This window comes from Mustela putorius, unplaced genomic scaffold (genome assembly GCF_011764305.1).
Source record: "Mustela putorius furo isolate JIRA1106 unplaced genomic scaffold, ASM1176430v1.1 tig00003875_pilon_pilon_pilon, whole genome shotgun sequence".
In the NCBI taxonomy this organism is placed as follows: domain Eukaryota; kingdom Metazoa; phylum Chordata; class Mammalia; order Carnivora; family Mustelidae; genus Mustela; species Mustela putorius.
The window spans coordinates 1,461,966-1,522,913 of NW_025422026.1; the positions used below are offsets into that span (position 1 = coordinate 1,461,966).

At 55.5% G+C, this 60,948-nt stretch overlaps 1 protein-coding gene and 1 long non-coding RNA gene across 2 annotated transcripts; one reads left to right on the top strand and one right to left on the bottom strand.

The window, feature by feature from the left end:
* Positions 1-14,183: 14,183 nt before the first annotated feature.
* LOC101677139 (5-formyltetrahydrofolate cyclo-ligase) lies at positions 14,184-49,678 on the bottom strand. The gene is made up of 3 exons (XM_045067148.1): positions 49,446-49,678; positions 44,266-44,527; positions 14,184-14,532 (listed from the first exon to the last, which is right to left on the bottom strand). Exons 1-3 carry the CDS (start codon positions 49,563-49,565, stop codon positions 14,297-14,299), a joined length of 618 nt encoding a protein of 205 aa, XP_044923083.1. The 5' UTR covers positions 49,566-49,678; the 3' UTR covers positions 14,184-14,296.
* A 276-nt stretch (positions 49,679-49,954) lies between these two features.
* Positions 49,955-55,480, top strand: LOC123388099. The gene is made up of 2 exons (XR_006602639.1): positions 49,955-54,365; positions 55,061-55,480. It is a non-coding gene; the product is annotated as an uncharacterized LOC123388099 (long non-coding RNA).
* The last annotated feature ends 5,468 nt before the right edge of the window (positions 55,481-60,948 follow it).

A 60,948-nucleotide genomic window follows, 5' to 3' on the forward strand; every position in this document is an offset into this window, starting at 1 on the left:
CCCATCCTGTGTAGAAGGGGTTAACGCGTTTTGGTGAGACGGAGTGCGAAAAGGTCATTCTGCAAATATTCGAAAGCAATTTCATGAAACAGTGAGCTCTCATCCATCTGCTGTACCAGCCTGGCGGGCGCCGTGGAGCCCAGAGCCCGTGCACCCGGTGACAGGATGGCTCCCCCCGGGGAGGTCGCGTTGTCTCGTCCGGGGCTGGAATGAAAAGATCTACGGTCCAGGGTACACGCAGGCTCGCGGTGCCGGGGAGACTCTGGGAGCCGGCGCTGCTGTGTACGGACGATCCGTGATAAATCGAGCCATATGATTTGCAGCCGACGGTTTCATTTGTTCTTTAATGTTCCTCTGATCTTTTGGAAATGAAGGAATTTCACATAAAACAAAAAGTCTGATGAACTTTCTTCTCGCCCATAATTGAATCGTAAAGTCGGGTACGTGCAGTAATTAAAAGGACGGTGACAAAGGAGTCGGCATCAGGCCTCTGCCAGGACGAGGGGCTTGGCTCAGGGGACGCAGCACCAGGAAGGCCCCAGGAGGGAAGGCTCTGTGGGCATTTGTTTGCTGGATCGAGGGAATCCTGTGCGAGAACCAGAGCCTTGAGTGGACATCACTGATAAAGTTCAGGCTTCGAGCAGGGAGAGGAAGTGCCTGATTTTTACTTGAGTGAGTTCAGGCTTGCGCGCCGTCTGCATGCGGGCCCATCCGGTCGCCCCTCTCCACTGCTCCTCTGCACCAACACAGCCTCGCAGCCGGCCCACGAGTCCCCCATGTCCTGTTTCTGGTCTCCCTGCTCGTACCTGCCAGGCCCCTTCCAGCCCTAGCATCTGGCCACCAGGACTCCGTGAGGGACCTGCAGTGGCCTGGGGGGCCCCTGAACGCAAGCAGCTCAGTCACGGCACGTTGGTGGCTTCTCCAGCAGCTGTCCATGCTCCGCCCTGCTCAGGACCACAACTGACCTCTGACCCTCACCTGGTAATGACCCGGTCCCACAGGTGGACGCTCTGTGTCCAGATCCCAGCCAGCTTACCGCAGCTGTCCATGCCAGGTCCCTCCAGCCCCTGCCCTCTGTGGTCCATGGGAAGCTTCTCTGCAGCTCAGCAGGGAAACCTGGAGGGGTTCCCGGATACGCGCTGACGATGGAGGAACCAGGACGGGTTCCTGGACATGGACTGACAACAGAGTAACCAGGGGCGGGTTCCCAGACACAGGCTGACGACATAGCTGCTGACGGCCTCTGGAAGGCTGGTCTCCTTTGAAAAGGGCTGCAGTGCGGTTGTGAGGACAAGAGACAACAACGGACTGAGGAGGGTCTGTCCCCAGCAAGCCCCGAGCGCACCTGACCACACCTGCCCGGGGCAGATCCACCTGCTCAGAAGTGGGGACCCTACTGCTCACCAAGCTCGGGTTGGGGACACGGGCCGCACCTGCACGCCAGCGACCAGACCGCCCGCGCTTCGTCTCGCTTCGAAAATCCCGTCTCTCGGCTCTTTGCGCACGATGAAGCAGAGATACGGCCGTGCCAACGGTATCATTCACATTCTTCTGTTGATGGTTTCTACAAAACGCAACCGCCAGGATCTTTTCCCACAAAATGTAATTATATTGTGACATACCGCTTGGTAAACAGATGTTTTCTTCTTAACTTCAGAACTTGAACATTCCTCGTCTTTCAATACTTGTCAACAATACTTTTAGCCTCCTGGCGTCCACTGGCACAAATGAGCAGCCCGCCACGGCCACAGGGCTGAATTCCATGAGCTCACACCACTCACCCCTGCGGAAGCAGCTCCAGGCTGAACGCCCTTGTACGTGATGCTTTGCAAACAGCTTATATGATTTCAGGGAAAGTGAGAACGCAGGGTCAAAAATCATGGCAAATTATAAGACTTTTGCTACATTTTGCCAAAATGCCTCCCAGAAAGACTGAAGAGCTCACACCCGCGGAGCAGTACATGAGAGTCCGTCTCCCCACACCGCTGCGCCCGTTAGCTTGTACTTCTCACATGGTCTCATCTGTGCTTTTGGTGGTTCATGCAATTGAACGTTTGTCTCTTCTTTGATGAATTACCTTTGTGTGTCTGTTTCCGCTGGGCAGAGCTCACAGTTTTCTTCCCGATCTGGGGAGCACTTGCTGGGCCCCTGGAGCCCGGACAAGGAGAGCCGGGAGTCCTGCTGGGTGGACCAAGGGAGGGCCTGTGACAGCTCCACCCTCCTGGCTGAGCAACAACATGGCTGGGAGGGAGGGGGAGAGGGTACCCGAGGGCTCCGCCCCTTCCAATACCAGAACAGGAAGAGGGGAGGAAGGGAGGGGGAGGGAAGGGGGAAGGGCAGGGAGAGCAAAGGTGAGGAGGTCTCAGGAAAGAGAAGTCTCCACAGGATGGTGGGGAGACCACGGGCTAGAAAGGGTGTCTGCGGAGAGGCTCAGAGCCACAACCCAGTCATAGGACGGGTCGTCTGCCGACTGTCAAGCAGGACAACGGAGCTTACACCAGTGATGGCAGGACGGGAGGTGGAGAGGGACCCCTACAATTCCTGGCCCACCGCGCACCCTGGACACGCCCTGACGCCCGGCATCTGGGCCCCTGCTCCTCTATCACACTCTGCCTTTTGCACCAAAGCCACTGAATCCCTGTAGCTCCGAGGCGTGCATCATCTCCTCTCCGACCGAAATGCTAGTGAAAGGCCAATCATTTTTCATTTCTGATTAAAATGTCACAGATGAAATTGGGAATAATTCAGCAAAGGAAGCGCCCACTCCTGTTGGTGCGGGAGGCAGACTAGCTTTGGGGTCGGGGGAAGAAGCCACACCCTCCCTCTCTGCCCAGCAGCACCATGGAGCTCCCTCCCCCCAACACGGAGGGGTCGCTGTGTGCATGGGCTCCTGGGGGTGACAGGAATACATGCGGGCAACCAGAGCACGACATTCCCGCTCAGGGCTCTCAAGAGCCCCCTGCTCAGCTTTTTCCAAGAATGCTCTGTTCGAGGTGCTTGGGACCACAGGCGCGTCTCCGAGGAATCTGACTCGGCATGCCTGGAGCAGGACCGGGAAAGCAGCATTTTAAAACAAGGGCCTCAGGTGTTTCTTACGATCAAGCAAAGAGCTGATTTTTGTCCAGCACTTCTCACATTAAAATTTTGTTAATTTAAAATTAAAGGGAGATTTATTTTATCTTTTTAAAGACTTTATTTATTTATTTGAGAGAGAGCACAAGCAGGGGGAGCAGCAGAGGGAGAGGGAAAAGCAGGATCCTCTCTGCCTGCTTGTGATCTCTCTGTCAAATAAATAAATTAAAATCTTTTTAAAAAATAAAAATAAAAATATCCTAGAGCAATAAAACATGGGAGGTATTCTGGCGGCTCAGAGATCTCAGAACGAAATCACAAAGGGGACCCGATACTCAGCACAGCCCTCCACCTTGAGCATCTACTGATTCCTGGTTAAAATCTAAAAGCTGAGAAGCTGTGCTTTGTAGGAGCTGGTCAGTGCTGACGCCGAGCGAAGGATGAAATAGAACCAGCAGCCAAGGGGCTGTGAGGCCAAGCATAGCCCTTAGAGTCTGACCCCTAGGAGGGCAAGAACGGGGCTCAGGGTGAGCAGGGGAGGCTGGCACGCACCCCAAGCTTTCAGATGGGATCGAAGCCCAGCAGAAACAGACCGGCTTGCACGAAGACCGAGGCCTGGCTTCCAGTCTGCTCAATCCCAGGCTCGGTTAGGACATCGGCCCCTCCCTCACTTCCGAAAGTACAAGCACCCCCTCTCAGGAAGCAGATGGAGTCACCCAGACCCTCGAGTCACTTCACGGTTTTCACACATCGTACCCGACGTCCGGGAGCAAATCACACAACGGGAGAAGCAGAAGGCTCAGAACCAACAGAAGAAACAGACGTAGAAAGAGACCCAGAGAGACTCAATTTGGGAATTACCAGACACACGCTTTCAAAATAGCCGTGACAAAGATGTCCGAGAAAACGAAGGACCAGATGGAGAATGTTAGCAAAGAAAATTTTTTTAAAAGTTCCAACACAAGGACACCTGGGGGCTCAGTCGGCTGAGTGCGTTCGGCACAGGTCATGACCTCAGGGTCCTGAAATCGAGCCCCGCATCAGGCTCCCTACTCCATGGGGAGTCTGCTTCTCCCTCTGCCTGCTGCTCCTGCTACTTGTAGGCTCTCTCTCTCTCTTTCCCTTTGACAAGTAAATAAATAAAATTTTGAAAAAATAAAATAAAAGATCAAACACGAAGTCTAGAAGTGCAGGATCCAATCACCAGGACCAAGAACTCTGTGGGTACGTTTGGTTGCAAATCAGGCACAGCTGGAGAAAGGATCAGTGACTTCGAAGACAGGCGGGAAGCGAATACCGGGTTGGAAGAGCAGAGAGAAAAAGAAACAGACGGGAAATCCTGGAGGGAGGGGGGTGCACAGGACAGGACGGGGCGTGGTGGGGGCCTGGAGAGGAAAGAGCAAACAGGACGCAGGAATCTGTACAGAGGTAATGTCAGAATTCCCTGAACTGACCGAAGACATCAAGCCATGCATGAGGGAAGGGCTACGAATCCCAAACAGGACACATACGAGGAAAACTGCATCTGGGTACATCAAGCAAAACTGCTAAGAACCAAAAACAAACATAAAAGCTCTATTTTTTTAAAAAAGGTTAAAACTTAAATTTTATTAATTTGTTATTTGCTTGTATTATTTATTAACGACCAGTGACCTCAGCGTCCCTGAGAATTGGGCCAAGACACGGGTGGGGGGTGGTACTTTTTACAAATGTGGGTTCTAGGACCCCTCCACTGGGAGAGACTGATTTGGTCAACTCGGGGCAAGGTCTGTGAATCAGCATTTCCACCCGCCACAGAGTGATCCCGCTGCAGAGGGTCACGGAGCAGCTCGCCCTCACCCCTCAAGCCACAGCTCCAGGGCACCCTGTGAGCAGGTGGCGGGCTCGGGCAGTCTGGGAAGCCACTCTTCAGAGCCGGGGGGTGCCGGGAGGATGGGCACTCCCGAGCCAGAGAGGAAACCCCAGCGAGCCCGCTCGGCCCTGCATGGAAGGAGCTGCCCTCACGCACCACAGGGGCCCGTGACCCCTCTCCAGCCTCTCTGGCCAGGGCCTGAGGAAGGGGGCTCTCTCCCCAGCATTTCCACCTTAGTCTGGTGACTGACCGCCCCTTTTGCCCAACTGTGGGCCTGGGCACAGTGCCAAGCTCAAGCAGCCAGGCCCCCACAGAGCCCAGGCTCCAGACCCCAGAAGAACTCGCCGGGAGGGTGGGGGGTGCAGGAAGGGGTCTGGGGATGGGGTGCGGGCAGAGAGGGACATGGGCTCGCTTCCAGTCCGCAGCCACCGGGTACTTGGAATATGGCGCTGGCCTCGGTTTCCCAGACTATGGAAGAGGCATATGGCACCTGAGAGCACTGTGACACCGAATGCCACACCTAACGCGACATGGAACTATGTGGGAAGCAGCTGTCGGGCGTCATGGGCTCTGGGAGGAGGACCACCGCCATCTCCCCTGCTCCCGCCGGCCACCTGAGTTTCACACAAGGGACGGAGTGCTTTGGGTTCAGCCTTTACCAGTTCCTGCCTTCTGGATGTGACTTCCCCACAGAAAAGAGTGCTCCCTGCCCCAGGGTCGGCTCTGGCTACCACCGGGGGTGGGGGGTCGGGGGGCTGTGGGTGTCTGGCCAGTAGTGCTCATGGCGGCAGGAGGGTGAGGGTGTCCAACGCGAGGACCTAGTGTGGGGCGCACCCTCCCCTCCATCCCTCCCACACATGACTTCCATGGCGGCCACTGCCCCCGGCCTCCCTCTGAGTCCCTGCCCGGCTCTCAGCTCTGCCTGAACTCAGAGGAAGAAGAGAGCCCAGGTTGGTGGTCCTGGGACATGGAAGGCGCTCCCTGAAAGCCTGCCGCATCCGCAGCTCCCAGGGGCAGGGCCCTCCCACCCAACCTGGGCAAGCTCCTGGTCGGTGATGCACCTGCTGGGCCTCTGGGAAGACGTCCAGGTTGTAGGTCCCCTGCCTCCCCCCAGGGCTCCGAGCCATGGCACCCTATGCTTAGCCGCAGCTGGCACACGCAAGCTCTTCCACCAAGAAAAGCCAGATACTGTGACCCAAAAGGCACCTGCAGGCCCCCAGGGCTGGGACAGGAGCCCAGAATGTGGTAGGAGCACTGTTTTATGGTGGGGGAGGGGGGGATCAGACCCAAAGCAAGGGGGTGAACCAGGCACACCCCCAAGCAAGGACTGTAACCTTGGGAGAGAGAGCACTGTTCAGCCAAGGACAGTTCCAGGGGAGGGTCTCAGCTCTGGGCTAGCAGCTACCGCAGCCCCGCGAGGGGACGGGCAGCGCGTGTCAGCACCCGGCCGCTTCCAATAGAGCTCATTTCTCAAGTTCAGTGTTGGCCTGAAGCAAATCCCCAGCTGTCCTGTTCAGACATGAAGTGGTCTCAGACAACGGCGTCTAATTTACTTTCTGCTCCTGGAGAACCTCTCCAACAGCACGTAGAACAAAGTTCACCCATCCGCCACACATCACTGCCATCCGGAAACCAGGGGAGCGCGACCCCTGTCCTCGGGGCCCTGGTGCGGCTGCTGCACTGCGGGGCTCGGCTTTAGCAGCCGGTCCATACCCGCCTGCTTTCCATATGCAGTGACCACGGGAGAGGGCGTCAGGCGGGACTTCTTCCAGCTGGAGTTCCTGCAGGTTCCACAGCAGGGACGCTGGGTGACAGACAGCCACACACTCTAAGAGAAGGGACAGGACTGTCTGTTTCAGCCTGGGTCCTGGAAACACAGGGCCTGGGACAAGGAGTGCACGTGGAACGTGCCAGGACACTGGAGGGAGGCCCGAGAACAGGGAAGAAGGGGGGCAGCTCACCCCAGGGGGAGGTGTCAAGCTGATCATGACCACGGGCAGAGGTCTGGCCCTGCCTGCCTGGCCACCCCCCAAGGAGCAATGCAGAATGTGCCTCGTAACGGTCTGCTCCGAGGTTGGGAGCGGAGAGATGTTATCTCCTGCCCCCCACCCCGTACTGGTCACCAGCTGCCCCCTGGTGTGTGAATGTCCCCATACATCCAGGTTTGCACATGCGCCCGAGGGACAGGGTTTTGCAAGGAGGAGGAGGGAAGGGGAAGAGAATGGGGAGGGGGAGGATGGGGAAGAAGAAGGGGAGGAGGGAAGGGAGGAGTAGCAGGGGAAGAAGAGGAGGGAGAGGAGGGGAGGAAGGGGAGGAGGGAAAGGAGCAGGAGGCGGAAGAAGGGGAGCGGGGGAGGGAGACGGGGCGGGGGCGGGGGCAGGAGGAGGAGAAGACAGCCGTGAAGAAGTCCCGAGTGCACTTGCCGGCCTGAGAGTCGTCCCTGAAGCCGACTGCAGCCCCCAGTCCTGGGCAGATGCAGGCACCTGGTAGACCAGAAGGCAGAGGGGACCAGAGCGCACCACACTCCGGCCCCGCAGCACACCTGACGGCAGTGCTGGCTCCAGCGACCGCAGGTAGCTTTGGTGTCAGCGGTCGGCTCCAGATCGGCTCCAGCAGGCGACTCCTGCTTTCAGACAACCGCACCGACAGACCCGGCTGGCCAGGAGGATGCTCCCATCTCAGCTGGGCCGCCTGTTGGCTGTGACAGCTGCCTAGTCCCACGTTCTCTTTATCTCTGGGCCCCAGATATTAGACCCCTGGACTCTCAGCCTGTCTAAGAACCTCCTGCGGAACTCGTCTTACACGCTAATCCCAGCGCCCGGCCCCCAGAGCGCTGACTGAGGAGGGCCCTGCTCTAGCAGGTGACGGAGCAGGCGGACCTTGCGCTCCCACGGAACTTTCCGCAGCGGCAGGAGTGTTTACCCTGCACGACTCGGGATGGCAGGCACACGGACTGTCGCTAGGATGTCTAAGGAAGTGAATTTCAAATTTCCTTTATTTTTTTTTTTAAATTTTAGAAGCCATCTGTGACTGGGGCTACCACGGGGACAGCACAGCTCAGACCCTGCGCTCAGCAGGCGCAGCCCAGCAGCAGCCACGGCATGGCCGGGAAAGATCAGAAACACAGAGTTTTGGGTGCACCTGACACCTGCCAAATCAGAGCCTGTACCCAGACCCCCGGGGTGATCTGTCTGTTGACAAACTTTCCGGAACATGCCGGTGCCGGACATGGCCACTGCCCAACCACCCGCCGCTCCCTCGCCCCTCCTGTGACACACCGACTCCAATTCCCGGCTGTGTGACCCAGCTCCTGCCCTTAGCGCTGGGGCCTGGCCTAACGAGCACTATGGGTCTGAGAGGAAAAGAGGCACGCGTGTGTGTCTCTGACGGGAGAGAGGAAGAAACATCCAGGCTGAGTCGGAAAGGCTTCTGTGTGCATGCCAAAGGCTCATACCTCCCTCACTGAGCCACAGAAAACCATCTGGCATCGTGAAGCAGGCAATGACACAGGTCATGTTTTATGACAATCACGTGGGATGACATGGCGGACGGGGAGGAGCTGAGCACACTGATCTCCACTGTCCGCCGGTTCTTGTGTTCGGCATCACTTCAGGGAGTAACCCTTGCAATCTTACCATACTGCTGGATCTGAATAACAGCAAAAATTCAGGACTTCCAGCAATGTATCTCTTCTACAGTGTATCTCTCCTACAGTGTATCTCTCCTACAATGTATCTCTTCTACAGTGTATCTCTTCTACAGTGTATCTCTTCTACTCTCTGTACTCCTGGAGTCTCCCAACCCAGATCTCTAGAGTAACACAGTACTCTTTGTTGCTAAGCTTGGGAGGAAATAAACCCTTTTGCATTTGAGTCCCAAAGAGATTATTTCTCCGTGATAAACCAAATAAATGCTCACCATTTACAGTCAAGCAAACTCTTTGGGGTCTGATTCACCATTGAAATGATGTTTGCTTCAAAAGCATACTTTATAAATGTACCATGTTTAAGATCAAAAGTATAAAGAAGATATTCACAAGATACATTATAGCCCAAACCATGAAACAGGATGGGTTTCCCTGCAGACACCTTGTCGGTTGGTTTTCACACGGTCTGTTGTCCAAATCAACCACAAATACTAACATTAACCACAAATAATAAATCTTATGATGGAAAACAGCTGCTATGGCAGTGGGAAGAGGATGAAATGAAAAGAGAAGTGGGGACTGAGATGGTGTTTCTAGTCTTTTGTCTCGTCCTAGAAATCCCCGCTGCCCCCAGAGGGCAGGTACTGGTCAGCGGAGGCATGTGCCGGGGAAGAGCCAAGAGAGGGGTCTGCTGCTGCCCAGGTGACAGGGTTCTGGGTCATGCTCCGATGTCATTCCTTCTATTCAAACACTGTGAGCAAGAGAAGAACCCCCGGCAGAGCACCCGGACAAAGATGAACACAGGGGCTGGGACACAGGGGCCAGAGACACCAGGGTCACAGAGGGGCTGACACCATCAGGAGACAAGACACGGGCCCTAGGTCAGGAGGGGCCAGGGGATAGCAGGGGCCATCAAGTCACAAGCCCCCTTCGTGGACTGAGCCGCGAGACCAGCCCTCAAACCCACCCGGCCATGTGCACGGGCCTCACAGCAGTGGTGTCTCCACATGAGGGACACACCCCAGGAGCTGGCTGGCGGTCCACTGGGGTTTGGGAAGAAGAAACTAGAATCTCTCTTTGTACTTACTTTTTTATCTTTTCGAGACAAGGACTTTTGCTACAAGTTCCAACATCGGAACTTGTCGCACCTGCTGTCAGAAGTCCCAAGTCAGGTTGGTCTGCAAGCTGTGCTGGGGGAACAGCAGAGGGACGTGGGACATGGGTGGGGGGAGGTGGCTCGCTGTCCGCCTAGCAAGGCATCTTCTGCTGCCCCAGGTACGAGGATCTACCCATGTGGCTCTCACTGAGCCGACCCTCTTAAAATGCGTGAGTGGCTCTAAGAGACTCCGGCAGAGAAACAGCCGAACAGAGACAGTTCTCCGGAGGCAAGCGGGAGTGAGCAGCCGCAGCTGGTGTCTCCACTCCTGACGAAAGCTACTCGTCCTCCCTACGACAAGGAAAAGCAGTAACATCTGCCAAGAAGGGAGCCCCCAAAGCTGAAATTTTCACCAGGACCCTCCAGCAGGAATCTGTGCTCATCACAGCTAACAACGAGCTCCTTCCTATACGACCATGGTCGCCGGAGGTTACAGACCCAGCAGATGAAGACGGCCCCCCAAGATGCTTTTAGTAAGAGCCACTATCTCAGAAAATACTAACTCTAACCCATCTTCAACAGTGCTCACTGAAAGGAATCAGAAATGTTTGTAAGCCTTTAAAGAAGAACACACGGACAGCAGCACGCCACCCACGAAAGACTCGTTCCTCCCGCCATGGAACTACAGGGGAAACTCATGAAACAGTCGAGGGGGACAAACCCTGAAAAGTAACGTCTTCTACTAGAGGACAGGGGGAAACACGGCAGACCATCCCAAGACGTAAGTTCTGGAACAAATTGTCCAGGGTGGGAGAGGCTGGATAAAATGACAGAAGCTTCCAGCATGCCCTAGCTTATGGTCTCACCGTGAGAAGAGTGAATGAAAAGCTGAGATGTTAAAGACGTCGAAGTCATGAGGAGGACAGGAGCCTCAGAACCAGCTGACGTGTTCCCCAAGACCGTGTTTTAGGACAAACGACATAAGCAGAGCCAGGACGGGACGCCTCTGGCTGGCATCTGCCTGTGCCGGGGAGCGGGGTGGACCCCCACGGAGGCTCAGCCGCGGCATCACCCCATCATTCAGGGACAAGAAGCACACCACATGACTGACGGCACCGTGATTCTGTGCCACGGAGGATTCTACGGCACAGCAGACAACACTGACGATATTTTAGGCTAGGAGAGACCCAGGAGAAATATTTTGGTTCACCTACATTTCTCCAACAATCTCAGGATAAAACACTTTTAAAAAGAGCTGTGAAGCTTCAAGATAAATTTGCATGTACTTTTTTTTTTTAATTTTATGTATTTGTTTGGCAGAGAGAAAGAGCCAGAGAGCAAAAGTAGAGGCAGGGGCAAAGGGAGAAGGAGAAGCAGCTCCCTGCTGAGCAGGAAGCCGGACGTGGGGCTTGATCCCGGGACCCCAGGATCATGATGTGAGCCGAAGGCCGACTCTTCGCTGACTGAGCCCCTGAGGCACCCCTGTGTGAACTTTACACAAAGGTGAGTGCTCCACATTTTCTGACTTTTCTGTGGTACAAATGGCCACCAGTGGCCCATTCCCTAAGCATACAGTGCCACAGAACATACAGCTGCTCTTGTGGGAAGAAGTCACGTTCCACTGAAGAGACAGAAGGGAACGTCTGTGACACACAGCCCGTGCTGGAAATGTTGATTTGGAAAATCCTCACCATTCCATGATCGTGCTGCCACAGACCACGTGTGGCACCTGTAAACACGTCCACATCTGCACAACCAAAGCACCAGGGAGCAAGGCTGCTCTGACTCGATTCAGAGTCTTTCAAGTTTCATTTAGTTTCAAAGCCGCGTGCTGACCAAGGGAAGATGCCGCATCTTCTGAGTAACACGCAGCAACGAGCTACATCAAGACCACAGGTGTTCACAAGCCCAACCTCAACTTAAAAAGAAAAAAAGACCTCCGCAAACTTGGTAGACAGCAGCGCCAGTTTCAGCAAGTGCCGCAGGGCTTCTGGATGGGTCCGTGCATCTCTGGAAGGTTTTGTTTTCAGCTATAAAGCCCTTCAAACCCAACACTGAGAGAAATGAAATCAGAACCAGGCGTTTCAGTCATTCCAGGGAGATTAAAATAAGGTTTTCAAAAACAGTAAATTTCAAAAAATTTTCCATCACGGCTTTCCCTTTTGGAAATTGAGTGCATCACAGAATACAGATAATCGGTGGCTTCTATGGTCTCATCTCTTTTATTTGTGCCTGCTTCCTGTTGTGGCTGATATTATCTGGAAAGCAGTCTGTTGTTCCTTTTTAAGCATATAAACCTGCATTTGGGGAGGGGGGCGCCCAGGCAGGAGAGGGCAGCCCTACAAGGGACAGCAGGTCGGGAGGGACGATGACCATGAGAGGTGAATGGGCCGAGCAGCACAGACCATGGGACATGCACGGACCGGTCCACAAGGGCCACGTAGCCGGCGTAACAGAAACCGTTCTAGAAGAATCCAACTGGGAGACGAGGCTGAAGGACAGAATCCCGGCAGCAGGTGGCGGCCAACGTGCAAAGCAGCCAGGGCACATCACGGACCAGGCCGCCGCAGGTTGTCCCCTCCTTCCTCGAGAATCTACTGATTATTATTTTGTGCCGGGGACTGGGGTGAGCCCCCGACCCCCGTGACCTTGCCTGTGAGGAGCTCAAGGGCTCATGCAGGATGTAAGTGCAAAAACACACGATGAAAATACTGTGTGACCAGCTGGATTTCAACGATCTCTGAATGAGAGAGGCGGAGAATGGGGCCCAGGACCCGGGCTTCTGCAGGGAGCCGTCCACACCTAGACGCACGCATCGCTCCCGGGTTAGTGGGACCGGGTGACTGGACATTCCTAGTCATGCGCGCTGGCGGCTCCCCTCTCCAGTTTACCTTCTCGGTAAGTCACACCTGGGTCTAGGCAGGGCAGCATTGCGGATGGACGCTGGAGCTCTGCCACAGCCCTAACGGCCATTCGCCTCCGCCTGGACCATCCCCTCACCCACGGCCGGATCACGCCGGCTCATTCCCTGGGCTCAAGTTCTTGTGCTCAGCCTCTGCTTATGCCCCAATGGGCATTACCCGTGACGCGGGGGTTTCCCCCTTCCCGATACGCTCTGCATGAGGACTACCACCCAGTCCTGGCCACCAGGGTCACCGCTTCTGGGCAGGAGACCCACAGCCCTCTGGCCTTCCAGAATCTCGTGAATCTCACAATTTTAAAACATTTTTTTAGTTCCACGCATAAATCACCAAATCGAATGCTATTATCCAAAGAACACGGACCCGTGGTTTAAATGCATTCCCTCGTTCCCACGCTCTCCAACACCAACTGCGCGCGCAGGCGTCCACCACAGATGGGAAACGGCCAGCACCATCCCTCCTCTTCGGAGCTCACGGTCTGGGGAAGAGGCAGACGTGGCAGCCAACAGTCGATGTGCAGGACAGTGTGACAAGGAGGACATGACCGGGGCTGTCTACACGGGTGGAGGGACACTAACTCTGCCCGGGACCACGGAGGAAGATGCCACACAAGACGAGACGCCCGAGCTGAGTCGTGAAGCGTAGATGGGAGCGTCCAGGTGAGCGAAAGGAGACAGGGCATCGCGGCCCACGGGGCAAGCGTGCGACCGGGTGCGAATGGCAAGTGACACCTGTGCCGCTCGGGGAGGGGCACAGACACACGCATCCGCGGAGGGGGCCTCCTGCAGGAGAAGGCAGCCGGCCGCTCCCCATTACCTGTAGGCCCTGAACGGCCAGACTCCCAGATTCATGCTTTGTAAGGTCACTTGGACTGGAGTTTGGGAAACAGAGGACAGTGCCAGACTGTGGGCAAAAGAGGCCAAAAGTGGGTCAGGATCCTGCAAAGGCTGCGAGCCTGGACCCCGGGAGTGAGGGGACAGGGACGGGAGAGGGGAGGGGACGGGCGACAGCGGCACTCCAGAGGTGAACGCCACAGGCCCCGGCACAGGCGGGGCGCCGGGGTGAGAGCAACGTCTAGAAGATGCCCGGTTTCCGGGCACGAGCAAACCTCCCGCACAGAATCCCGGCTCCCACGCTGGGAGGCCATCTGCCAGCCCGCAGCCCACGGCGCGGTTCATTTCCAAAGCAGACACCACAAGCAAACAAGGAATTTCTAACCCATAGGACATTAGACCTTAAATCTTAAGTGATTGACACACAGAGACACGGAGATGGAAGTAAAGCATTTAAATCCTAAAAGGTCTTGGTCTAGACTGTCAAGAGCTACACAGACACGGACTCACAGGGGGAGCAAATGAAGTCATGACGAAGTGCTAGAACATTCCGGGGGAACTGCGCACACACGGACAGGTCGGTGAACAGTCGCCGAGCCTGCCCAGCCTGTCCAAGACTGAGCAGGCCCAGGACAGGACGCGCTGAGACCGTGTCCCCATGGGGCAAGATCCCTGGCCCTCACCCTCGGTTGGGACCACAGCGCCACCCCAAATGCTGGAGAGACTTCCTGACACGTCGCCAACCAGCAAGACAGGCTCCAGATCACACCGTCATCTCCTGCGTTTTTATTCACGTCCTGCCTGGTTTGGGAAGGTGGTTTAGCATCAGCGACACTGGAAAGCAGGTGGTCTGGGACACAGCCCGGGCCGCGGGCGTCAGGGTTTAGGGGGATGGCTCTCGTACAGGACTTCGTCCACCTTCATGTCATTCTCGTCCACGGGGACCTGCAGGCAGATCTGCTCCCGGAAGGCCAAGGCCATGGTGTAGGGCCCCACGTCCTGCTCCCGCAGACAGCGCTTCAGGTACGCGTCATAGTAGCCCCTGCCTCTCCCCAGGCGGTTCCCGTGCTCGTCGAAGCCGAGACCCGGCACGAAGATGAGATCGAGGCCCCCTGCGGGAGAGAGGAGCACAGGTGAGAGGGTGAATGGTTTCTGGAAGAGACGGACCCCTCAAGGTCTGCGTTCCGCTGTGGGATGACATCTACCCTCTCCTCAACTGATGAAGAAACACTCGACCGCTCTAGAAAATCCGGTGAGCACAGGTCAGAGAATCCGGGACGGACACTCAGCGGCTCCGGGAGCCCATCCCCATGTCTCCAGGCGTTCTCCTGTGTACACCTCGGACGACATGGGTCTGCACCGTGGAAGCCCACGGCGACGTGGATGTGTTTTACAATAGGGGATAGTGCTGTAAATGCACTTCCTCGTTCTTACAATTTTCTTGACAATGTTTGCCTTCCTCTGGCTTAGTGCACTGCGGGATACAGCACACCACAGAGAGCGCGCGAAAGACGTGATCGCCAACTGTGTGTGTCAACGGCAAGTCCTCCAGGCAACAGGCCGCTACGAGCAGGTACGCTCTGGAGGAGAAGAGACCCATGTGGATCTGCGGCCACATGGGGAGGGTGGCACCCCCAACCCCTGAGTAGTTCAAAGGTCAACCATATGTAAAAAAATGCCAGATTCTCAGACCCCATCCACACCTACAGAGAGTTTCCTTGGATAGCGACTAAGAACATTTTTTCTTTCTTTTTTAAAGCATCTCTGCGATCCCACACACCGACCAGGTTGGGGAGCCAGTGTCCCAGCACCGTGACAACTGGAGGGGCGAGAGAGGGTCCGAGAGAAGCTGCAACGGACGGAGCTGTCCTCCACGTCAGCGATCAGGCAGATGAGGACAGCGGTGGCGGGCGCCAAGGCCTGCCTGGCTGTCAGCTTCCCCGGACTCACAGGGGAGCAGGCTTCAGCCCAGACAGGGACACTTTAAAGGTACAAAAGGGGGCCTCAACTGTCCTCTGGCTGGGATCCTGCCAGGGAACACGGGGACCAGGAGTGGACACACATGATCGAGACAAAGCAGGTGGCCGGGGCTCGGGGTACAAGGCAGGGTCTTGGAGGCAACAAAACGCTGGCGACTGTGAGGGGTGTGGGGAGGTCCGTGAAGGAGGCAGGACAGACCGCGACGTGAGAGCTGCTCGGATTTGGTCAGTCCCACTGGGGGCCCTGCTAGCGTCCGGCAGCAGGTACGTGGGACCAGCACAAATCAAGAGCCACCGCACAAGCCCGACTCGGGGCTGGGCCCAGCGGCCTCCCCTGCTGGCTGCCTGACGGCTGTGTGGGAGCCTCTGGGCGACCTCGAGCTTGGCACGGACACACTCCCCAGGCAGCCCGCTGCCAAGAATGTCCCAGCTTGGAAGCCGTGACTCCTCGGGAACAGGGTGTTCAGGGAGAGGTGCTCAGACTGCCGGCCAGGCTGGCCCCCCGTGGGCCGCAGCTGCTCTGACTATGCGCAGACGTGTGGGGTGAGCCCAGCGCACACCTGCCAAGCAGTGCCTGCCAGAAGCCCGCAGAGCCCGCCTCCGACCGCTGTCGTGACCTTCCGTGTAAACCGGCTTGTCTTTCCTGGCCAAACCTGCTCATGGGCCCTGGTCCCCGACTTTCACTTTCTTCCCTGACCCCGGCCTGCTCCTCCTCCTCCCATGGGATGAACGGGGGGGTGCATGCACGGAGACCGGGCTCACTCCGGGTCCTCCCGTGTTGCCAGAGCACGCTGGGGCTGAAAGCTTGGCTCCGTCATCTACACACGCACACACGCGCGCAAACACACGTGCACACACGCACGCACACACACACGTGCGCACACACGCGCACACACATCGTTTCCCAGGCTCCTGCCGGAGATGGAGCTCAGCCAGGATAAAACGAGCGAGTGTGTGACCCCCATCCCCGCAGAAGCTCTGCCAACTGCCTGAAAGCAACAGGGACAGGGACAGGGCGCCCCCGAGGCCTCGCCAGTGGGACAGGCCGCGTGCCGGCTGGTCGGGGAAGGACATGTGGGAACCTTGGTGGGACCTGGGTGTTTAAGGATGTGCCAGAACTGGGTTCAGGTATGTTTCAGAAAGTAAGGGAAGGTCGCAGGAGCAGAGTAACGGGGGCGGGGGGTGGGGGACACAGATAGGGCAGAAGGACCCCGTTGAGGAGCAGGGGTCACGAGAGAGGAGTCTGCCAGGTTGGGGTATGAAGGTTCGGGAGGTAGAGGCAAAGCGACCCCCTCAGGTTGGCAGAAAAACAACAAACAACCCAACCCCACCACAGACAGAGGACCTGAGCGGACAGTTCTCCAGAGAAGACCAGAAAGGGCCGAAAGACACGTGATCTCCGTACATTAATTTTGTATCTGGGACCTTACTGTAACCGTTTATCAATCCCAGCAATTTTCAGCTGGAGTCTCTCGGATTTTTATATATGGTACCATGTCATCTGCAGACAGTGGAGGCTTTACTTCTTCCACCCCCGTGTGGATTTCTTTCTTTTTCTTGTCGAACTGCTGTGGTTAAAACACTCAGTACTACGTTGAATAACGCTGGAGAGAAGGGACATCCTCATCTTGTCCCTGATCGTGGGGGACAAGCTCTCCGTTCTTTCCCAGGGACGGATGCTGGCCGCAGGATTCTCCTCCACGGCCTTCACTGTGTGGAGGTTTGTGCACGCAGATCCACTTTGTTTAGAGCGGCCATCAGGAATAGGTGTTGGATTTTGTCAGAGGCTTTTTCTGCAGCTATCAGGGTGGCCACGATTTGTATTCTTCGTTTTGCTCACGTGAGGACCGTGTGCGCTGACTGGGGAGTACGGAGCCGTCCTCCATACGCCCCGGGATAAATCCCACTTGATCTCTGGGAGTGATGCTGTTACTGTGTCACTGAATGTGGTTCACCAGTGTTTTGTTGAGGACTTTGGTTCCTGTTCATCAGGGATCTCTTCTGTGTCTATAGTGTCTTTATCTGGGTTTGGTAGGAGGGTAATGCTGGCCTCTCAGAACGAATCTGGAAGCATTCCTTCCTCTTTTTTTGGAACATTCAAGGACAGTAAGTAGTAACTCGTCCTTAAACGTTTCATAGACTTTCTTGTAACTCATCTGTCCCTGGACTCTTGTTTATTGGGAGTTTTTTGTTTTTTCTGTTTTGTTTTTTTGTTTGTTTGTTTCGTTTTTGTTTCTGAAGTAGGTTCCATGCCTAGAGTGGAGCCCAACACCGGGCCTGAACTCACAACCTGACCATGACTGAGCTGAAATCATGAGTTGGACGCTCAACCAACAGGGCCACCCAGGGGCCCCAGGGGGCAGCTTCTTGTTTACCAACTCAATTTCGTTACTAGTAACTGCGCTGTTGAGACTTCCTGTGTCTCTCTGATTCAGTTTTGGAGCTAAGAGGCACAGAAGGAGATGTTCAATGTCACTCGTTACCGGGGAAATGCAGATCAATACCTCAACGACATGTCACCTCACGCCTGCTGGGATGGCCGTTTAAAATGCCGCATATAATGAATGTTGCTGAGGCCCTGGGGAGACGGGAACTCTGTGCATCGTTGCCGGGAGCATAAGAAGGTGCAGCACCTATGGACGACGGTGCAAACCTTCCCTACAAAATCAGAAGTGGAACAACTAGGTGTACTAGCCACAGAGCGCCCGTGGAACGCGGGTCTTGAAGAGGGCTTTGGGACCCCTGCTCAGAGCAGCCTCCCTCACAACAGTCCAGAGGCAGAAACACCCAAACGTCCGCTGACAGCTGCAGGGACAAGCACAGGGAGACTCACGCACGGGGTGCTACCCAGCCATGGAAGAAAGGAGCCCGCACCTGCTATGGATGCGGAAGGCACCAGGTTAATGAAATAAACCAGGTGCAGAAGGACAAGTACCGCAGGAGTCCCGCGCAGGCAGCGTCTGGGGTGGCCGAACTTGGACGTGCTGTGGGGTCACGGGAGCCGGGGAGGAGAAGACACGGGGGGCTTCCCTGGGTGCCGGCCTTACCAGGCAGGACGAGAAGACATGGCGGATGCCTGCCGTCCCGCACTGTGCCCAGAGCCAACGTGGACGCCACTCTGAAAATTCTGTTGAGAGAGTGGCTCTCGGGGCACCTGGGTGGCTCAGAGGGTTAAAGCCTCTGCCTTCGGCTCAGGGTCCTGGGATCGAGCCCCGCATCGGGCTCTCTGCTCAGCGGGAAGCCTGCTTCCTTCTCTCTCTCTGTCTGCCTCTCTGCCTACTTGTTATCTCTGTCAAATAAAAAAAAAAGAGAGAGAGAGAATGGCTCTCACGTTATGTGTTACTTACCACATTTTTTTAATGCAAAGATACCAAAAGGAAAGCCAGGAGGAAATCAAGATTGCCACCCGTCAATACGTGAGGAAGGGAAGCCAGAATTTCAGAGCACCCACCTCCAGGCCACTAGAAGAAGAGAAGGAAGACAGGAGGCAGCGAGACAAGAAACTACCTTTCTCAAGTCCCTTGCAGTCCAGGTGGTCTCGCTCCCCCTAGTGTCACAGCCCCCACGTGCACTATAGCTCTCACGGCGCTCCCCTGGGTCTGGACGGAGGAGGCAAAGGGCCGGGAAGACGGTGAGTGTTACCTCGCAAGGTCGCTAGAAGCGAGCTCTACAATGAGTAAGCACGGAGAACGGCTCCGGGACTCTCAGGTGACAAGAGGCCGCGAGGAGGCCCTTCTCGGGCAGGAGTCCGACAATCTGTGTGGGGTGTTGCTGCTGGATCCGCGGCCAACAGGATGGGTAGCACGACTCCCTTCAACCGTGGGGTCACCTGTGGTCCCGGCTCCACGTCCTCAGAAGCCCGCTCTGGCCTGCGTCTACGTGACGAACCCAAGTGTCTTCCTGAAACACGGAGACTCCTTGCTTGACCTCATCTGTCTGCTGTCGCTACAAGTTCTTCCTGGGTCCTCCCCATCATCCCATGCGTGCCCCCACCTCCCCCACGCACACCCTGGGCTGCGTCACGCTGTCACAGCACGGTCCTGGATGCTTTCCCTCCCCAGAGGCGAGGCCCTGACGAGGCCTGAAGGTCACGCACAGGTTTAACAAGCTCCCCTTGCACCCACCGGTCCGACCCTGGGCCGTCCCCACTAGTGTGGGACCCCAGACCCTCCCGAACGCCCTGCAAGGTCAAAACCCGGCAGGGACAGCAGGAAAAATGCTTGGTCTGTGCACAAGTCCTCCAAGCGCCTCTGGTGGCTCTGTTTTCACCGCAGGCTCCATGCGAGAGGGCAGTGACGTAGGGCTCCACGCGCACGGAGACCCCACCTGATCCTGCTCAGTCGTGCGTGCCTCACAGACAGCCCCGCCGCACCGAACTGCACCTGCCACTCAGAACGTGCGCCCCATATGGCCCGAGACTGCCCCACACAGTCATGAAGGTGGTTCTGCGCTCCAGGGCCAAGGCTGAGCTTCAGACCCACAACCTGCGTCTGCTCAGACCGGGGCTCTCCTCCGTCTCGGCGGGCTCTAGACCGCCAGTGCCCCCTGGAGGCAGTCCATGGCAGCGACTCTGAGGTTCCTTCTCCATAGCTCTGCCTCTGTGAGGCTTTCCTGCTTCAGTCCCGAGCGGGGAGAAGCAGCTGGAAACAGTGCCCGCCGCAGAAGGCTGGCCATGACCGTGAGACTAGGTGATGCCTGTAAATGCCTCCGCCCAGGGCCAGGCCAGGCTGCGTCTGATGAGAGGCTGTTGCCAAGAGCGCTCCTTTTCTCATTAAGAAATGTCAGACATTGTTGCTCGAGCCCGGTAGCTGGGGAAGGGGTGGGGGTCTGCAGTCTTCCGGGGGATGCTCCAGCCGGAGCCTTCCCACCTCCCCTTGGAAGGGGCTCGCACCCGCGCTCTCAGCTCCGGGCATGGAAGGAGACCGGGGAGGGCTCTGTGCAGAACATTCCCCGTACAGTCAGAGAATAAACAATCCAGGCTCGTGGCCACAGGGTCCTTACAACGACTTAACTCTGCCCCGTGGTCCAAAAGCAACCACGGACAGTCCGTGCACTAACGCATGTGGCTGTGCTCTAGGAAGGCTTAACCGGGGCCAGTGGCAGGTCCGCTGTGGCCCGTGGGCTGCTGGCTGCTGACCCCGCCCTAGAACATAAGGGAGGAGTTTCAGGGAGAAGGGACCGGAACGCTGGCAGTCAGGACGAGTACGGTCAGGACAGGAAAATACGCATTAGATTTGGCCACGATGAAAGCACAGGGGCAAGGGTGCACCCAGCGGGGACACGAGGACAGACACAGGGACACACGGACAGACACGGAGCTGCAGACCTTCATGCACCGAAACAGAAAGAACAGGAACTAGGCCCAGAAAGAAAACAAAGACAGAGGGTTTCCTCGGTGCCTAGACGGGCCCGGAAGCACTGCGCTCGGCGCTGAGGACAGTCCAGCAGCGCACGGCGTCCTCGTTCTCCCTGGCCGTGGAGGCGGCAGCTGGCCGTGGACCCTCTTCGGGCACCCTGACCTCTGACTCCTGCCCTGGGTGGCCTGTCCTTGCCCAATCCTGCAGAGAAGGCTGGAAATGAGGAGCCTCAGAGCCTGGGAGCCACGCAGCACTGCTTCCTGCCCCTCTCCTCACTAGCGCAGGGCCGGGCCCGAATCTGCGGGCCGCCCCCTCCAGGTGCCACTGCACCACCGGCAGGGTGCCCGCCTGCACCAGTCTGCCCCAGCGCACGGTCCTCCTGCAAGCCCAGCGGGTGCCCGCCTCCAGGCCCTGCCTGTCTCGATCCCCCCCAAACTCAGCCTTCATCCTGACTCCCCTTACTCAAAGCCTTGAGTTAATCAGAGTCTCTCAAAGACAACATCCAAGTTCTCTGACTGGGTCGGGGGCGGGACCCACACACCTCAGCCCCATCACGGCTCCAGCACGGTCTGTCCTGAAACACGGGCATTCCTGTTACAACGAAGGGCCCACCGCCCCACAGCCCGGCCCCATGAGCTCCTGCGGGCCAGTCTCGACTCCTGCTACGCTGTTCTCCACGCTGGCAAGGTCCTCTAATCACTGTGTTGACCTGTCTGGTCGCGACAGTCCCAATGTGCACAAACCTCAGTTAAACGTCCACACACGCCCCCTGCCCATGAACTGCAGTGTGGCCTGCCCTTATCCGACACGGCGAGGAGGGGGAGGAGTCCCTTCCTCGCCTTCTGGGGACAGTTGTCTCCTTTTCCCAGAACGATGCCAGGTCCGGTTCTATTTCCTAGGAGAGAAGCCAGAGTGAGGACAGAGCGACGTCTGACTAGATCCAAGTGGTCTCTGTTCGTGCCTCCCATGCACGGACTCTTCCCCACAGTCCGGCTTCTAGAAGGGAAGAGAAGGAGCAGGGGCTCCGTGTCTTCCACACCCATGACAGGGCAAGTGCCATGCCACACGCCAGGGAGAGGGGGTGACTAGATCGGCTGCTCAGTACATCCACAGGGTGAGGGAGGAGGCCGGGGCTCATGCGCCCAGTTCACGAACAGAGACCCGAGCTCCATGCTCAGAGAACCCAAACACCGCCTTAGCTCCAAAGAGAAACAACTGAGGGCTGCCACCCGGGGGGCACCGCTCCTGCTGCCAAGGGCACCAGCGGGGCCAGGCACAGGGATGGAGGAAGCACCAGGAGGGCCTGAGTCCCAGCGCCAGCTTGTAGTAGCCGGGAGACGTCCGTCAAACTGCATCGACCAGAAACCCGAGGTGGACAGCACGTGAGGACGTAAAGAGTTTCTCAGCTATTCAAGCCACATGTCAACTTAACCGGTGGCTGTGAGCAGAGTCCCTGGCCCGTAGCTCATGACAGACAAGGAGCCAAAATCCTGAAATAAAATCCAGAACCAGAAGTTCAGGAGGGCTCTTGCCGCAGAACTCTCAGAAATCGATACCAGATACCAGATGCTTTGAGCTCATCGGGGTGCCTCTGAAAAAACAGAGGGACACAGGAGCCCTCCCCCGGGTCCCCTGTCCTGGTGCACAGGGTCCCGCAGTCATGGGATCACAGTACAAACACGCACGTCGGTTCAAGCGTTTACCTCCCTGCAGGCGCGGGCTGCCCTAGAGGGACGCCGAGGAGACCACCTCGGTCGGGCAGAGAGCTGGCTGTACACTGTAAACGCAGCGCCGTTCACCCGCCCTGCTACGTCACAGGCCATTCTGGCCCTTTGGGACCCTCCATGCAGAATCAAATATACTGTAGTAAAAGCCATCTTTTTTATTATTGGAGCACCTGGGTGGCTCAGGAGGTTAAGTGTCTGCCTTTGGCTCGGGTCATGATCTCAGGGTCATGGGATTGAGTCCCGTGTGGGGCTCTCTGCTCTGTGGGGAGCCTGCTTCTCCCTCTACCGCTCCCCCTGCTTATGCTCTCTCTCCTCCTTTCTGTTGAATAAATAAATAAAATCTTTTTTTTTTAAAAAAGATTTTATTTATTCAGAGAGAGTCACAAGCAGAGGGAGGGGCAGAGAGAGAAACCCGAAGCTGACTTCCCGCTGAGTGCAGAGCCCAACACGGGACTCACTCTCATGCTTCTGAGATCGTGACCTGAGCCAAAATCAGGACTCAGATGCTCAACCGACTGAGCCCTCCCCAAGCACCCCAAATATCATCTTTGAAAGACAATCGTCTGTGACTGATCATTTCTGTGTTGTTAATCTAAAATCCACTCTTTGAACACAGGGCCTAACGCTTATGTCTAAATACAGGGACTGTCCTTGTCACGGGAGCACGGGAGCCCATGCTGGCCACGGGAGCCATTCCCTCCGTGCCCCCAGGCAGGCCAGCGCTCATCCACTAACGAGGTCTTCAGGATATAAGACGGTCTCTGCATGCCTTTGAGTTAAACCTAAGTGTTGATGAGTTCCAGGCTTTCATTCAGCCCTGTGAACACGGACTACGTGTCCAAATGAACAAAGTGGAGATGATGGGAATCAGACTCTTCTAGAAGGGCCGAAAGCCAAGACAGAAGCAGCGTGGGTGGTATTTGGTGACGGAGCTGCTGAGAGTGTCACCAACGGTACCCCCTCCCAGCCGACCCAGGGAGCCTAGAAAACCTCAGGGACAACAGCACGGAAGCTGAGCTAAGGTGAACTATGAAGGCCGATCAGCCCCTAGAATACAGCTGAGCCTCTTTGGGACAGCTCGGGAAGGGTCCAAAGAAAACCGGCGATAGGGACCGGCTCTGGAGAAACAAATTGGGGGGGAGGAGGACCTCCCTCGTCTCAGTCCGTCCTTCTGCTGTTTGGATTTTTTACCACATTCGTAGATAACCAAAAATTTTTAAAAGACTTATTTATTTGAGAGAGCGAGCGACAGAGAGCATGAGTGAGGAAAGGGACAACGGGAAAGGGAGAGAGAGAATCTCACACAGGCTCCCCACTGAGTGCAGAGCCCGGCCTGGGGCTCGATCCCAAGACTCCAAGATCACAACCTGAGCTGAAATCAAGAGTGAGATGCTTAACCAACTGAGCCACCCAAAAACCCTCCCCCCAGATATTTTTTTAAAAATCCTTTGGAAGTATCGACCCTCAAACATTTCCAGGACGAGGGCCTCGGAGGCCATCTGACGTGGCAGGCGAGCGTCCTTCCAGAGAGAACACCGCATGGGGACACTGACCTACCAGTGACTTGCCAAGGAAGATATTGCTCAAGTTGCCTGTCTCCCCCTAAAACTCGGTGTCCTCTCCCTAAGATAGAAACCATACCACCACCTGAGGCGGGGGTGTCCAAACGAGCAGAGGCGGCACGGGAAGGAGCTAGCAGGTACTCAGCAAACACATGGTTGGTAAACTCTGGGCACGAGTGTAACCCGTTCTCTTCACAGTGACTCCGAAAGTCACTTTTTCTCCAGGAATGCAAACACGTGTAACAGGAATGCTGGGCCAGGGGAGGAGGGGTGACTCTCTAGAGCCACCTGCTGTCACAGTGAGAACCGTGCAGGCCAGAGATGCCCCAGGTCAGCCGGCACAGAGCAGGGAGCCAGGGGGACTCACAAACATGCCGTCCCCGAAACAGGTGTCCCAGGAAATATGTTCCCCATTCCACCGGGGCTCTCTCTTTGCCCAGGCCCCTAGAGGAGAATCTGATTACAAATCCAGGAGATTAGAGTCACTCTTTGACAACCCCATTTAAAAACCACGTAAGTGCCAGATGCTGTGCCAGAACATGACTGGCCAGATGACCTCCCAGTGTCTCCCCAACAGCCCCGCGAGGGTGGGAATTACTATCCCGGCTCTTCAGATAGGAAAACCAAGGCTCAAAGAGAGCACGCATCTGCCCAAGGCCATACAGGCGGGAAATGCGAGGGCCGGAGTGTGGGCGCTGATTTCCCAGGGCTCGCAAGGGGCGGAAGGTCTTTGTTCCCTGCCTGGAAGGATAAAGCAGACAAGGGATGTGCTCCTTACCAGCCCTGGTTGGGGGAGGGGAGTCAGTCCAGCGGACACAACCATGTCTCAGTCAGGTTAAGGTCATGGTGAGAGGCAGACAGCACAGTCGAACTGGGGAAATTCCAGCAGGGAGTGCGGGAGGGAGCGGTCGGAGGGCAGGCGGGGCAGGAGCCTTGGCCACCCCCAGGCCCGCAGGTAGAGAGGTGAGAGCGGGGAGGGCAAGGCTCTGGGTACTGAGAGCTGTAGCCAGAGGGGCTGCTGGCCGGGATGGGGGTCTGGGCAGGGGAAGCACCGAGGGCAGGGGCAGGCGGGAGCAAACACCCAGCTCTCCCTCCCACGGCCTATGGTTTCTGTCAGGGCCTCCCACAGGCTGAAGACCCAGAAGCCAGGACCAGGTGCCTCTGATGTGGTCCACGAAGGGGGACTTCCCCCGCACCAAGCAAGTGACAGAGACAGACAGCTGCTTGGGCGGGGAGGGGATTTGCACTGGGACCCAACAAACAATTTATATGCGCCTGTGATCCGTGCTTACTTCCGGGTTTGGGGAACTGGATGTGTTTATTATTTCTTTACATGCCTCAGCACTGCTTGAGTAAGTCTCATCTTTATCGTCAGAAGAACGCTCTCTTCCTTTAGAACCTTCCTTTCAGAGCCCTCAGAAAACCTCTGCGTCTCCCTCTGAAAATGCACTTCAAACACGTTTGCTTTTTTAGGTATATCCTTTACTGTATCGTAAAGCTGGCTAGCATGACGCAAAAAAAATAAGCCAAAACTTAATAATAAACTTAATAAATGACTAAAAGTCCTTAGGAAATTATCCTTTCATTTGCATTTCTCAAATCATCAATAGGACCAACAGCAAGTGAGGCACTAAGGACCCGAGAGGTAGCAGTGACGTCCCCCCACCAGAGGACGGGGCTCAGCCAACCACAGCTGGGGTCAGATCTGGCCCATCGCCTGCTGTTGTAAACTAAGTTTCATTCTTTCTTTTTTATTTTATTTTATTTTATTTTATTTTATTTTATTTATTTGAGAGAGAAAGTGAGAGAGACTAACAGGGAGAAGCAGACTCCCACTGAGCAGGGAGCCTGATACAGGCTCGATCCTAGGACCCTGAGATCGCGACCTGAGCAGAAGGCAGAGGCCTTAGCGACTGAGCCCCCCAGGTGCCCTGTAAATCAAGTTTCAATGGAACACAGCCACGCTCCGCATCCACACAGAAACAGCAAGCTGCATGGTCACAGCAGATAACGGAGGGCGCACGGAGCCCTAAATATTAACCTTTACAGAAACCATTTGCCATGCCTGCCCAGCTTTAGAACATCCCCTGTAAGTTACAAAGGAAAAATGGTAACAATGTACCTCTACGAAGGAGAAAGGGCAACAATGTACCCTTACAAAGAAGAACCCATAAGGGCTACTGTTAGAAAGGAGAAACGGCAACAATGAACCCCTACAAAGGAGAAACAGTAGCCCTGGGGCCGCTACAAAGTTGCAACAGTAACAGCACAGCGCAGCTCCTCCCCACAGAGCAGACGCAGACCACAATCAGTCCTACTGGAGAAAGAGAACTAAACTGAACCCCAGACGTGCAGAAGGCTGTGCAGGAGATGGAACTGCGGCAACGGCCTCATCCAAATGGCTCTCAGGGTCACATTCATTCTGGTTCCGAGCCTGTGACACTGTCCCTGCTGCTGGTCACCACGGAGCTCCTCGGAAGGCCTCTCCCACTGAGAAGATGCTGCGGGACGTCCTGCGATCCCCGCTAACTTCTGGCAGCCTCCAGCCGTGCGCGGCCCCTCGGCCACCTGCAACACCAGTGGACGGAACAATTCCATTTCTCAGCTCGGTTTACGAGCAAAGCTTAGCGGTTTGGAGGACTTCAAGGACAATTCCTCATCCATCCGTGTGACACAATCAAGAAATAAAGGAAGCCAGCAATGGAAAAGCAAATGCCATATGACTGCAGAGAAACGGCATCTCAGAAACAGCTGATTCACCGAGACGGGGAGCAGGAGGCTGTCTGCCAGGGCCCGGGGCTGTGGAGCTCGGGCAGAGGCTCCGACGGGCAAGAGGGAAGGTAGCCGAGGTCTGTTCCGCAAGGCTATGCACGCCTGGTATGTTCCAGAGCTCCACACGGAGAGGTGGCTGGCATGGAGAGCTGCGTACACTTTCACCACAGTCAGAAGCAGATGTAAGAGCTTGGCTGCTCAGGAAAATTCAAGCACGTGGGGCAGGCAGTTTGTCCCAGGCATGGGCCCTGCGAAGCCGGGCTCTGGGGACAGGAGGAGCCTGGTGCATGGGAGAGCCATGAAGAACGGTCCCTCCCGACAGGCAAACCCACGTGGGTTTCCGGAGCTGCCTGTGTTGTTCCCACTTTTCTGGAGATCAGCCCTCGAAGTGATCAGCCTGAATAATGACGGCATCGTCCCTCTGCCTCACAAACTTATTAGCAAGATGGAAACTTCTCCTGATCCGCCAAGTCTCTCGCCAGCATGTGCATGAGCACTTCAAAGTCCTGCAAACTCTGGCTCCCTACATTTTGCTAAAATAAACCACCCAGGACACGGTATCCCTTCGCGACCCTGGGAGGACTCGTGGCCTGGCTGCCATGAGCCGTGGATCGCGGCCGACCGATCCTGCGACTGCAGGCCCGACATAATGTAACCAGGGGCTTGGAAACAACAGTCGCTGGTGTTCACAGACACCGTCTTCCGAGGGTCCCAAGTGCCATTCACACTCCAGCCACCCTTGCGACCTGCTTCTGGAAGCCTTCTGGTCAGGGAGTAACCTGCCCTCGGAGCCCTTCACATTCCCCAACAGCTGCTACAGCAGCTGGACGGGAACGTGGCTCACCGGATGGACACAGTAACTCTCCGGACTCCAGGATCCAACACACCGACACACAGTGTGCACGTGGATGAGTGCGCACGTCTCACACCCCCACGCTGGGGTGACCTAAGTGACGAGGGAGGAAGCGCAGAGGCGGGAGGAAGGCCAGCATCCGCGGAGAAGGGAGTTCACCCCGGCACACCGGCGCGTGGAGGGGCGTCGGCCCGACCAGCCATGGAAGGCTGAGGAGGATCCCGGCACTCGGGATGGGGAGCCAGGGACGGAGGACCAGGAACGCACGCAAAGAGCAGGGGCCCGGAGTCGGAGCAGCAGGGAGTGTGTTCAGGGCCGGTGACCGGCTCTCTCTGGAAGGGCCCACCAGCAAGACGTCTGGAAGCGCACATTAGACCACAGCGAGACACATCTCCGGTGACAAACCCACGTCATTCTGTGGGCTGAGCTGCTGACGCCCGGGCTCAGCTTCCAAGAGGAAGACCAGCCGCCCCAGAGCCCAAACGGACTGCGGCAGAATCTGAACTTGCGGGGCGCGTGGGAGAGTCACAGAGGGAGAGGACAGCATCCTCGAGACCTCAGGAAAGAACCTGACTTTGCTGCCGTCCTAAACAAATTCTACATGGAATACCCCTAGTGAAGGAGTGCTGGGCGGCTCTGTGGGCTGAGCGTCCGAGTCCTGATCTCAGGGTCACGAGATCGAGCCCTGCATCCGGCTCTGTGCTAGGTGTGGAGTCTGCTTTAAAAAAAAATTAAAAATGTTCCTAGTTAAGCCATTTCATTCCTTGTTAAGATTTGTCACAAATCTACCAGCTCCTCCCATGTGCCAACAGCACCATCTCAGCGGGGCTCCTGGGGTTGGCCTCCGCGGCCAGGCCTCCAGGCTACAAACCCATCCCTGGACTCCTTAGCCAACAGGAGAACTGGATTGCCCTCTAGCTCCCTGACACGTTTACAAGGAGGGACACTCCCGCATTCGGGTAGCGCCTGCACAAGCCTGCATGTGTGACAGAACCACACAGAAGCGCGTGTACGTGTCCCGCACACTGTGGCATGCGCATGTATACAGGTGACACGGAGTCAGCTGCAGTGGGACCCGTGTCCCGTGGTCACCACTCCACCACAGATCTGGGAGATGCCACCGCGGGGGCAGGCTGGGGGAACAGAACCCAGCACCCCCTCCCCGCGGCTGTTTCTGTAATTTATTATTTCAAAATAACAAGTTTCCAAAATGTTCAGAAAAAGCATCTCCTGCTGTGACCTCCAATGCCAAGAATCTCGAACCAAACCAGCTCCCAACTACCTTGGATCTCGCCTTCCTCCGACAGACCTCAAGCTCGAAGCACAACAGAGCATCCCCCTTGGCTGGGGTCTCCGTGTGGCCGACAGCGGGCTGTGAGCAGGTGACTCTCCCTGCAACACAGCCCCGGCCGGCCCGTCAGTCGGTGGGTCACGGACCATGTGCACCGTGCCCGCGCCCTCCCCTCACTCGGCTCCTCCAGCAGGCCTGGATGAGCTCACAGCAGCGGTGAGTGTGGGACAACAGGTGTTCTGAGCGCGAGCGCGACTGCGCCCGGCCACCTTCCTCACAGTATGGTTCTAACTGTGCCGTTGCATCATGAGTGTCTGTCGTTCGCCTCCTACGGGGTCTTGTTTACTAACCTGACTTCACCGTAAGTACGCACAGTCTGGAAAAAACACTGAGTACTTCGGGTCCCGGACCTCCCTGGTTTCAGGCGTCCGCTGGGGGGCAGGAACACAGCCCCTCGGCTAAGGGGGAGTGATCGTAACGTATTCACTACTCGCCCGGACCCACACGCTCTCCAGCCTGCCACACGCGTGTCCCGCCTGTCAAGTGTCTGTGCTCAGGTGACTCCCAACTTCCCTTCACGGCTCAGCCCACCATGACTTCCTTCAGCTGCACCCGATGCCCGGGGCTCTCACGGCCGCCGAGCCCAGGGAGTGCTGGGGCTCACCACGGGCGCCCGCCGGAGTCCTGCCTCTGCCCTACAGATGACCCCCCTCCCCCCACCGCTTCCCACGAGCAGACATGAACAAGGCGGCCGGCGGAGTAAAGGGAGGTTAGAAACTTCCCGAAACTCGGCATCACCCGCTTTCTCACTTTGTCTAATGTGGCCGGTGAGTGCGCCTCTCACTTCCTGCCCTGATCTCTCACGACACAGAACAAAAAACCTTTTTTCCCCTGCTTGGAGTCTTTGCTGGAAAAGATCACGGACTCCCCCGGCATGTGGAACCGAGTGGTTTCTAGGACATCCCCCCGACCTCACCAGCCAGGCCGTGCGGCGAGGGCGTAGTTCTGCCACTGCCCACACACACCTGCTAGTGTTCCATCCACAGAGCGACGAAGAAGGGACACTGGAACATGGGTCGTCCTCGCACCCGGTAATGCTACATTCAGGCGACAAAAGTTAGCTGTTTTCGGTTTGTTTCACCCAATTATTATAACCCAAGAGCTGATGTCATTAAGAGGCTCTAGAGAGCTACCCAGAAAAACCAAACAGTGTTTCTGTCCCCGACAATGTGACTTCTAGGTGGGGCTACACATTTCTCTTCTCTGTGACTTTGGTGGCTGACTTTTACCGTCATCTGGGTTTTACAAGAACATCTGGGGTTTGGCCTCGCCCACATGCCTGTGTGACCTTGGATGGGTCGTTTCCTGTCTAGGTCTGTGCCTCCGGCTGCAGGACGGAAGGACTGAGTCAGAGGATCTCCGAAACCCCCTCCTGCCCAACAGCCCCCGGTGTGCTAGTTAAGTGAATAAAGGGGTGAGATGTGGGATACCGCAGATAAAACCACCTCGGACCCACGCTGACATCTGCAGGAAACTGGGGAACCCTCAGCACCCATAAGTCCAACAGCCCTTAAGGACCCAGCCTGGGACACCTCACTTTGAACACATGACAGCAGCGATGTAAGCTTCTCATTGTATTACATTTTCTGGGTGCCTGGGGGGCTCAGTCATTAAGCGTCTGCCTTCAGCTCAGGTCATGATCCAGGGTCCTGGGACTAAGTCTCGCATCAGGCTCCCTGCTCAGCAGAGTCTGCTTCTCCCTCTGCCGCTCTCCCTGCTTGTGCTCTTTCTCTCTCTCTTTCTCAAATAAATGACATTTTTAAAAAAATAAAGATTTCTAATATTCGATTTTCTAGGACTTAAGAAAACGTTGAAGAAAATAACTTTAACGTTGCTTCCAAGACTTCTGGTCCCATCTGGAAATCTGAGCCCACGCTCCTCAGCTTTCCTGCACAAGAACTTGACAACACAGTGGAAAAATATTCTACTCACAATAACAAAAAATACTAATTGACCAGGAATGCACTTCACAAGCAACAAGCAGAAACAGTATGACTCAAACCAAACACGTCTACAGAGGAACTCAGAACAGGCCTGGGACAACAGGGGAGACCGCACTCCTGCAGACACTTAAATGATGTAAAAAAAATGTATTTCCCGGGGCACCTGGGTGGCTCAGTGGGTTAAGCCTCTGCCTTCGGCTCAGGTCATGATCCCAGAGTTCTGCTCAGCAGGGAGCCTGCTTCCTTCCTCCTCTCTTTGTCTTCCTGCCCCTCTGCCTACTTGTGATCTCTGTCAAATAAATAAATAAAATCTTTAAAAAAAAATGTATTTCCCACAAACTAACCTCGAACTTTAACACAATTCCAACCAAGATCTCTAGAGGATGTGGGGAAGAAATGGACAAGATAATTTTAAAGTTAATCTCAAAAATGAAGGGTTCACAATAGTCTGCTACATTTTTAAAACTAAGAATTGTGGGGGCTGGACTCTCTCTAGCAGCATCACCATGCGCTGAGGGGTCTCACCTGGCCACACCGATCACCCGTCAGGGTTGGGACACACCCGTGGAAGAGACCAACACATCCAGGAACAGACCCAAACACACAAGAATGTAGTCTCTGAAAACGGTGGCATTTCAAAGGAGTGGGGAGAGGGCACATTATTTATGAAATGTTGTTGGGACATCTGACTTTTTTTTTTTTAAGTAAAAAATTAGGTTTCTCTCATATACATGAACACATGTTCAAAAAGAATTAATAATTTTTTTTAAGATTTTATTTATTTATTTGACAGAGAGATCACAAGCAGGCAGAGAGAGAGGAAGGGAAACAAGCTCCCTGCTGAGCAGAGAGCCTGATACAGGGCTCGATCCCAAGACCCCGGGATCATGACCTGAGCTGAAGGCAGAGGCTTAACCCATTGAGCCACCCAGGTGCCCCCAAAATTAATATTTTAACATTCAAAAATAAAGTACTAGGATAAAATAAAAATTTTTATATTCTCTAGAATGTAGAAAGACTCCCTAAAAATGAAGCCAAAGGCAGAAGTTGTAAAGGAAAAGACTGATCTCACTAATAAGGTTTTAATCCATCCGTACCCCTCAAAACAGAAACACACACAAAGAAGAAAATGATAAAAACATTTACAGCACCAACTCGTGGCTAAATTTAATAAAGAATTGTTACCAACTGGAAAGGAAATGATGAACACAAAAAATATATTTATTCCCCAACATAAATGGGGCAAAGAATAACACTTTACAAAAGACAAATTAGGTTAAACAACACAAAGCTTAGTACAGATTTTGACATTTGCCATAACGAACAAGTCACCCACTGCAGCTCTTCAGAGAGGGAGGAGGACAGTAGGACGCGATTGGGGACTTCCTCTTGGTTAATTCTACGAAACAAAACCAGAAGCACTGGTGAGTCCACACCGTTACTTCTAGGCCTGAGAATCCACGCAGCACGGGTGGGCAGATGCCCAGGCGGGTTTCTCCGGAGCCTGCCGCCCACCTTCTTCAACGTGGGGCTGGCACCCTGTCTCCTCCCAGCAGCGCCCCCCGGGGAACCAACCCCACCTCACGCCGAAGGCCTGGCTCAGCCACGTCCTCCCAGACTCGTCAGACCGAGAGCGCCTCCACCCCGGAACCCCGGGCGGTCCGGGCACACACCTGTGGCGCCCTCGTCACCAGGCCTGCGGCCAACGCCCCACAAGCGATGGGCATCACCACCATCGACAGCGCCTGCTACGTCACGAGCAGGGTAGAAGCCTCACCCAGAGTTTTTCATGCAGCCCTCGTGACGCCTCAGCGACACAGGCCTCACCGTCTGCATCCCCAAATGAGGGGCCGAGACTCAGAGGGATGACGAGGTCTCCCGCGTCCCCTCGGCCAGTCCATGATGGAGCCAGGGACCAAACCCACTGCTCCCCCGCCCTCCACACAGCGGGCTCCGTCCTCCGCAGTCTGCGCCCCGAGGGCCCTAGACCCCGGACCTCGTGTGGCTTTTCCTTACAGGACATCGCTTGCCACCGGCATATGGTAAGGGCTCACGAGCTCGTGGACATTCATCGTCGCCGTGTTCGTCCATCCGTCCCAGGAAAGGAAACGGCCCTGTTCCGCGCCGGAGGTGGGTGTGCGAAGCCGCCAGACGTGGGCGTGGGAAGCCGCCAGAGGTGGGTGCGCAAAGCTGATGGACGTGGGTTTGTGAAGACGCTCGGACGTGGGTGTGTGAAGCCGGCAGAGATGGTTGTGCAAAGCCACTGGACGTGGGTGTGCGAAGCCGCCGGACATGGGTGTGCGAAGCCGCCAGAGGTGGGTGTGTGAAGCTGCTTGGACGTGGGTGTGCAAAGCCACCAAACATGGATGTGCAAAGCTGCCGGAGGTGGGTGTGTAAAGCTGCTCGGACGTGGGTGTGCGAAGCCGCCAGAGGTGGGTGTGCAACACCGCTGGACGTGGGTGTGCGAAGCCGCCAGAGGTGGGTGCGCAAAGCTGACGGACGTGGGTGTGTAAAGCCGGCAGAGGTGGGTATGCGAAGTCGCCAGACGTGGGTGTGCGAAGCCGCCATAGGTGGGTGTGCGAAGCCGCCGGACGTGGGTGTGCGAAGCTGCTCGGATGTGGGTGTGCGAAGCCAGCATGGGTGGGTGTGCGAAGCCGCCAGACGTGGGTGTGAAGCCACACGGCCTCTCCTGGGAAGCACAAGGGATGCACCCACAGGACTTCCGCCCCGTCCCCACCGCACGGCTAAGCGGGCCCGACAGAGTGACTCGCGTGAATACACGGACACGTGTCGTGGTGCTCTCTAGGCTGCTGCTTATAACTTAGAAAACAGCAGCGGCCTGATTTGCATCAGCACAGGACCGCTGCGGACAGAGCTCGTCCACGCTTCGCGACCCCTGACAACACGGAGTCAATCGCTGAGTGCGGCCATGCAAGTCATTCTAAGTTTTCTTAACAAGTGAAAAAGAAAACGCAGAGCGGAACGAAGAGCGTCGCGCTGCACCGACTTCTTAAGAAGAGCGCACATGACGGAGGGGTACCCTGCAGCGTTCGCGGCGCTCAGGTCTGGGGAATGGACGGGACAACTCTGACTGGTCATCGTGTCCCTTGCTCGACCTCCAAAATCACGGCCCCGCACGCGTGATCGCTTCCACGAAGAGCGAAGGAGCTGCTGCTCCGCCACATGGGCTCGTCATCCACATCCGTCCTGCACTCACAGAAACGCCACGCGGCGTGGACGGGCCCAGCCGCCGGCAGCCTGACGCCCTGGGCCTTCCCGCTCGCCCGCTCGCAAACCGTATCCTCACTGTGAGGCTGTGGTGGCTTCCACGCGGCCGGGCCTCTTCCCCGCCAAGGGACAGACAGTGTATGTAGGTCACGCCTGCCTTCAGCACTTTTCGCTTTACTGCCAAACCCAGAGAGGGTGCCCAAGAGGCCAGTCCTGCCGCTGGTGGCTCTTCCTTACGGCTTAGCGCTAGCGGACCTTGGAGCCACAAACGCGAAGTTCACGATCGCCCCTGGAGGGCCAGACGGCCCAGGCTGCTGGTCGAGCGCAGGCTGTGGTCGTATTTCTAATTTCCCGCTTCCCTGGATCGTACGAGCCCCAAGAAAAGAGTGTCTCGCCACAAGACACAGCCTCCCTTTCATCTGCTTTTTCTATGGCAGAAGCTGACGGACGGAGAATGACCTGACCGGCAGCCTCTGGAGTCGAGGAGGAGGCAGACACCCATTTCTGTGGACTTAGAGGCTGTTTTCTCCTTCTAGCTGACCCTTTCCAAATTTATACTTATATTTTCTCCCTACTTTTTGCAAACGATAATGATCTAAGAAATAATTTCAAAAGCCCAGGACCTAAAAAAACCTCATGTAGATGAGGGAATGACCATCACTCTGGCCCATGTCTGTCAGTTTCATGGTCCACCCTTCGGCTCCTGCTTATAAAATCGGGGTTCACCCCAGCAGTGCAGAGTCCTACCCCACGACTCCCGAATCCACATCATCGTTTCCTGACCTCCAGATATATGCACCCCACTAACTACCTACAGCCACCCCTGGGGGCCCCAGAACCCCCTCAACCTGGTTCGCTCCTGCTCCCCACCCCTCCCACGCCCCCAGCTCGGTGAACAGCACCACACCCCAAAGCCGGGCTGTGCTCCAAGCGGCCTGACGTGGTCTGTCACCAAGACAAACCCTGCCTGTGTCAGGGCCCACGTGTCCTCTCCGTCCGTCGAGTGGTGGCTACTTATCCTCCTATTCCAGCACATTCCCCGCTGATGCCTCTCCGTGTCTCGGTGGGCTTTGTCTCCCCAGCCCGCCCCCTCCTAAGGCTAGCAGCACGGTCTTTCCAAAACTGAGACTGTCCCCGTCACTCCCCTGATTACAGTATTTCGCCCCCCCCCCCCGCCAGCACCTGCAGGATGAAAGTCAAGCCCAGATGCAGGACGGCTATGGTCCTGCACGAGTCGGGGCTGCGGGTGTCCGCTGTGGAGGCAGCCCGAGGCCACAGCCAGTGCGGGCGGAGCGTGGCCGAGGCCGCTGCTTGTCCACCTGCACCCCATCCCCCCTCACACCCACCTGCCCTCCCCCCCTCGTCACGGGACCAGCACCTCACTCAGGAGCCCACGAACCCCACACAGCAAGATTCCTGCCAAGCCTCTCATGTTTACCACACGGCCCCGACAGAGAATGTGTGTGGACGGGGACAATCACGGGTTCGCGCCCGTGGCTGAAAACACAGCGTGGACGCGGGGACCATCGCCAGGAGAGTGAAGCCAGTCCTCCGTGTTCTTACCATCATCACCAGCATCATAAAGACGGGGGAGGGAACTTCCGGGGTGAGAGCTTCCAGCACAGGATTTTCAAAAGCAAAACTGTGCTGCACTCGCGGTAAGGGCGTACGATGCCATCACCCAATATGCAGAGCACAAATGGCGGCGGGGGTGGGGGGGTGGAGCATGCAGCTGAGTTGCTGTATTTGGGGGGGTTAACATTTAAGCTGGGTCTTGAAAAGGGAGGATTCCGATCCCAGCACGCTGCCAAAGACGAGGGGCATTTCAGGAGGAAGGCTCAGAGACCTTCTCAGGAAGAGGAAAACACAGACACCCACACGCTCACACCTCTCTGCTCGGTATTGCTACGGAGGCGGGACTTCTGTTCCAGGCACGGCTGGAGTCCAAGCCAGGTGAGTTTTCGGGTCCCTCTGGCAGCAGTGGGAGGTGAGGACGGCAAGTGACGGCAGGCCAGCTGGCTGACAGGTCCCACCACACCCTGGAGCGGAGAACTCAGCCCAGCACCAACCGGGCTCCACGGGCAAAGGGAGACTTCCTCTCATCGACCGGCTCAGCACCCCCGAGGTCGCCTCTGACCTTTGTGTTTCCATGCGGAAAATTCTCTAACCGTTTTTCTAGAAAGAACACGTCATAATGCATCATAAAGGAACATCCCAGTCTTGTGACCTTTCAAAATGCCATAGTGAAGAATTGTAAAGCGGTGTTTTGCTGCTGAAGACATTCGAACAGACGCTCCTGGCTCTTGCCACACAACAGAGGAACAAGATGGAGGACTCCAGGGTCCCGGGGTCTGCCCAGGACTGTTCATTAATCCTTGGAAGAGGGCTCTGCGGGGACGGAGGGACAGACGGACAGAGAATGAGGGACCCCTTGCTGGGCAAGACAAGGCACTGTCTCTGAGGCCACGGGAAGCCGTGGTGGGGCTTGTCCACACACAGCTCTCACCGTTAAGAATCACAATTTACTTTGTTCTAATTCAAACTCCTCCTAAAAATTCTGCCTCTTCTCTGAATTGAATATAGACAAAAATGTACATAAGCCTAATGGACACTTTAATGTTTCTATCAGAGGTAAAAAATAAATAAATAAATAAAAATTGAACAAGAAAAAGCGTTTAAAACTTGAGGTTCTGTACGTGGGGAGTTAAGTCACCTGGCTTAGTCCCTTGAATGACGTGTCTGTGGGCGGCACCGGGACCCTCGATGAATCGTTACCCGGGACCAGGGCACCGAGCCAGTTTGCCCGTCTTGGCTGGTGTGACAGGCCCTAACCTCCAAGGAAGAATCTCTTCATCTTACTGGGCTGGGAGGGAACAAGAAGTAAATCACACTCCGTGGAACAAGCACATGCTCCGAAGCTGCTCCCAGGAAGCCCGTCCCGAGGGCGCTCGTCCTTCCAGCAAAGGCCCGGGCTGTCCCTCCTGAGCGTCTACTGGAATATAAAGTGGGAAAACGAGCAACTTGACGTCAGGACCAGTGTGCTTTCAGACACAGGGACTCAGTGCTCGCTCTTCCCTGGGAAACCAGGACAACGTTCCCACAAACTCGATCGCGCAGGGTACCAGCCCCGGGAATCACGTTCATGCTGAAGGCAGTTGGGACGGAGAAGCACGGCCCAGGGAGACCACGGTCTTCATGAGGGAGGCTTTGGGAAGGGAAATGGCCCCCCCACGGCCGCTGGAGGGGAGGCAGGAGAACAGGGGGACCCGCATCCCTAACTGCCCGTGAGTCCTCGGGCAGTCACTCGACCTCCCATCTGACAACCAGGCAGACGCGGTGAGGACTACAGGGCCTGTCCTGCCTCCCATAGTGCCTACGTCCGGGGACAGCCCCCCACCGCACAGAGGTCCCGGAAACTCCTGCACGGCCCCAGGGGACACGCTCCAAAGTTACAGGTGCTTTATTTTTAGTCGTGTTGATTTATTCTGAAAGTTCACGTAAAAGTAGTGGAGGGGATTTTTGTGAAGCAAAAGACACACGTCAAAGGTCTGGTAACCTCACTTCCAGTAAGAGCACGAGCTGTCACTATAAATCCCCCGAAGCATCCAACCACAGAAAACGTTAGGGCTGCTTATGTCTTGGCTTAGGAAATTCAGTGAAGAATGCCCAGTCGTCGTGGCGGCGTGGGAGGCCCCATGGGCCCGGCCGGGGAGGGCCCGCAGATGGGATTCTGCTCGGCGCTCTGACCCAGGAGACGCAAGCTCCTCTCGGTCTGGTATCACCACCGGTACACGGCGTTCCAGAGCGGCCCCGTCCACAGCTCCTTTCTCCCCGTCGCGCACCCGGGGTGCACCAAGAGCTGTGTGCTGACCCCCACACCTCCCATGTCCCACCCGTCTTTCGCACGAACTGAGACACACAGACCCAAGGCCCGCACGCAGACGCCCAGCGCCGCCATGGCGGCCGCAGCAGACAGCTAGGGAGCGCACGGCACCTTAACTTGAACTCGCAGTGTCCCCAAACCAGTGCTGGGACAAGAGCAAGTCCCAGGTTATTCCCTCCCAGGACTGGTGTCAGTCAACCCTTCACTCACAAACACCAAGTAAAAATGTCACAGCATCTTATGAAACAACAATTTCTATTGTTTTTTTTTTTTAAGATTTTATTTATTTATTTGACAGAGATCACAAGTAGGCAGAGAGGCAGGCAGAGAGAGAGAGGAGGAAGCAGGCTCCCTGCTGAGCAGAGAGCCCGATGCGGGGCTCGATCCCAGGACCCTGAGATCATGACCTGAGTCAAAGGCAGAGGCTTTAACCCACTGAGCCACCCAGGCGCCCCAATTTCTATTGTTTTAACAAAGATTTTTATTTACTAATTAGAGAGGAAGCAGGAGCAGGGAGGAGAGGAAGAAGCAGAATTCCGGCTGAGCAAGGAGCTCGATACAGGACTCGATCCCAGGACCCCAGATCCTGACCTGAGCAAAGGCAGATGCTCAACCAACTGAGCCCCCCAGATGCACCTTTATCACTAAGGAAATTACAAGGGTGTTAGGAACTCTGTGCCAGAAGCCAGCGCCAAAGACCGAATACATGTATTTTGTATAAATCACAGATCCATGAAGTCTATCAGTAATAAAGGAAATGCAGCCCCGAGGAGAAATAAAATGGGGGTTGCCCATGGGAAGCAGGTGAGTGGGAATTACAGAAGGAAGGAGTGAGGTTTGGGGGGAAGTTAGGAAGGTCTGGAAAAGGCAGCTGAGCTCAGGAGTAGCAACCACCGTTTACCAAGTGCCGAGCCCACGAGGGACCACTCAAGGGACGTCGCACAGATCCGAGCCCGTCTGTCCTCTCAACACAGACAGTGGGGACCAAGCTCATCCGCACTTCTCACATGAGAAACACGTGTACTTTGAGGCGGTAAGTAACTTGTCTGAATGGTAAGACCTAGACTAGCACTCAGTCAGCCTGACTCAAAGGGGCTAGACCACAAGACACTGCCTGCGAGGGACACGTGAGACCTCCTAGCCCCCGAGAAACGGGGGGAGCAGAGTTCACAGTGGCACCCACAGGATGCTCTGGGAAGGGAGCTCAATAGCGGTGCGCATGATACAGCCCAGCCAGGACCCTGAGCACCAGCGGAGCAATGACCGTGCCCTGAGCGCACGGCAGACATGGCCCCCCGCGAGCTCCCCCACGGCCGTCCGCGGGGGAGGGGACTGAGGCCCAGAGGCTGTATGCGACCACCCCTGTCACACAGCAGAATGAGGTCAAATGAGGTTTATTTGCTTCCCATCTACCTTCTTGACGGCTGGGAACCTGTCGTCCGGCACACGCATCTGGCTGAAGCAGGAGTTGAGGAGGAAGCATAGGGAGGGCCCAGAGGGCGGCCTGGACGTTTCAGGGCTATCCGGTGTCCCTTCTTCTGGCAAGAATAAGCCAGCAGGAACCAGGGTCTGCCTGGGGATACAGATCTAGCCAGGGCCCAGGAAAAGTCTTCAAGAGCAGAGAGGACCTGCCCCAGAAGGTATTTTAGGATGGTCAGTATGTCCAGGAAGCCAGTCCAAAGTTTATTCCAATGGAACAGATCTGAAGAATCGAGACTGTAGACAAGATTCCCCCCAGGCTAGAATGAGAGACAGGCGGTAAAAACCGTGCAAAGAAAGATCCAGTGATATTGGAAAGCCGGATGGGTGGAAAGGAGACGAGGATGATCCTGAGTTCCAAACCATCGGTGCACAGGAACGGGGGAAACACACGGAGCGCGGTAAGGATGAACTCTGACGTCCTTGGGGACAGTGGGACATCTAAGTGGCAATGAAGTGCTGAGCGGGGCAGCACAGAGCCCTGGGACAGGCTCGCACAGACCTGTCTCAGCGAGGACCGCCAGCTCGTCCGCTCTGCGGCGATGGGACCCGTCCAGCCTGCTCCCCGCCCCGACCCTCCACGGCTCACACACACCGGGCACTCGGTAAATACTTTCTGAATGAATGTTATGATCCGATCTACTTTTATTCGGCTTATCTTCAAGGATATCATGACTCTGTCCAACACCTCGATGAAATTCACACCCACTCTCTTTATTCTAGTCTTTCCAAGGCCGTGCATCCTATTAGAGGAAGGAATGAGGTCCGTTTAACGGGAATTAGTTTCAGTGAACAGAGGTTCACCCACCCAGCAGCACGGACGGCAAACAGCGAGGAGACGCCGCACTGGTTACGCTCGTCACAAACGTCCCGCTCGATTACTCTAAAGGTCGAGGACGAGAAAGTCTCCCTTATGATCGTTCATTTAAGTTACATCTCTGGTGCCCACATAGGTATGACTCCCCAAAGAGCCTCCGGAAAGAGAAATAAAACAGCAGCACAGACAAAGTGACAGCAGACAGCTTGCAATATTCGACAGAATTTCAGAAAGGGGGCGTCTGGGGGGCTCAGCGGCTTCAGCATCTGACTCTCGGTTTCAGCTCAGGTCTCAATCTCAGGGTGGTGGGACCCAGCCCCACATCGGGCTCCACACTCAGCGGGGGTCTGCCTGAGACTCTCTCTCTCTCTCTCTCTGCTCCTCACTGCCCCCACCAAAACAATAAATAAATCTTAAACAACAACAAAAAAAGAATTTCAGAAATGTCCGAAATGAGCAGAAGCTGGTCACGACAGTACAAGCGAGTGCAGACTTGGGACTGTCCAGTGTCCATTCCGCACGTTCCAACGCAGAGCCTGTTTCTCCCATGCGAAGTCACCACAGGACACCGGGACCAGTGGTTGGAGCAGCGCAGCAGGAGCAAACACGCACCCTCCTTCCTGCTCCCAGTGAGCGGCCCAGGAGCTGGCTTCATCCACGTGCAGGGCTGCAGGGACCAATTTGGGGGATGGCCGCTTGACCCAATTTAGATCAGTGAGAAGAGCAGGATTTTACTGGTAGACCTGCTCCCTTCTGCCAGGAACACGAACGGCAAGGCTGCTGTGGAACCGGAAGCCGCCACGGGCCACCACGGGCCACCACGGGGCACCACGGATACCTGGAACGGAAGCCAACCCAGGTGAGGGCCGAGTCGGAGCAGATCCTGAGAGCCCTGACGGAGCCATATCAAAGCTAGCCCTTTTGGGGATTTTTCAGTCTCTAAGCCAAAAAAAATCCCATTTTCGATTACGTCAGGTTGAATCAGATAATGCACTTTCCCTGGAAAGACTCCTGGCTCACCTCATTGCCCGAGCAGCTCTCCCTCTGAGCGCAAGTTCGGGAAGGAGGCGGCCCCTCCCTTCCCCCTGGCCATCTCTTTGTGTTGCTGGACACAGGATGCAAGCAAACCCAAGGGGACATTTTTAAGAACTTACGAGGGTAACGACAGACATGACAGCTCAGTCTTTCCAAGCCGTGATAACGCAGGCAAACCAGAAGGAAAAGAGCCATGAAAGCCATGCCAGGACGGATGGTCTGCGCACTAGTCAGCTCGTCCCAGACACCGTGAAGCGAGGTTCGCAGCTCGGCCCCAAAGCTGCCGCACGCTACGCCGCTGATGCCGAGGAAACCCACGCGCCTGCTCAAACATTTCTACCAACAGCGGCAAAGAGCCTCCCCCCTCAGACTAGAGGCCACGAAGCCAGATCGCAGCCTCTCTACCTTTACAACCCAGAGCACAAGCGTCTGCCGAGAAGAACACACGGGGAAGCAACCCGTCCCGTAACTACAGCGTGGATAAACGCGGCAGAGGAAGGCAGGAAACGAACCGCCTCCCAGGGGGATGTCTGTCTGCTCCGGGCCAAGCCCTGAACCTCCATGTTCTCAGCGCGCTCTCCCGTTTCCTGCGGTACCTGCATCCGACAGGCACTGCCGGCTGGGATACTTCTCCATTCACGTATGTCTCCCCAGTTAGAGGGTGACCCCCCTAGAGCCCAGGACCTCATCCTTCCACACCTAACAGTGTCTAACACGATGAAGATCCTCCGGAAATGTCCCTTGGAAATTCTCAAAATATAATGCCCTTGGCTAGCAATGAACTGATAGTACGACGAGTAAGTCCGTCTTCCTCGCTCACAGTTAAGAGCAGTTACTACCTGGGACGCCCCAGTGGCTCGGTCAGGAGAGCCTCTGCCTTTGGCTCCGATCGTGATCTCCTGGGATCGAGTCCTGTGTCGGGCTCTGCACTGAGCGCGGAGCTGTTTGAGATTCTCTCTCACTCTCGCCTCCCCCTCCACCCCACGGCCACGCTGTGCACTTGTGTTCTCTCTTTCAAATAAAAAAAAAAAAAAAGTTGACTATTTACCAAATAGCTCTTCTGTGCCAAGTCATGTGCTCAAAACCACACGTAAATGATTTAGTCATTGACTTGGACTGAGTTCATCGTGACGGGAAATGCAACCAGATTGAGAGGGAAGATCACGTCTCCTCCTAACTCTTCCCACTGCCGAACCTGAACAGAAACAGAACACCGGCATACAGGTTCAGGGCGACACGCCTGGACTCAACCTAGGGAGGGCGCTCCAGAGTGGGCCAAGGGCTGGGCCCCGGGCAGACCCGGCAAAGGGCGTTTCAGCAGGGACACCTCCACGAGGCAGTGTGGGCACGGGAGGGGCGGCCACCATGGAGTAGACAGAGCTGGACGTCCGGGGTCCCCCGTCAGCCTGCGAGCGCACAGCAGCAGCTGCACTCAGTCTGAGCGACGTCCCAGGCTCAGCTCTGAGCCTGGCTCATTACCACCCCCTTATTGTCTCCTTGTCCTCAGTGTCTGTGGCCTCTCCCCGCGCAGACACATGGCCGTCCTGCGATGTCGGGGTTCCAAGCAGACGGCAGGGCTGGGTGATAGAGGGGGAGCTAAGGTCGCCAAGCAGATGACACCCCCACCACGATGAGCCCTGACTCAGTGCCCTCCCATCCCAACCTGATGCTTTGGTGGGTCATGGTGTTGGCCGGAAGGGAGCAGAACTAGGGAGGTGACCTCACAACGCTGCCCTGCAGTTCCTTGCAGCCGTGTAAGTCTTAATCAAACACACACTTTCAAGAAGGTCTGAGCCAGCATCCAACAAGCTAGTATTCCCGGCTTGTTCTGCTTTCAGCTCTCCAACTACTTGTTAGCCATTAAATCTCCTATGTGGCTGCTGGCGAGGGGAGAGCATGTGCAAAGGTCCAGCGGTAAGGAAAGCCGGCAGAGCTGGGAGACAGACTCAGAGTGGCCAGAACCTGGGTTACACAGAGCGGGGCTGGAAACAGGTGAAAACGGATGGACGCGCAGCGCCAAGTTGGGAAGAGCCTCATAAGGAGGGTTCGTGCCCTGCCCCCCCCACTGGCCCCGGGATAGCAGGAGGTCACTGAGATGCTTAAATCAGGGCGGAGAAGCAATCAGATGTGTGTCTCGGAAATCTCGTCTCGTATACTGTGTGGATAGCAGACCGACAGGGAGGAGCGGTACGAGAAGAGACAGGAGCAGCCACAAGGAGGCTGTGTGCACAGCGCGGGCAGCTCAGACTGCCATCCCGAGGAGCGGACACCCTCAACAAACACTTATTAGGGACACCAGGAGGACTTGGCCACAGACCGCGTGAGGGACATGAGAGAGGCCGGCACGGGGGAGTCATGGCTGATCCTGAGACTCCTGGCACGGCCGGGCACGGGGCTGATGGCACCACGCACTAAGAGGGACACACGATGGGCCAAGGGGGACAGGAGTCAGCCTGGAGCAGCCTAAAGCCAGGTGACATCCAAGAGGAGATGTCGTCCAGAAGGCAACTGGTTGGTCTGAAGTTGCATCAGAAAAGCCCATTAGCATTAATGTTAATGTGCTCATTAATATACAGAATGTAAGGGAGGTCATGGGAAGTGATGACATTCTCCGGGGGAGATGTCCAGTCTGACCCCGGGTAAGGGCCAGAGTGGGTAGACAGGCACCCGTACCCAGATGCCTTACTCTCAGCTTACCGGGGACATCTCGCCCTGAGCCGCATGATCAGGGCATCTCGAAACGGAAGTGCCACACCGTCTGTCCCCATAGGGAAAGCGGCCCCTACGACCCGCACATCACCATCGGGTCACTGTCTGCCAGCACCCTGGGATGCCGGTTCCAATACCGCAAGCACTCACCTGTCGACAAGGCTTCCTCCCGAACCTCGTCTTCTCTGGGCTGATGAATGTTCCAGGACGTTTTGGGAAGCGCGGAGATTTCCTCCGGCGAGGCCAACCTTACCATATCCATGTGATTGCTCTGGAACCGGTACCGCGGGATGAAGCAGGTTTTGCCTCGCCGGAAAATGTCCTTGATGATCTCCTCTGTCTCGATCTCGTCCGGCATGCTCAGGAAGATGGAGATTCTCTTGGACTTCTGATACTGACTGTGGGCCATCACCTAAATGGGAAACGGCAGTCACATTGATTCCCCAAGGTGACACTTCCAAACACCAGTGGCTACCCCTTTGCGGTTTTTACCCCTTCTCCCTTCTCCCTCCGCCTTCTCCAGCTTCTTGAAATACAAGTCACCAACGGAGAGCAGAGCGGCTGAGGGGGCTGGGAGGGCCTGCGTCCTGAAGCCCAGGGCTTGGTTCTGAGCCCAGCAATGACCTCTCTGACCTCTTGCCATCTTTCTCACACGCCTGCTCCAGCAGGAGTGACAACTCGTTAAAAAGTCACCGTCACCTTACAGAATCCCAAGCCTGCCGTCCAGCCACCTTCAGTCCAGCCACCTTCGGTCACCCTGCACACTGCCCTGAGCGTCCCCGCCTGGCTTCCACTCTGCACCTCGGCTCCCACGAGCTTCCTCACTCCCTGGATCGTCAGGCTCGCATCCCCTTAAATTCTGCCCGTTTTAGCCAACTCAGGCGCTCGCTTGAACACTTAAAACACTTAAGAGTGCGCGGAACACTTACTCATGTATTATCTGGCTGATCACTAACTGTCTCACAAGTCCCAACAGCAGTATTGTGACCATGCGGTAAGCTCCTGGGAGCAGGGGACAAGCCTGTCCTTCTTTAGCTCTGACGACCTCTGTCCCCACCTCCTACAACTCTCCTGTCCAGATGTTACAGAGTCTGCGGAGACGAGGAGAGGCTCTTGGAGAGGTGCAGTCCTTCTAGAGACAAGTACCAGGTTGCGAGAAGGCCCCCAAGTGGGGAAACGCCATCATGCTCAGTTTCATCAGGCCTCAGAGCAGTTAATCTCTGAACTGCCCCAGACTCACGAGTTGGCTCTCAGCAACCCTTCCTTTCTTGTTCCTCTGAGCTAAGAAGACAGATACAGCAACCCTGGCCGAAAAACAGGTCTGGCAGAAAGACCGACACAGAGAGCCAGGTCAGTCCTAACGGAAAGGAGCACGAGCGTTCAGCAGCCGGAGCGCACCAGACTGCGGCCGGGGAAGCGAGCTCCATCCTCCCGGGAAGTCACATCACTGCTACGAGGCCTGATAAAAGGCGAAATGAAAAGAAATGTGATCCCCAGACCCTGGGAAGACCTGCGGCTCCTGGCACCCAGGTGCTTTCTGAGAAAGTTACGTGTCTGTCCTGTCTGTTCTCTTTAAAGAGAGTATGAAGCACCAGGAGCTGAATAAGCAGAAACAGAAATCAGTTAAAATTCAGTGCGAGACCGTGCATATGCATTTATCTTCCTTGTTCCTGACATCTCATTTATGTGACAATAAAGAAGCACAAAAAGAGAAAACCATTATGGCACCGAGAACAGGAGAACAGACACTTGACTAATTTCTGTGAGACGGAGAGGAGACGGGGCGGTATTTCCAGACCAGCAGCAGTAGACACAACAGGCAGACGACGTGGCTGTGGGGCTGGCAGAACCCCCCCCCCCCCAGAGTGACTGCAAAAGAGATCCCGGGAGCTGTCATACCTTCATTCATAAACACAAGTCCACAAGGAAGGTTCAGCAAACATTTTAGAACGTCAAAACACAAAAGAGAAGGAATAAAAGGGGGAAACGGAGATAATGGAGAGAATGGGAAATTTTTAAATTCTAATTAGTTTTCTCAGACAAATTCAAGACAGTTGCATCTATAAGGTAACAACATGCTATGGAAAGAAAGCAATCCGAAAATTGAGAAATGATCATTGAAAATTAAAATTAGGGGTGCCTGGGTGGCTCAGTGGGTTGGGCTGCTGCCTTCGGCTCAGGTCATGATCTCAGGGTCCTGGGATCGAGCCCCGCATCGGGCTCTCTGCTCCGCGGGGAGCCTACTTCCCTCTCTCTCTCTATCTCTCTCTCTGCCTGCCTCTCTGCCTACTTGTGATTTCTGTCTGTCAAATAAATAAATAAAATCTTTAAAAAAAAATTAAAATTAAGAATACCAACATTTTAAAGTTCAGGAGAAAGCCTTAAAGTAGGAGAAAAAGACAAAGAAATGGGGAAAGTAAAAAAAAAGAAAGAAAGAAAGACAGACTCTTAAAAGACACAGAAAGCCTGTAGGATTTTCACTAGCTGATTCATAGGAATTGCAGAAAGGCACAAAGGAAAAGAAGTAATCGAAGATAGAACAGATAAAGATACCAGTCTTCACATTGAACGGAGGTCATGGGTGCTAAGGGGAACAAGCAATATATTTTTAAACTTGAAATTCAAACCAGCAGTGAAATATGAGGGTAAAGACTTTTTCTAATATATAAAGTCTTAAAAAACTTACCCCCATAGATATTTCTAAGAACAAAAAAAATTCCTTGATAATATACTCTAGTAAGATGGAGAGAAAGAAATCCAACCAAGAAGACACTGGGTTCGGGGAGCCCAACGGAGAAGCGGGGTGGGAGGAAGTCCAGGCTGTGCACTGGGCCACAGCAGAGGGAGCAGGGGCCTGGAGTGCTCTCAGGAAGAAGACTGATTTATTTAAACAGACAAAATGAAAAAGAATCTACTGGTAAAATAAAGGCATATTCTTGTTTTGCCAAAAAGGAAAAATAAAAGTCATCAGAAACTCCTTGAAAACCATAGAGCTGCATTAGAAACGTAGACTCCAAACAGGAGCAGACTAAAGCCTGTTACGATTTTGAGCAATTTTAGAGTGTAACGAAAGAGAGTTCTCAGCAGTGACACTGGAAACATTCTCTGCCTAGCCACACACATCTAGTGACACAGAATCATACATCCTTTTCTGATAACCATACAACTTGGTTCTACAGTGAATACTATCTATGTAATCAATACACTGTAAATACTATTCCCTGAAACTCCAAATTTGGAAATCTGCAACTGAAAATGCTCCGTAGACTCATTCTAATTACAAAACAATAGAAATATTATAAAACTTGACAATTTAAGAATGATGATATAAGGGTCAGAAGCTGGCAGATGGAACAGAAGACAGGTATAGGGCACTAATGTCCTTATTTAGTTGGGGAGTCAAGATATGACACAAAGTTGAATTTCTTCACCATACATTGCTTTTCCGATAAATTTCTAAATTATAAAAAAAGGTGCTGTGTCATGAAGAATAAATGTGCATTGTGAAATACGTTATTGAGAGAATGGCATCACTTAACACCTTTGTTGACTGTGCACTACGGCAAAATAGTGTTCTAATCCCAGCACCTGGATGTCTCCAGCCATGACCCCCTGGTTGGTCATGAAATCAACAGTAGGTTACAAGCAGCTTTTTAAATAAAACAGAACATATTGAAGTTTACTGTATATAGTAAGAATTGTGAAACCCTGGACTGTGAAACATTTCTTCGGTATGTGTATCTGTAGGGGGGACAATGTACCGAGCACGGAGGGTCCTGGGTCTGCTTTTCAACGTTTCTCTCTACTCTGATGCCAGCTCTGACTTGTCCCCTGTTCTGTCACTGGTTCTGCATCGGCATAGCTACTACTTCCACACAGAACTTCTCAACTCTCATCTTCCGCAGACAGAGAAACAACTCATCCTCGTCTTCCCCGCGCCTTTCCCACGTCTGCTCCAGGCCTTGTGCGCCTCCTGCCTAGTGAGGTCAAACCCCCATTCTGCAAGCACAGGACTGCTCTCCTCTGCGGGACCCTCTGAGCTCCATCCCACCTGTTGCCAGGCTTGCACGGCTTCTCAACTGCGCAGACTCCCGTTTCCCAAAATGCTCGCACAGGCTTCTCCTAAAGGCTGCCTGGAAAGCGTGTGCAGGGCGCCCGACTGGCTCAGTCCGTGAAGCACCTGACTCCTGATCTCCGGGGTGTGAACTCAAGTACCACTTTGGGTGTGGAGATTAATTAAAAACAAAATCTTAAAAAAATTAAAAAAAAATGTGGGGGCGCCTGGGTGGCTCGGTGGGTTAAGCCGCTGCCTTCGGCTCAGGTCATGATCTCAGGGTCCTGGGATCGAGCCCCGCATCCGGCTCTCTGCTCCGCGGGGAGCCTGCCCCCCCCCCCCGCCTGCTTGTGATCTCTGTCTGTCAAATGAATAAGTAAAATCTTTAAAAGTAAATAAATAAAATTAAACGCGTCGGAGCCAGGTTCGACGCGGACGGCGGCGCTGCGGAGGCCGCGTCCCCTGCACCTGGGCCAGACGGTCCCCGCGCCGCCCACGCCCCGCCCTCACCCACAGAACCCATCAGCTACGGGGCCCGGCGCGTCTCCCTGGGGTGCTCCCTCGCTCGGGGTGAGCACACGGGTGACCCCGCGTTCCCTCTCCCTGCGGGCGCCGGCGCGGGGACCCGCGGGGACCTCGCCCCCGGGAACCGGTCGGGGACGGGGCGCGAAGGCCGAGGCAGGGCGCCGGCGGCAGCTCCTGCAGGGACCGCGGGGAAGTCCGCGCCGGGGGCAGAGCTGGGAGGGCGCAGCCCCGCCCCCGGCCCCGCCCCCGGCCCCGGCCCCGCCCCCGGCCCCGCCCCCCGCGGGCTCCCCTCCCGGCGGCGCGCGAGCGCACAGGTGCACGCGCGCGCACGGCACCCCCGGGCCGGCCGCGCGCTTCTCCGCCCGCGTCCCCGAGGGGACTGGACGCTGAGCCGCGCGTCCGCGCTGCCCGGGACTCGGGGGCCCCTCGGGGCTCAGGGCCCGCGCTCAGCGCGCCGGAGCTTCCTGCCTCCACCCCGCTCTCACTTCGGCCGGCTGTCATCCGTCTCCACCCTCCTCAGCCCTCCTCAGCCCAGGACCCCCTCGCCTCACGCTCCCCCCGGCGGAAGGACGTGCGCGCCCCCGAATCGCCCGCGGAGGAACGTGCGCGCGCCCGGAGGGTCCTCCCGGCGCCTGCGGAGGGACGTGCGCGCGCCGGCCAGCTGCGCCTGCGCAGGCCGTCGACCCAGAGCCGCCCGGCGGTCCGGCGAGCGTGGCGGTCCGCTGCGGCGGTCGCCCTCGCGGTCTCGTACCTCCTGGGCCAGGAGGCGGGACTGGCGCAGCCGCTCCTCGGCGCTGATCGCCCGCAGACGCTGCTTCAGCTCGGCCCGCAGGCTCCGCTTGGCGCTGCTCACAGCCGCCGCCGCCGCCATCTCCCGGGCGCCCCGTGTTCGTCCCCGCTTCCGGGTCGCGGGCGCCCGCCCCCAGCACGCCTCCCGCCGGGGACTCCGCGCGGCCAGGGCAGGGTCTGAGGTCGGCCGGGTCCGGGGGAGGGTCCGGGGGAGGGTCCGGGGGAGGGGCGGCCCCGGGGAAGGGGGAGGGTCCGGGCGCAGTGAGGCCCCGGGTGGGGGGGGTCCGAGGTGGGCGGGGGACCCCCCAGTGGGTGGGTCCGGGGGCGGGTCCGGGGGAGGGGCGGGCCCGGGGGAGGGGGAGGGTCCGGGCGCAGTGAGGCCCCGGGTGGGGGGGGTCCGAGGTGGGCGGGGGACCCCCCAGTGGGTGGGTCCGGGGAAGGTCCGGGGGCGGGTCCGGGGGAGGGGCGGGCCCGGGGGAGGGGGAGGGTCCGGGCGCAGTGAGGCCCCGGGGGAGGGCCCGAAGTGGGCGGGGGACCCCGGGAGAGAGTGAGGCCTCAGGGCCGCCCCGGGGAGGGTCTGGGCTCCGTGCGTCCCCAGGGAAGAGGGAGGGTCGGTGGAGGGGGGCTGTGTCCTGCGGGGGCAGAGAGCGAGCGACCGCCTGTGGCCGTCCTGGGTTCGGGGAGGGGGCGCGGCCGGCCCCCGCGCTGGCCTAGGTTGCTGTGAGTGAGCCCTGGGGCCTGACCAGCGCGCAGGGGCCGGCGAAGAGAAGTACACAGGGTGCCCAGACCTGCGGGTTAAAGGGAACATGATTGTTGTTGGGTTGTTTTTTTGGCAAAAACACTTTCCTCTCTTTCTCTTTCCCAGCGGGTGGGAGGGAGCCGGTTTGTAACTGAGTTTGTAACAGGACAGACCCTCGAAGCGGCCGGTGCCTTTTGTGCTCACCCCTGGAGAATTCAGGACTCGGAGTAAGTGCCCAGTGCGTGACAGGGTCAAGGTCCGGCGTGTGCTCGAGGTTGGGTGCCGGGCCCTGGGGCCTCCGGAGCAATGAGCAGATGGAGACCCCGAGTTTCCTCGTCTGCAGGTGTTTACCTGGACTGGGAGGAAGGAAGACTGTAATCGCAGGGACTCCGTTGGGGAAAGGCTCGTACACTCTAGATTGACCCCTCGCGTGTTGACAGCAGTGATCCCATGGAAAGGTGAGGGGGTTCGTCATTGAGTAGATAATTAGAAGTTGAGAAAATTTAGTGAGTTTTGTGGTAATCAGTTTTACCCTTTACTGAAGTTCCTGTGGGAAAACAAGCATTCGGGCATAGCCAGCGAAACAGAAGATGAAAGGCCGCCCGGAACTGGCCCTTCCAGACCTGAAACATACGGTAAAACCCACATAACTGCAACAGTTGGGGATTGCCACCCAGTCGAACAATGGAATAGAGCAGAAGCTCAGAAATAGACCTGAAGCCATACGGCAGCATAGTATATGACAAAGATGGCATCTCAGATCACGGGGCCAGCACCATCTGTGTAATAAGTGGTCCTAGGAGAGCTGGACAGCCATTTCTTAAAATGTAAAATTATGTCCATATCTCTCACCATATATAAGAAATAACTCCAAACGGATGAAGGATGTCGTGTACAACCTAAGACTGGGGGAGAGAGGGCGCTTCCCCCACAACGGCAGTGTGGGAAGGGTGGTGAGAGAGAAGACTGGTAAGTTCGACTGCAGACGAGTGTCTTGTAACTTTGCACGGCACATACACAAAAGACCACTGACAAACGGGAGGAGATACGCGCAGCATAAACCTCAGACAAAGGGTGAGTTTCTTTTAATAAAGAACTCTTTAAACGTTGGGTTCCAAGGCAGTTAGGCCAGAAAAATAATAATGGGCAACCAGCCTGCAAAGAAAGAAGTAAAACTTCTCTGCAGACGGCATGACCACATGTACAGGGAATCCGGAGGAACCCATCCGAAAGCTGTGAGGACTAGTACAGTGGGGCTCGGCGAGGTCACAGGATAGGAGACCGGCCTCCTAGCCTGGCGTGGTTCACACGGGATGCGTTGCTGGTTCTTCTGGTCCTGCAGCAGCTCCTGGCCTTTGGATTCAAATTAGGACCACGGCTCTGGAGATGTTGCTGGCTCCAACATCACATGCGCCCGTCCTTTATAAGTGTGGAACCAGCCCTACTGGTTCCTTCGAGCTACACACAGAGCTGACCCTCGGACAACATGGGCATTCGGAGCACTGACCCCTGCATAGTCACCTCTCCAAAAACTTAACTACTAATACCCCACCAGTGAGGGAAGCCTTGCAGACCACATGCACAGTTGATGAACACCTAGTTTGTGTATGTGTTGCAGACTGTGCTGAGGATATAGTGAGTCAGGGAAGGGACTGTTGTTAAGTCATGAGAGAAAATACTTTTATAGTACTGGACCGTATCAGAGAAAAATCTTAAGTGTAAGTGAACCCATGCAGTTCCTGCCTTTGTTGGATATTGATCAACTATATACTTATATATAAAACAGGAGATAATGTAAGTAGGAGATTTATATGTATATCTCATGTTATCATATGCCTATAATAATAGGTGTATATAACAAGATGTAAGTTATACATAAAAAGACTATATGTACTGATTGATTCCCTTTCTCTAGAAAAGCCCAATACAGATTTTTGTAATAATCCAGAGGGTCTCAAATTTGAAAAATAATTCCATTTGCAATAGCATAAAAAAAATACTTAGAAATAAGTTTAACAAGTGTTAGAGTTCTGGAAACTACATGGCATTGTTGAGAGAAAGGAGGCCTCTATAAACTGAAGGACATCCCATATTCATGGGTTGGAAGACTTACTATTACCATAGCACTGCTCCCTAATCTGATCTGTAGAGTCAACGCAATACCTGTCAAGTATGGCTTTTTTGCAAAAAACAACAAATTTATTGTCATGGTAAAACAAGATACCCAGAATAACCAAAACAGTCTTGAGAAAAGAGAACGAAGTTGGAAAACTCCCAGAACTGAACTCGAGAAGTTAATACAAAGCTACAGTAATCAAGGCAGCGTAGTCCTGGGGTAAGGAAGAGCAGGACAGGTAAATAGCGTAGAATCGGGAGCCCAGAAATAAACATTCACACTCACGGTCACTTGATTTTCCTGAGAGAGAGCCAAGATGCTTCTATTGGGAAAGAATGGTTTTCTCCAACAAACAGTGATGGGATGTGGAAAACAAGGAACTGGGATCCTTGCCTAACACCACAGTCACAATTTAACTCAAAGTAGATCAAAGGCCTGAAGGTAAGTGCCGAAACAAAACTCTAAGAAGAAAACGTAGGCGTGCATGTTTATTTCCGTGGATTAGGTAGTGGTTCCTTAGTTGTAGCACCAGACCCAAGCAACAAAAGAAAAATAATCCGGACTTCATCAAAATTAAGCATGTTAGTACATTAAAGGACATCATCGCATATACGAGGGAATTAAATCGGGAGTATGTAAAGAACCCTTACAACTGAGCTTTAGAAGGTAATCTAAACAGGCCAGAGACTTCCGTACAGACAAGTCTCCGCCTAAGATGGCTACAAAGGACAGAGTAAGATAGCAGCATCCTTTGTCCTTAGAGAACTGCAAACCCAAACCACAAAGGGATGCTGTACACGCGTGCGCACACACGCACAAACACACACACACACACACATACACACACACGGCCATAATCAGAAACACAGCGTCGGCGAGGGTGTAAAAGTGAGAGTCCTCCTGCTCCTGGGAACCTGGGACACTACAGCGGGCGTGGGCCCAGTGACAGAGGCCACATGCTGCACGGTCCCGTTTGTATGAAATACCCAGGACAGGCAAATCCACGTAGACAGCAGGTGAGGGAGAGGTCGCCCGGGGCTGAGGCAGGAGTACGGGGCTTTTGTTTGGGGTGATGAGAATGTTCTAAAGTTACACAGAGAGGCTGCGAAGCACTGTGCGTAAACTAAAAACTGCTGACTTGTGCATTTTAAAAGGGTGATTTTAATGTCCATTACATTGCCATGAAATAAAGAACAGCAGAAAAAATCTACACGTATCCGCTCATTTCTGAAAGAAAAAGATGCAGTAAACATCAACTGTAAACAAACGTGGCATGGGTGAGGGCATGGGTGGGGCAGCAGTAAGGGAGTAGCCGAGTGACGGGGACAACGACATTTCTTCAATGACACCGGTCTGGGTAGCTCTGATCCTCAGAACCACGCCAACGTCTGCATGCACACGTGCACACGTCCGCACAGCCAGGAGCAGAGCAAGTGGGATGAGAAGGATGTGCACTGTGACAGTTGACATACCACGAACGGAGGAGGAGGAAAGAACTGACTTAAGTAACTGCCGGAAGCAGCGATCTGACCGTCCCCTGTAAGAGTGGGGGCCGAGGCAGCTGTACCCTGACCGCGCACTCCAGTTGAGACATTCATTTCTCATCAGGTAATAAATCAGTAATTGTGAAACTACTTTATCTGTGTTCCAGAACTAAGCAAATAAGGAAATGCATCATAGATCATGGGAGTGTCAGTGTCTCCCCGTCAGGAAAAACAAATACAAATAAGGAAGGAGTAAAGGTTGGAATGAGCCCTGTTATGTTGCCTTGGAATGGGAAGTGTTGGTATCAATTTGTGATTTTCGATAGATACACAAATGGACAGAGAAATAGAGATGTACATTGGATGCACGGACTTACGTTTTCTAGTTCTGTCTGTGAGAGCACGCAGAAGCAGCGACCCTCCAGAGCAATGGAATCTAGCGTCCAGATCTTGGTTTCCGAGTGTCGTTCTCCAACAAGGAGTAGGGCTTCCAGCGTTGAGGCAGGAGCAAGATGGGCCTGGAACAGCTCATGGCGCCACAAGGTAAGGAAGTGATCCCAGCAGAAGGGGGCGCATCAGAAGGGAGCCAGGACCCAAACTGGAGTTCCCAGCAGCCTAAGCTGGGACAATTTGAGCAACAAAATAATAATTTTACTCTATAACCCATGAAATAAAATAAATATCCATGGTCCATAGTGATTGATAAACAGATAATGATAAATAAAAATAATAAGTAGACATAGCTCCTTGTCCTATAATTCTAGTTAGGGCGCCTGGGTGGCTCAGTGGGTTAAAGCCTCTGCCTTCAGCTCAGGTCATGATCCCAGGGTCCTGGGATCGAGGCCCACATTGGGCTCTCTGCTCAGCAGGGAGCCTGCTTCCTCCTCTCTCTCTGACTGCCTCTCTGCCTACTTGTGATCGCTCTGTCAAATAAATAAATTAATTAAAAAAAAATAATTCTAGTTAATAAATGTCGAAGGAATGGTGGAAATCGAGAATCACCATTAAGCAAAATTTGCACTTACAATCAATCAGTGCAGGCAAGAACGGGCGTGCACTGTGATAGGGGCTAAAATCAGCAAAAGAAAAAGAAAAGAAACAAAAAGATCATTTTTGTGGTCTCGAAGTATCCCCATAAGATACTTACTGGATGTTAACATGGGATAAGACACATGTGCCCCCTAATACGGCCCACTGAAAAGGACACAAATTCATTTATGTGGTATTCCTTCCGCCAGAAAAATCAGGAAAACCTCAATCACGAAAAAAATCAAACCCAAATTGAGAGACATTCTCCAAACACCTGACCAGCACTCTTTAGAAATCTCAAGGTCATGAAAGACCAAGAAACTTAGGGATCGGAGATGGAGACGGGACAGTTAAGGACATTGCGCCGTCCTTGGGCTTCTGGACCAGAGAAAGGGCGCTGGTGGGAAACCGGTGGGATTCAGGTAAGGTTTGCGTGTGGTTTGTACGTTACGTAACGGTGTGGCATCGACATTAGTTTCTTTGGAAAGAAAGCCGTACCGTGACTACGAGGGATGCTGTTGGAAGTTCGATGAAGGATATACAGGAAGTCTGTTTTTGCAGATTTTTCTGTAAGATTAAAATTCGTTCAAAAAACCTGCTAGGTAAATAAACTTGGTGGACGCATGGGATGGGAGAGATGATCCTGTGAAAAACTAGTTTTCGTTGACCTGAGGGTACGTCAACACACGTTTCCTAACCACCCGTTACAGCAACTCCTAACTCCTCTCCCGGCGACCAGTCTCCTACAACCCGGCCCCCACACTTCCCTTCTTAGGAAGAAAACACTCTCGTCCTATCACTGTCTCTAGAACCTTCCTCTGGTGAAAGCCTGTCATCATCGGACCCTGCTCCCCGCAGTGACCCGTGTGGTCCTGTTGCCGTCTGCTCCCTGGCGCGGTGCGCTGTGCTGCCCGAGACCCCCAGGCCTGGCTGACCACAGAGCTGTCCCAGTGTGCTGAGGGAGAACGTTTATTCACCAGAAGGCCTCCTGGGAAAGCACCATCTATATGACCTTTCTTACTTTTTCTTTTTTCTTTTTTTGGAAGATTTATTTATTTATTTATTTGACAGACAGAGATCACAAGTAGGCAGAGAGGCAGGCAGAGGGGTGGGGGGAAGTGGGCTGTCTGCTGAGCAGACAGCCCGATGCAGGGCTCGATCCCCGGACCCTGGGATCATGACCCGAGCCGAAGGCAGAGGCTTAACCCACTGAGCCACCCAGGCGCTCCATGACCTTTCTTTAAGAAGAAATACTTTGATAAAGCACTTGGGTCATGGACCGAAAGCCACAATCACAGAAAGATGGTCCCTAAACTGTGATGTGTAAGACAGGCAGAGGCGCATCCGTCGGTTCCCAGAGGGAAGGGGGGAGTCAAACAGAGCCCGTGGCGGAGCTAACACAATGGGTTCCCGCGCACTGGAGTGGAAACGTCCAGGAGGGACTTCCTCACTTGTGTGCTCTCGGGTGCTTGACGTGAAACCTTCCACCGACTCCCTGGCAGCATCACCCACTGTCCTTGTGGCAGGGCTGCGTGGGGAGACTGTCAGGGTGCGCGACGGCCTGCCCGGTCCGGGGCAGAGGAGAGCTGCTGTCGGAGCGACAGGAGCACATCGGCGACGGCCAGCGGGTCCAGAGGCTGCTCTGCTTCCTCCCGGGCGGAGTCCTGGACCTAGAAACTGTGACACTGGTGTTACTGTGATGTTTTCACGGAACAGGAAATAGGTTTGGATGTGCCACGTGGCTTGCCCAGGCTCACTAAGTGGGGGGCTGCTACGTGAAAGAAATCGAGACCTCCAAAACCCATGCTAACCCGCCTCCTCTGTCCCAGCCGTGTCCCAGACGCCGGGGGACTGTCAGCCTGAGGCCGTGGGTAGCAGTGGCTTGTATCCTTGGTGCTCAGCCCTGGGGCTGGGACAGCGTGGGTGCTGGGGGGATGCTGGGTCAGAGCAAACTGAGTGGGGGAGCAGCCGGCTGAATCTGGGAAAACCTCAAACTCTGCCAGAAGTCGGGGTCCGGAGGAAAGAGCCTGCGCACTCTGCACCGGTCAGACCACAGCTGAGTGCCGAGCGACTGGACACACTGGGGAATATTCAGAAAAGGGTGGCGCCCTCAGCTCTACATGGCAGGTAGCCATTCCAGAAATCTAACAAGAAAACCCACCGATTCGTGTCCGTGACACCGAGCTGGTCACACACGTTCCATCCGACAGGTTTTGTGGAAACTTGCAAGTGGGTGAGGACGGGCAGGTGCGAAGGAGGAGGAGCGGAAATGAATAGTTTCCACTGTCGGGAAGGAAACACACGGAAGTCACTTACACACGTGGCCTCGTTCTTCCGTGCACAGACCCAAGACTTAATTTCCATCAGCACACCAAAACGCCGTGCATCTACCCATGCCTGCTACTTCGAGCACGGTTCGTGAGCCAGCAACATCAGCACCACCGGAACCTCGTGTGGCACGCAGGGTCTTGGGCCTGAATCTATATTTTAATCTTAACAGATCCCCAAGTGATTTGTACTCATATTAAAGTTCAGGACACACTGCCACAGCCTTGTCTAAACCAAGCGGCAGTTTGCAGGAAGAGCTAGAACGAAGTGCAGACTGTTAGTACCATCAGCCTGCACACGTCATTCCCTCCGTCTAGACAGCTCAGGGGTCTGATGACCACGGCTCCTCCCCCACCACAAGCTCCGCCCCCCGCACCAGGAAGTGGCCGCCCCACTGACGCCCTGAGGTTGAGTAAGCACTAACCCCACAGCAGGGAGGTGAGAGAGTTTTCTAAGAAGAAACAATTCTGTGCAAAGGCCCTAGAGGAAACAACCATGGGGCGTTCCAGAGGAACCGAGAGCTGGCTGGAGAGCTTCATGGGCAGAGAGAGGCAGGAGATGAGGCCGAGGTGTGGGGTCTGGAGGATGGGGGGGGGTGATTTTCATTTATCTCTTTAAGTTTTTGTTTTGTTTTGTTTTAAAGATCTTATTTATTTATTTGATAGAGAGATCACAAGTAGGCAAGAGAGGCAGACGGGGACGGGGAGGCAGGCTCCCCGCTGAGCAGGGAGCCCGATGCGGGGCTCGATCCCAGGACCCTGAGATCATGACCTGAGCTGAAGGCAGAGGCTTAACCCACTGAGCCCTCCAGGCGCCCCTTCTCCATGATTTCAATGCCAGTGGGACGCGTCTACCGCACTCTGGAGGCGTGGTTCTCCTGGGCGTCCATGGCTTCTCCGGATGGCTCTGTGTGCTGCGTAGACGCTGTAACAAGAGAAGAGCCTCGTCTCCTTCAGTCGTGCATTGCCTGTCTCAGGGAGGAGAGCCTTCCTGGTTTGGTCCCCGTCTTTGAGAACCAGTAACAGTGGGGCAGGCCTTCGCTGCCTCTTGCTCAAGGACTGTGCTTCTGGAAGCCTGAGCACCATCGCGCACACCTGCAGCAGTGGGGGGCTGCAGCTTAGATCTCTGAATCCCCAGAGAACTGTGGGCGTGGGATGTGGCCTCATGATCGCGTCACCGCCATCCGTGTCCTCCGAGTGTGTTATCCTCGGAAGCCGTGCGTCATCCCCAGCAGAAGTCGGGACCCGGGGTGGGGGCGGGGACACAGAGTGCACCGGGCATGGTGGGGGGGAGCTCAGGCTCGCAGGGGAACTGGGCCGGGGAACACCTTGTAAGAACAGCAGAGCAAGAATCCTGTGCGAATGCGCGACGTCTGGCTGTTCTGCAGAGTGAGGTGCACAGCCCCAGCTGTTCTGAGGAGGGAGATACCATACAGCGTCTTACGTTTGTTTCTTTTTCCTTTCGTCGGAGCCTGGCTGACGCACGGTGTCAGTCTTGGGGACACGGTGTAGTGACTCACCTGCTCTCTACGTTGCCCTGCGCTCCCCGTGGGCGTGGCTCCCATCTGTCACCTCTGTCACTGTCACGCTGTCACGGTGTCATGGACTATGTTCTCTCGCTGCTCCTCTCATCCCCCAGACGTCCTCAGGCACGTTTTCTCGCCTGTTCAAGGCTCCCACTCGCGGCTCGTCGGGCGCACACTGTGAGGGGCAGAAGCGAGGCCAGCGAGGGGCTTCCTGCAAAACCCGGGCAGGAGATGGTCGGCGGTGTGGCCAGGGTAGCGGTGCTGAGGGTGGTGACTGCTGACCCCCGGGCGGCTCGTGATGACGGAACCAGATGCACCTCCCACTGGGTTGCACTCGGGGTGTGAGCGGAGAGGGTCGAAGAGTGAAGGATTTGCCTGAGCGGACAGAGAGGGTGAAGTATGCGGGGCGCCGGGCTCGGGGAGCGGGTCAGGCCTTGGGATTTCCCATGACGGGGTCCGACAGGCTTGTGGAATACCCTGTAGGAAGATGTCAGGTCAGCACTGGAGTGTCTGCGTCCGGAGCTCAGGGACGCCATCCTGGCTGCGGCGTGAGCTCGGGGCCCTGTCAGGCCGGCTCCCTGGATGCTCCCGGGAGTTGGAGGGTAGGTGTGGGAAGCAGGGAAGCCGAGGACCGGCCGGGGACACCTCAGTATTTGGGGGCGGGCAGTTGGCTCAGGGAGATCACGAAAGTCCGTCGAAGGAGATGGAGGAGCGGCCAGTGAGCCAGGAGGACCAGAGACCTGTGTCCCCCACGTCCCTAACAATGCAGAGACATCCGCTGTGTCCGAAGTCATCCTGCCAGGAAGTCTGAGGACGGGGAGGCCATCCTTGACCTTGCTCGTGGGGGTGAGAGTCCGACGGATACTAGGGTCCCAGAGACAGAGGAGAGTTTAGAGGGCAAGTGTGGACTCTATTTTGAGGAGTTTTTCTCTGACTGAGAACGGAAAATCAGGGCAGTCCCTGAGAGCTTGTGTGTTGGGTTTTACTTAAGGGAAGCTGAAGGGATGTTTCTGCAGAGGCGGGGCTGGGGGGCTGACCCACACGTGGAGGGCTCGGCCCCCAGCACGTGGGCCCTCCACGGCCGCAAGAGAATGGGAGAAAAGCGCCCGAGGCAGGTGCAGAGTGGGCGGCCGGAGGGAGGGGCTCGCGCGAGCCCCGGGTGAGACCAGCAAAGTCTGGGACTGAGATCATGTCAGAGCACTTGTGTTGCGCCCACGCTTCCTGCGTGTGCGTCCTTCCGTTGCCCTAACAGCAGAGTCGTCAGCCTTGAGCTGTAGGACAGCTTCTAGAAAACACGGGCCACGGGGTTGGTTCTCCTGGGGGCCGGTTAGATTTGCTCCGTTAAGGCGGGAAATCACCGCGCTGGGCTGTTGGCCATGGAGAATCCTGCCTTCAGGCCTGAGGCCGGTGAATCCCAGAAGACCCACCAGCACCAGCAGAAATGATGCAGCCGTGCCGGTCCTGCCACCGAGTCACTGCTGGTAAACAAAGACCTTATGCTCATGCTCCGTGGAGTCACCTGAAGCGACATTTCCCCGTCAACAGCTTTGTACCCTCGGCAGAAAGTTCCAGAGCCGAGATCGTGACGCCCAGTCGGGGCTAGGGCAGTTCTCCCCGGAGGAGACACATAACGGGGTGGGGGGCACAGATGCGGGAGAGGAGCTCACCCCCCCCAGGCGGTGGGGATGACACTGGCCTCTGTGGGGGAACAGCTCACGCTCAGGCCTGGTGTGTGAGTTGGATGGGGTGTCGGCGTCTGGGCGGCCCCACGGGGCCAGGAGGGAGTGGAGCAGGAGGAGGGGCGGTCGGTGAACCCCACACTCAGCCCTGCCCTGGCCTTGCGGATGCACATTCCCAAACCAACTCAAGTCTGTTCAGGTGTATCTTTGACAAGAGCTCATTGAGCTTTTACCTGGCTCTGAACGAGACTCGGCGCGGGGTGGGGGGATGAGCACAGACAGCCACGGTTCCTGCCTGGCGGGCTTGCTGTCTGTCGGGAAACAGACACACTGATGTAAAAATCACACAAACAGAAAACTCTAATTGAGATGGCGCTGTTTGGGGAGGTGGCAGGAAAGCGGAGCCTCGTCGGGCAGGGCCATCCCTGAGACAGCGACCTCTGAGCTGGACTCGGAAGGGCAAGTAAGCCTGAACAAGAGGACCAGCTAGGGAAGCCGAGGGGACCACATGTGGGAAGGTCTGCAGGAGAAGCTGCTGGAAACAGTCCACTGAGGCTATCATGGG

Excerpts from the sequence above, each read along its gene's own strand:
- LOC101677139 (XM_045067148.1), bottom strand. The coding sequence starts at position 49,565 with ATGGCGGCGGCGGCGGCTGTGAGCAGCGCCAAGCGGAGCCTGCGGGCC. Across the intron at positions 44,528-49,445 it reads CCCGCCTCCTGGCCCAGGAG|GTGATGGCCCACAGTCAGTA; the intron begins GTACGAGACCGC and ends TTTCCCATTTAG. Across the intron at positions 14,533-44,265 it reads GGAGGAAGCCTTGTCGACAG|GGGGCCTCGATCTCATCTTC; the intron begins GTGAGTGCTTGC and ends TCTCTCCCGCAG.